This window comes from Humulus lupulus, chromosome 6, assembly GCF_963169125.1.
Source record: "Humulus lupulus chromosome 6, drHumLupu1.1, whole genome shotgun sequence".
NCBI classification, from domain to species: domain Eukaryota; kingdom Viridiplantae; phylum Streptophyta; class Magnoliopsida; order Rosales; family Cannabaceae; genus Humulus; species Humulus lupulus.
In genome coordinates, this window is record NC_084798.1 from 64,823,741 (window position 1) to 64,895,829 (window position 72,089).

The window sequence follows — 72,089 nt, forward strand, 5'->3', positions numbered from 1 at the left end:
AATGTTTCTTTGTAATTTAAATGTAATAAATATAATAAAATATCCCGGTTCTAGGGGATACCGTATGTATGACCCTAAGCCTATAAATAGAGGGCTTATGGGATGAGAGAGGGGCTTCTTCTGCTTCTTCTTTCTAGAGAGAGAAATTTGGGTCTGAGTATTCTAGAGAGAGAAAGTACTGAAATTTGAGAGAATTCTTGTATTTTTGCAATCTGTACTGAAGAAACTCAGTTGGCTTAGTCCATCTGATCTTGAGTACGGATCTATAAATCACAACTCTAAGTGGATTAGGCTATTAGCGACAATCAGGGCTGAACCACTATAAAAATCTTGTGTGTTCTTTATTTTCTTTATTAAACTATCTGTGTCGTTTAAATTCTCTTGAAGGCTTGTCGTATTTGACGTTCTCACGTCGTTGGCTAAAAACGCAATCAACACCAATAATAATTGGATAACCCTCTCTCTCTGACTTACCATCAGTCTGAGAGTAATAAACTATGCTGAATTCCATCTATATACTCATTGCCTTCTTAACCCTTCCAAAACTTGGAAGTCGCAGTAGAGTCTTCATCTGATAAGATAGACCTTGAGTTTCATGAAGGCACATTATTTCTCTCTCACATAGAGATCTGAATACTGATCAGCTGTATTATTTACTCTCACTGATAGAAGTGAACTCACTTGGAAAAAATTGGTCCACAATGACCCAATACCAATTCACGCTGACCCACTAACCTGGGCAAATTCACCGTGAAACCCATCGCGATGCTCTCTTATTTCCATTATAAAATACTCAAAGGCTACAATGGCCTCACCAATTCTTGATACTCTGTCTTGACCTGCTAACAGGCTAAGAACTTTACCACGCATTCCATTATGCCTATCTCCATCTCAGGCCACCACTATAAAGCTTTCAAACTTTGATACACTAACATGATGCCTGAATGAAGAGAATAAGAGAGTAACATGAGATTCATCCAGAATCTCCCAATTAATCTCAGAGTCCATCGGATTCCAAATCCGATCCTTACCTCAATAAATTCATATCTAACACTACACAGTTCTTAGCTAATCCAGCTAAGACTTTCCACTCAATCTTTCATATCTGTGGTTCACTTAATTATCTTTCCTTCTTATCGTTTCCGAAATGATAATCTCAAACATACAACTGGCCACCTGGCCCACCAGAAACTCTACTCTAGTTCTAGTCAGATACTTTAACCAACATGTTGCATAGGCAACTACTTTTCTCTGTCACTGAGATGTCATAACAACCCACAAACTGATTCTGATCTGCAAGAAGACTCAGAAATCTTTCCCAAGGCACTTGTAATATTCTTACCACCCAAGGAAACTCTTGCCCCTAAGGCATTCCTTAACCTTGGCAAATCTTCGCAGAGAAGATACCACAATACCATCGTCCTAGACGATCACAAGTCCCATTCAAATAATCCTTTGAATGCTCTGTTCATCTAATTTACAAACACTTGGCATTAAACAAATTCTCAAGACATACTCAGCACTCCCAGTGCTCTTATCTGATACAAACACAGTCTTCTACATATCCTTCTCCCTGATCTCTAGCTGGTCCTAACCAAATCCAAGATCTACCTTAGAGAATTCTATCTTACTCAATAACTGAACCTTTAATTCTTACAACTCCGCTGAGCCATTCAATTCAGTGCCTTAAACCTGATTCCATCCCTGGCACTAATCCAATCACCATTCTATCTCTTCATATAAAAGAAACCCTGACAAGTCTCTTGGAAGCACATCCAGAAACTCACATACTAATCCAGTCTGTTCTGATCTCACTGGCACAATCTAAGTGGTATCCACCACACTAGCTAAGAGTTCTATGCATCTTCCTGCAATAAAACTCTAGCTCTCAATATAGATATCATCAGCATACCAAATTTATGCACAGTGCCAACTGCCCCAAGGCTTTCCACTCTCAAGCCCAAGGGATACTATTCTTTCCTTGCCATAAAATTGCCCCACACTTACTTAACCAATCCATATCCCAGATCATACCAAAGCCAGTCATTACCAGCTTTATCAAAACCACTGATGAATCCTTTTTTATCATAACCCCACTCATTTCTTAAGTCACCAATGCAGTATTACTTTTCCCATCACCACATAATCATGTGATCTGCATAACCACTCTATGCTTCTATATACGCAACAAACAAAGAAACAACATGGTACCAAAACCAGTCAGCATGATACAAAATCAGAACTAACTTGCCACCCCTGAAGAGCTAGTCTCAGTCTCAGACACTGACCGCCTCAGAATGAACACTCAAAGCTGGAGTCAAGCTGTCCATCCCCTTTTGCTCATCCTTCCTTCGCATTGGGCAATCCTTCTTACGATGTCTAAACATATTACATGAGAAACATGCCCTTGCTCGACATTCTCCTATATGATGCCTTTTACACCGAGCGCATATTGGATATGTCTTCCGGCTTTCCTTCTTACTTGCTCCAATAAGTGGAGATGCCACTATCTGAGCTCCGTGCTCTCTGACACTATTTTTCTCATTTTTTATGCTCTCAACAGCAAGATCCTTCTCTACCATCTGAGCAAATGTAGAGATTTCATGCACTAGGGCAACTTTAATGCCCTGAGCTATTCCAGGATTCAATCCCTGAACAAACCTTTCCTTCCGAGCTACATCTGTGGGTACCATGTCAAAAGCAAACTTGGCCAACCCATCAAATCTGTTAACATACTCGGTTACTGTTGCATTACCCTGAACGAGATTCAGAAACTCATTCATCTTAGCGGTCTTAGTTGCATCACAGTAATACCTTTCATTGAACAACTGCCTAAATTCTTTCCAATCCATCACAGATATATCTCGTGTCTGGGATACTACCTCCCACCACATCCGGGCATCATCCTGCAAAACAAATGTTCCATAAGACACCCTATCGTGACCTACCAGCCCCATACTGTCAAGAATGGAACTGATCATGCTCATCCATTGCTCAGCTCTAAATGGATCTAGGCCTCCCTCGAAGACTGGAGGGTAATACTCCTGGAATCTTCCATAGAGAAATTCCCATATGTTCTCAACCTTAGGCTAAGCTAAAGCTGATGCCACTCCTGGCATAACCAAGGAAGAAGTGCTCCCCAAAAGATTCCGCTGTTGCTTTAGACACCTAATCTCTTCCTCATGCCTCTGCAATCTTGATTTCAAATCTGCGATCATCTACTGAAAATTCATAGGAGTAGATGAAGAACTGATACCTTGGCTGTAATTCCCAGCCTCTGTATAACCACCACCAAGCATCATTATCTACCTTGGCTATAAACCTGCTGATTGAATCTACAGTCAATAACTTAACCCATTAATCATGATGAGCATATCAAGAGCTTTCCCCACGGGAACAATCTTACCACATCACAATCACAAACCACTTGTAGTGCTAAAAACATGCCCATGGCATTCATACTTCAATCAATATCCCTGCTCTTCAACATTCACATCATGCCTCCAACTCCAGCACGCAAATATCACAATTATATATATTCATGGAGCAGGTAATCATATAATCACATCCATATATATATTCACAGAGCATATAATCATATAGTCAAGAGCCAGGCTCTATCAGAATCTCATGCTCCCTAATACAATGTGCAAGTAAAGCATTTACATTCTATTTAAGTAGTTAAGCACATAACTACAGAAATAGTTACCATTCCCTAAGTGAAGCTATCTTCAGTGATGAGTGTACATGCCCAGCTTGTCTTCAGGAACCATAAACCTTGGCTCGCTCTGATACCAAGTAGAAACGCCCTAAACTCCAAGGACCGTTACGGTGTGGCTTGTAAATAGTTCTAAACTCGCTAATCGAGTCATTTGGCCAAAATCGTGTAACTAAGTGTGATTAGTGGTTTAGGGGTTAAAATTTTTGGTTAAGATATAACGTTTCAGTAGAACATTTAATATATACATTGGGATCCCAAAAATATAATTTAGAGGTCTATTACAAGAAAATATTTACAACCAACCGACCTAGGCGGCAAAACAGAGTTTAACCCTAGTTCCTCTCCTTCAAACCTCGGTTGTGGCGGTCGAGCAGCTGCATATGTACACATCGTCACCTAAGCTCTCCAACTCAAGGATGGTCCAACTTTCTTTTGCCTTTACCTGCACCACATAGCACCCGTTAGCCGAAGCCCAGCAAGAAAACTCAATATGCTCATGAACAATCATATAATGGCATCAAATCATAAGGCACACGCCTAGCAAATATAGCCCTATTCAAGCAGGCAAACAAATTCATGAAATGATGGGTATCCAGGATAGAGAATCCTGCCCTCCTGAATGGATGACCATCAAGTCAATCTCAATCAGATAAGTGATAACACTGGTGGTTCTGGTAACCATATCGGGCTAATAACCTTGAGTAGAAGAGTGACAGTTGTACAAGTCACTAAGGTGGGTTCCGTTCCCATTAGCCATGTGGCGATAGGGTCACCAGAACTTTACAAATAAGTAAACCTTTCACTAGCTTAAACAGGATAGGTGCATGATGACTAGTCACCAACATAACCTACCTCATGACCATAGAGTCATAACCATGGGATTCCGCTCCCTAGCAATGTGACAAGCAGTCACCTAGGTCTTTGGCCTTGGCTCTGAGTAACTAGCCTAGACTAGTCAAGCGCTTTTGATGTTCACGGACCTTAGGGTCGATCCAGCATCAATGCTCCCAGAGTCATTCAATGCTGATATTGATTAGATCTAATCTTTTATCGGCCCTGCGTTCATGACGCTTATGCCTTTTTCGGCTCTTAGGTCAGTGATGCGCGACCAGTGCCGTCCCTGACTAGTCAGTGCCATACACAAGTAAGCAATGCTACCAAACATATATCATATATCAAATATCTGAATACAGGGCATTCAACATGCTTACTTAACAATTGCTAGCATAATTAGGACCATGCATAAACACAGAGGCTCAAGCTCTGAACAATCTCATATTCAATATTCATAGTATGCCCTAATCACATGTTTCTCGTGTAACACATGCGTCACATTTAATCACTTGACATGCCTCAACAATAACCATGCATGCCACATTTAAACATCCAACATGCATCAAGAATAACCATGCATGTCATATATACACAGGGTGCAGTTTTCTTACCTTTGTTCCAAGCACAGGTTACAAATAAACGAGCCACAAGCACGATCCCGATTCGAAGCCTCTAGCGATGACCTAGTCACAACCACAAATGGTGATCCAATGAGTTCAAGTTCTAAAATCAATCCCGAAACCAAAACCTAGCCTCTAAGACATCAAACCCCACCAATCCAAGTTGTAGGAATGATCGCGAGGCCTAAAACCAAGTTCCCGAGGTCAAAACACTCAAACAGGCTCAAAACCACCCAAGAGCCGCGGCCCTAGCACCTTGAGTCGCGGCCCCCAGCCACTCTAGGAGCAAGGGCCGCGGCGCCCCATATTTAGGGCTGCGACACCCAGCAAAGCCAAAATGCCTCCACCTGCTTCTTCGAGTTAGGGCCGCGGCGCCCAAGAATAGGGCCATGGCCCCCCCACCCAGAACTAGCCATGAACTCAATTTTAACCTTTTAAAACCTTCCAAATACATACCTAAACACCTCCAAATCCAAAAATAAAAGTTCCCAAACATCCCCATGATCCAATACCCATAAAACCCAAGCTTCAATTCAATCAAAATCTCATCAAAACACAAAGTCCAATTCGAGCTTAAAAACTTAAAACTTGAATTACCGCCAACTGAGTTGTTTCCAACTAAATCCTCCGGCTAATAAGCTTATAATCTTCCCTATGATCGCTATGCCTCAATCCTCGCTTAAATCTGAATCCTAGAACTCAAGTTACCTTCGAAAATGCGATCGGGAGACGAAAATGGAACTTTGAGGGAGAAAGAACGTACAAAACGTTCTTTAATTCTTTTAAAAGGTTACTTCAAGCTTAAGTAGCCTCAACCAAATCCTAACGCTCGGGGTCTCGAAAACACTCCCGGGGACAAAATAGTCAAAACCTCCAGAATTTCCCCTTGATCTTACTAACTCCCAATTTATCACCAAATATTTATTCCCATTACCCAATAACCCAGTAATGCTCTAAATACCCCTTAACTCACTCTAAGTGAAGAATAAATTTCGTTGTGACTTTCCCACTAGCTTACCTCCTAGGATCGTCTCGCGCTGGGTAACCCTGGCATAACCAAGCAATAATATAGCACCATACACATATCACATATATGCCAAATATGCCCGAAATGGCCAAAATATGAAAATCACCCAATTACTCAGAAATGGGTTCTCATGCATATTTAATACACCTAAACATGCATATTATCATTTAATAACATAATAAAGCTATTATGGCCCTCCCGGCCTCCTAATCAAGATCCTAAACCTTATTAGGAAATTTGGGGCATTACACAAACATTTTAATTGTGTCATAAAATCTAAGATTCAAGATCTAGAAGCTTGTTTAAGTCCATAGATGGACCTTAGAAGCTTGCAAAATTTTTGCTCTTGAACTTTTACTTCGAACCCTTCAGGTTGAGACATGTGAATGGTTTCGTCAAGTTAGCCATTCAGAAAATTTGTTTTGACATCCATTTGCCAAATCTCATAATCCATGCACGCAACAATGGATAAGAGTATACGAATGGATTTTAGCATGGCTACAGGAGAAAAAGTTTCTTCATAATCAACCCCTTCTTTATGTGTGTAGCCTTTGGCTACAAGCCTTGCTTTGAAAGTATCTACTTTCCCATCCACTCCTCATTTCTTCTTGAGTATCCACTTGCAAGCAATGGGTTTGATATCCTCAGGTTGATCTTCAAGAACCCAGACATAATTGGAATACATCGATTCCATTTCTTGGTTCATGGCATCTTGCCATTTGTCCTTGTCAGAATCATTCATTGCATCTTTAAATGTCAATGGATCGCCTTTGTTTGTGTCAGAGACACAAGCATTTGAACTTCGTGTTCATACCGTATGGGTTGCTTACTAACCCTCCCACTACGACGAGGCTCTCTACTATTTTGACTAGAACTAGTAGTTTCCTCTAGCCATTTGTCATTGGTTATTGCTGGTGGCTTTTCAACTTCATTTGAGACCATCTCCTCTAGTAAAACCTTAATGTGAGGTTTGTGGTTATTAACATAGTCATGTTCAAGAAAAGTTTCATTTGTCGATACAAATGTTTTATTTTCTTTGGGACTGTAGAAAAATCCACCTCTAGTCTCTTTCGAATATCCCACAAACATGCACACTTCAGAGCATGATTCCAACTTCCCGGTCTTTCCTTTTAGCACATGTGTAGGACACCCCCAAATGTGAAAATGGTGTAAACTAGGTTTACAACCATTCCATAATTCCATGGGTGTCTTCTAGATAAACTTAGATGGAACAAAATTCAATATGTATAGAGCACATTGAATTGCATAGCCCCAGATTGACAGTGGTAATGATGAGAAGCTCATCATTGATCTAACCATATCTAGTAACGTTATGTTCTGTCTTTCTAAAACACCATTTTGATGTGGTGTTCCAGGTTCTGTGAGTTGGGATTGAATACCATGCCCACACAGATGGTCCTCGAATTCAAAATCCAATTACTCCCCTCCTCGATCAAATCGAAGAACTTTTAGTGTTTACCTAATTTCCTTTTAGCCTCTGCTCAAAATTCTTTGAACTTTCCAAAAGTTTCAGATTTTCTTTGCATTAAGTATAGGTAACCATATCTTGAATAATCATCAACGAAAGTAACAAAGTATTCATAACCTCCTCTTGCTTGTACATTAAGTGGACTACAAACATTTGTATGTACTAGCTGAAGTGGTTCTATAGCTCTTGAGCCTTTAGCAGAGAAAGGTCTCTTGTTCATCTTGCCTTCTAGACAGTATTCACAAACAGGGAGAGATCCAATAGATAGTTCTCTTAAAGGACCATCCTTTACGAGCCTATTAATTCTATCTAGACCAATATGGCCCAATCTCAAGTGCCACATATATATTTCACTATCGAAATCAGTCTTTTGTCGTTTAATAGATCTAAGATTAGCTATTTTAAATAATTCAGAATTATAAGCAGATTTCTCTTTAGCTTGCAGTTTATAAAGCCCATCAATAAATTTTGCAGAACATATCTTAAAACCATAACTCAAAATAACAATCGAATTATTATTAAAAGAAATTTTAAAACCCTGTTCATGCAACATAGAAACAGATATTAAGTTTCTAGAAAATTCAGGAATATAATAAACTTTCTCTAAAATAAGAAATTTATTCTTCTCAAATTCTAGACGGGATGTTCCAACTGTTGCTGTAGAGACAATCTGCAAGCTTCCTTGTCGAACTAAGAATGTGTAGAGAAAAACAAACATGGTTAGTGGCTCCTGAATCTACTATCCAGGATGATGAATTGTCTTCCACTAAATAAGCTTCTACCACAAGTAAATCAAATTTACCTTTATTTTTCTCTTTCAGGCCAGTGAGATACTTTGGACAGTTTCTCTTCCAGTGACCATCTACTCCAAAGTGAAAACAAGTCCCTTTAGGGGTCTTATTTTTGGAGCTCTTGGTGTTCTTGGTCTCTGTGCCTTTGGATGCCTTGTTAGGCTTATTTGATTTTTTTTCTTTTTCTTTCTCTTTGTCCTTTCCATATCTATTTTTCCTCTTTTTGGTTTTAGCCTTTGAAGAGGATGGGCAAGAATCAGCAACATTTGCCTCTCCTTCTTTCTCAGAACCTTTGTTAAGAGATTCATAAGTTTGCAACTCATTCAACAGTTGTGTCATGTTATATTTTAATTTGTTCATGACATAGTTGGTTGTGAAACCTTTAAAAGCTTGAGAAAGCTATTCAAGTATAATGCTCACTTGAGTCCTTTCATCAATGGTTGCCCCATGCATAATGGCATTGAGTATTATATTGATCATGTCTAATACATGTTCTCTGACAGAAACTCTTTTCTTCATTTTCTTGATCATGTAGGATCTGCTGGCCTCATGCCTGCACTGATCTGGCTGCTGCCCAAACATATCTTGAAGGGAATCCCAGATCTCATAAGCAGTCTCAATGTCTTCAAACTTCTTTCTAAGCACATCGCTCATACAAGCATATAACACTTTGCTTTGTTGTTTGATAAGATCCAATTATCAAAATTTTCCCTTGCAGTTTTGGCAGCAATAGCGGGAGGGACTTCAAGACACTCCTCAGTCAAGACAAATTTGTGGTTCTCACATATTAATACAATGTTCATGTTTGATTTCCATTTCATGTATTTTTCACCAATCAACTTTTCATTAGCAAGTAAAGCAGATACGGGATTTGAGCTAGACATGATTGCTAAAAATAAATAAATAAACAAAAAAGAATCTATGCATATAATAAATATCAGTAATTTTCGAAATAGTAAACGTGATGCATGAATGCAACAATTAAAGAACACATAAAAAATAATTACTAATTCCATGATTAATTAATTTGAACATTAATGGACCAACTCAAGAGTGTGCCTTGGGGCCAGTCAAACTTGAAATACATCATTAAATCCTATTCTTAAAAAAGAAGTTTGCCTTGAGAATAACACAGCCAGAAGCCTTCCTTAGGGGGACACAAGCAATGGTGCTGCGAGGCCCTCTCCATGTTACCTTGTTGCTAACTAATAATGGAGACCATGGGACTTATTGTCATAACTCACTCTCTCACTCACTATTTTAAAATATGTGTTTTCTCAAAACATCCTATGCTTTTTAATTAGTTTGTAAAAATAAAATGATCTATTTTGACCAAATGATATTCTAATAATTACTAATCCAATTAAGAAAAAATTAAAATTATAGAACTATGCCCTAATTAATTCAATTTTAATTTGCTATGATTACTAGGAATATCATTTATTATTTAATAAAATAATTTTATTAAATACTAGAAATTAAACTGCTTTTAAAATCAATTTCTGCTCTTGAACTAGATAAAACTAGATTTATTATTATATGGTCCATCACATAATTCATATAATCACAAAGGACAATCCTAAGGCATGTTTCTACTCATATGAGATGCATGATTATTTTAAATACTGTGTGGGTAATATGTATGGCATGTAAAAAATGCATGATGAAGTATTAAACAGTTTAATCACATTCAAAATTTTAAATAAAAAAATACTAATTAAATAAATAAATAAATGCGGGTCGAGTGTCTTAGGTATATATAGAAAAATTACAACACTTGCAAAATTATACACAAAAATGTAAAAAACTAAATAAAACCTAAAGAGATGTCTATATTCAGCTTTGGGCCTTCACAAGTAGTATTGATCCATTAAGTCATTTATCCATTTAATTTTGAATTAAAATAAATTTTAATTATCTTAAACAAATTTTAAGAATAATTAACTTGGACTTTAATGCCCAACAAGTTATTAGGCCCATTTTTGAATTTGCGCTCAAACAATTAATTCAAAACAAAACAATTTTAATTATGGGCTAAAATTTATTAGGCCCATAATTTAAATAGATAACAAAGATGCAAGCCCTAGGGTTTAGAAACCCTAGGGCAGGCGGCACAAGGTGGCTCGGCATGGGGAGGTGCAGTTAGAAGACGCGCTGATGTAGGCGTAGGGGCGTGCGCAACAGGCAGGCGTAGGGGCTCGGGCTTCGGGGCACGGAACCTGGGGCTCGGGCCTTACAGAATTTTTTCAAATAATTTAATGTAGAAAATTAAATTACAAAAAAAAAAATTCCTATGCCCCATAATGGCTTATATTTTTCATCTAGAAATTTAAGAACAATTCCTAAAGCTAAAATACCATATAATTAACAACCCTTAAGAATTAAATTTAAACATACATACATCCATCCACCCATTCACACATATTACGATAACATAAGAATGCATATTATGGCCACACAGTAATTAATGTATTCAAAGATTAATCACTGCTCTGGTACCAATTGTTAGGAACGAGTTTCCTAATACGCAGCGGAATAGTGATTGGTTGGCCTAGTGTACAACAAAAATTTTGTAACATTATTAAACGACTTTTAAAAATACGGATCCATTAATATACATACATTAATCATAAACAAGAAAAGAATAAAGAGCATACCTCTTGATGCCTATCAAGTGTCCTTGTTATCTTTTCGTAAAAAAAAAAAGATCTTCTCATCCAAGCTGCTCCCAGGTACTCACACCAAGATCTTCCACAATGTTCTCTACACCTCAAGAAGTGTGTGGGCACTTAGAGAATAAAAGATGCTATATTTCTGATTCAACTTGATGTACTCAACTCATGAGATCAAGAGACTATGCTCGAGATTAGTTCTGTATCTTTTTCAGGGAGAGATAGAAAGATCGTTCTTTTCTTAGAGCGAATAAATTCAGTATCTTGTTATTTTCTGATAAGTCTAACTTAAATAGAAAGATATTTAAAAAAATAAATATTTAAACAATTACAATTTATCTTTTAATTAATTAATTATCTTATTAATGAAAATATCAAAACTAACTTTTTGAATTTTTCATTAATTAAATAAAAGTGAAAAAATCATCCTTGATTTCTATAGTTGCACGCCACACACATTCCAGGGACTTTGTGTGTCGTGCAGTTCCCTATAAAATAGGAATATTTATTTTCTCAACTATTATTTAATTATCTATTCAAACTACCTTATCAGATAAAATCAAACAGCCTGATAATTAATTTAAATTTGAATCTTTTATCTTTTTAACTAATTATCACATATAATTAATCATTTGAATAAATGTTAATCTTGTAAATTCAAATCCAATTTGAATTTTTCAGATTATTATCTCCCACTCAAATAAAGATATTTAACTAATTCTACTAATTAATTAAAACTAATTTTCATTAAATATCAATTTCAAAAATTTGATATTTATTTTATTATAATTTCAAAAATTATAATAAATTAATTATTTATATGATTTCAAAAATTATACAATAATTAATTATTAATTAATTTTGATAATTACAACTATTTTCTAATTAATTAATTAATCACTATTATTACATAATTGCATATTTAGCCAGAATAACAAATTTCTTCTTAAATATGTCTTTTTACCATTTATATCAACTCTTGCCTTGAATAGTGTTGATAGAGCCGCTTTGGGGACCTATGGACCTATAATTCCAAGCTCCAATAAATTTATGATTATTAATTAAATTATCTTAATTTATTAATCTCATGACTACTGTACTATAAATATGAGACTGCACTCTTGTAATTATAGACATTTCATTTACTGTGTACTTTATAACAATAAAGTGTCCATTGATATAATCATTACATACAAATTAACCCTCTAATAATGGTTCATAATTAACTAGGAATAAAATTACCATTTTAAGCTTCTAATTATATCTTGTTTCATTAAGTACCATTGACTTTACTAGTGAAGGCTAATTCATAATTAAATTATGAATTTGAGCTTAATAACCTATCAGTTCCAAAAGCCAACCCTTAAGAGAACAATTATTCAATCTCACACGAGAAGGTATAGATTACTTATCTGTATACTATGTCCCCATCCATTTACATTAATGAGTTCCCAAAACAAAATTTTCTAGCCTGATCATTCTGACAAACCCTAACGAGTGAATCAAATAACTCATATAACATAAACAAGAGTTTATAGTAACTTCAGGATTAAGATCTATTTGTACATGATCATCAGTTGATATATTTAATTAATACTTTGAAATAGTATTTAACTAAGTATTAATAAACATATCTGTTCCATTTCTATATATTCGCTAATATATAAAGCACCTTAACTAAAGTGTCCTACTACACTTGTAATCAGGATCTAGATCACATGTATTCATAATATTAGTGGACCCTACTTGTAGTAATTAATCTAAAGATTCCATAACTTTATTTTACTGCAAACTATTCAAGTTCATTTATCTCAAACACAATCCTCCAGTACCAATACATTGTTGAGATCACATATATGAGCTTAGGAATTTTTCTGATATTTACTTAATATTATCACAAAATAATATAGTCCATAAAATATATGCATAACAAATTCAATTTATTTATTTATTTCTTTCTTAAAACAATGTCAGCTACTTATGCTTTCAAGGCACAATTCCCATCAAAGGATCCCTCGAAGCACTTTGGGGGACCGTATACTAGATGGCTAGCCATATGGTGGGCCATGTGTATAGAACCAATGTCGAGGATCTGAGGGCCATGGAGGAGCTTACTCCTGAAGATGTTCTCGACTCCGCTATGGGGATAGACCTCTCTGTGAGCCCCTTTCATTCCTCAAGCATTTCTTTTTTGTTTCTTCTTTTTTTACTAACCTTGACTTGCCTTTTCCCTTTGCAGTTCATCCTGGCTCAACTCCGTGGTATTGCTCGAGTCCGAGCTTGGAGTGATGAGCTCCAAGCCATTCTGATTGCCTCCCAAGAGGGCGAATGATCTACCAAGGCTTCCCTGGCTACCTCCTAGGAGAGCGAGCAATCTACAAAGGCTGCCCTAGCTACTTCCCCGGATAGCGAGCGAATTGCTAAAGTCCAGGCCGTGGATGTAATGCCCTGGATAACCAAGACTGTTACACAGTGTGTTTATAATAGTGCTTAACCTACTAAGCAAGTTGTTTGAACTTACATGTGTAATTAAAGACTAAGTCAAGGTCAAGTAATAAAATATTTGGTCAACAAAATGATTATTTTTCATTAAAAATATTAAGTTTGTACACGGGATCCCAAAAATCAGTTTACAGACTTGTAAAAGATAAGTAGATACAATTTAACTATCCTAAGCGGCAAAAACATAGTTTAACCCCAGTTCCTCCCAAGTTATCCCAACTGTAGAGATCGAGGAGGTTGCATCTGTACACACTGCCCCTGAAGCTCTCCAAATCATGGCTGGTTCAGCTATCAACTCCCTTACATGCACCACGTACCACCCGTGAGCCAAGGCCCAACAAGAAAACTTAAAAAGAACATGCACAATTGGGCAACAGTATAAAAGAAGTAATATAATTTACCAGATTCAACTAACAGTAGAGTATACGCAGCAAACTCAACCTAAGTACTCAGCATAATCAAGCGTATAAATCAATCTCATCAATCAATACAAATAGTTAAGCGTGAACCACGCTTCTATTTATTGTATAGTGTTCAGGCTCAACGCCCTTAGGTCGAGTCCACTGGTTTTATAGCTAACTCGGACACCCTTAGGTCGGGCTGCATTCTGCACGCTTGCTATTGGTCCTCGACACCCTTAGGCCGGCCTGTAAACAGATATAATCATGGATGCACAATGCATAACAAGTAATCATTGGCAGCGTCATTGGCAGCGTATGCAAGCATCCCCAATCAGATATTCCTAGCTACATATATGTCCATGTCCATAATATATTCATACAAAGGGTTTAAGCCCCAATCACAACTCAGGTGCAGTTTTCTTACCTCAGGTCCTAAGCAACTAGCATATGGCAGCCCCGAGCACAATCCCTAGTCCTTGAGTCATTGCGGTATAACCTAGTCACAATGCGATAATGTATAACTATCAAATTCTAATCCAATTAAATGTTTTGGAAACCAATACTAGCCTTTGGGACCCCGAATTATACTAATCCGGGTTGTAGAACTCTTCTCGCGCGCTTAGGTTTGAATCCCCAAGCCTAAAACCCTTAGTTTCCCCTAATTCTCCATTTAGGGTCGCAACTTGCCCTTTAAGGCTGCGACCTGCCCCTTAAACAGAGGCAAAACCCTCCTTGCTGGAGGATACGGGCCATGACTTGCACCCCTTAGGTTGCGGTGAGCGTAGACAAAACAGAGGCATCCCAGTCCCTTTGAGCACGCGGGCCGCAACACTTGAAGAACAAGGTTGTGGCTCGAGCCCCCCAAACCTAGAAAATCCAGCCTTTTCCTCTGCGTTTTTCCCAGCCAAATTCATAAACTTAACCCCAATCATCAGCCAAACTCATAATTGAACTCAGAATTCTTGCTCTTATATCCCAACTATCATAACTAACCTATAAAAACTTTCTTACACCCATTAAACACCCCAAACCAGTCGAAACCCAAAATTCATGCAATCTCTAAATCCCCACAACAGTTCAATAGAATTCAGAGATTTAAAGGTTAGAATCTTACCCTTGTTTAAAGCTTCAATCCATAGAGACCTCTTGCCCAATACCAGCTTCAACTCTAGAATCCCTAAGCTTCAATTCCCAAACTTCCCAGCTTAAAATCAAGCTCCTCCCTTCAGCACATCAAGGCTTCTAACACAAGAGAGAGTTCGTGAAGGAGAGGGAGAGAGAAAAACTGAGGCTGTTCCACTACATTATGGTCACCTCCCTAAAGGTTCCAAGTTTATCCCTTGCCTAAACAAAGACCAAATTACCCCTAAGCATTCCCAGCCCTCTACTTAACTCTAGGGGTAAAATGGTCTTATTGCTCCCCGTTTCCGGTAATTCCTCGAGCCATCGTACCAATTGCCATTTAATCCTGTCATACCCAACTAATTAACAAATACTTACCCATTACTCATTATATCCCAAATATATATTAAGTTTCCCAACATACCCCTAGGCTCACCCCGAGCCGGGTATTAAACCTCGCTGTGACTATTCTGCCAATCCGCGCACTAGAATCACCTCGAGCCATATACTGCAAATATATGCACATAATAATGTGGTCCCAATAATTTACTCACATATATAAACATTTACGCGTGCAATGGGCCAATATTACAAATATGCCGCAACTATCAAGAATGGGCCCACATGCATATTCAATACTCATAAACATGCATACAATCATACTCGCATTATCACATATATCATGCATGCCACATAGTCACGCAATTAATCAATTAATCACACATATATCCAGTTATGCCATCCAATACGCTAATCAAGGCACTAAACCCTATTATCATTTTTGGGACGTTATAGTAGAAGTGAGCCAACGACTGGACCAGCTGCAAGCCTAGAATGATAGCCTCAAAAAGAAGCTTGACGAGGTCGAGGCCAAAGCCAAGGAAGAGGCCGAGAAGGATAGGTTGGAAATTGCAGAGTCGGTGAACGCTATGGAGGAGATGCTCTACCGATGTTGGGATTTCAACTAGGACTAGAATTTCACCTTCATGCAGCCAAGGTTTTGGGAACCTTCTCTTGCCAAATTTAAGATTTGATTCTCACAGGAACCCTCTGAGACTGTCAAGGCTTCCAATGCTGCTGACGGGGACGGCGAGGAGGTGACATCCTCTGAGCAAGTTGACAGATCTCAATGATGCCTTTTTTTTTTTAAATACTAAGTCCTTAGGGATTGTAACAATCACTTTTGGGCTTAGTTTGAGGTTTTTCCTCCTCGAGATAACTATATACTTTTGAACATATGTTTGTTAATTTGTGATCTATTCATGCTCCCCTTAGCCTATTCTTCTCTCATGTTTGTGAATCTTGAATTCTAGTACACTTGAAATCTTTAAGGTTTGTCTTTAGATGGAGATAAGTTTTTGATGGCGTGAATAACTAATGTTAGTCGATATCCTAGTTGTATCCAAGGTTCCTGCCCGCCTAATTATGTTATACTTGTTAGGAATCAGGCCTCGGACCTGGTCGTATCCAGGAGTTTTAGTCTGCTTAATAACATTGTACCTGTTAAGAATCAGACCTTGGACCTGGTTATATCCAGGGGTTTTGTTTTAGAAATTTCTCAATTTAGTTCGTATTCATAATTATTTTGAAAATTTGAGCTTTAAAAAGTTGTTGAATAATCAGTTTTTCTAAACTCTATGTTTGAAACTTTATTTAAATATGTTGAACTCTTTTAAAAGCTCTCTTCGGTTATGTGCCCCCCAAGCGACCAGAACTTGTAAATGTTCTAGGTTTCTTTTACAAAATGAGCACGCAACAATAAAATGACAAAATTGATTACATAATATTCCAATTGTTAATAAAATAAAGTGGCTTTTATAGATAAGCCTTACATGAACAATAATACCATAAACATTAAAGATGACTAAATTATTGATAGTAATTTTTTAGGTGTAGGGCATTCCAGGTCTATGGAACTATTTCTCCATTTAACCGGGCTAGCTTAAAGGTCCCTTCACGCAGGATCTCCACAATCTGGTATGGTCCTTCCTAGTTCACCCCTAACACACCATCCTTGGGATCTTTACTTTCCAAAAAAACACTCTCCAAATAATCAAATCACCTAATCCGAGTCTGCATCATTTTACCTTCAAGTTGAAGTAACGAGTGATTTTTTGCTGATAATGGGCGAGCTGTAATTGTGACGCTTCTTGTTTTTCCTCGATCAGATCAAGGGATGCACTGATTAGCTCATGGTTCTGATCTCTATCGAGGGTTTTTTATCTATGGGTCATCACCAGTGCCTCAATTGGGAGCGTAGCCTCACTTCCAAAGGTTAGAGAAATAGGGGTACGTCCCGTAGAGGTTCAATGAGAGGTTCAATAGGCCCAGAGTACTTGTCGGAGCTGCTCGGGCCATAGTCCCTTGGCTTCATCTAACTGCTTTTTTAGGCTCGCCTTTAGGGTCTTATTTACAGCCTCGACCTGCCCATTAGCTTGCAGGTATGCTACCGACAAAAAACTCTTGGTTATGCCATATTTCCACTAAAGTTTGTAAGGAGATCACTGTCGAACTAAGTTCCGTTGTAAGACACGATCTTCTTTGGGAGCCCAAATCGACATATGATATTTTTTTTTGAAAAAATCCAGGACTTTCTTCTAGGTGATGGATACCAGAGGCTCGACCTCCACTCACTTCGTGAATTAATCGATGATGACAACAACATAACGAACTCCTCCTTTTCCTTTTGGCAAGGAACCAATCAAGTCGATTCCCTATACTGCAAACGGCCAAGGGATGAGATCATGGTTAACTCAACAGGAGTTGCTTGGACAATTATGGTTAAATGCTTGCATTTGTCACGTTTATGCACTGTACGAGATCAGGTCCTTTGTCAGCGTGGGCAAAAATCGCCCTGTCTCAATACCTTCAGAGCCAGGTTTTGCCCTTGGTATGGTCTCCACAGAATCCTTCGTGTATTTCTTGCAAGATAGTCTACACTTCCTCGGGCAGAACACATCGCAGGAGGGGTATCGAATGCCCTCGTTGATATAGAGTCCATTCAACCATAACATACCTTGGGGCTTGATATAACAACTTTATTGCACCCTTTCAATCGTAAGGTAACTTTTCGATTCTGAGTTACTCCACTATTTAGGTCATCAAGGTTTGTTTTATGTCATTCATTCTGACCTTAGCCAATTCTGTTACTATGCTCAGTTTTTCCAAGAACTCCACCGGAACTACGTTAAGTGTATCCGCCTCTTTGGTGGTAGCTAGTCAAGCCAAAGCACCAGCATTGGAATTCTGTTCGTGGGGCACTTGTTCCACAGAGCTAAACTCAAATTCAGATAACTCGCCCTTAACCTTGGCTAAGTAAGCCGCCATCTTGATACTGCGAGCTTGATACTCCCCCAATATCTGATTGACCACGAGATAGGAATCACTATAACATTGGATCTTTTTTGCCTTTAGCTCTTTCTCCACCCTTAGCCCTGCCAATAGGGCCTCATACTCGACCTCATTGTTGGATGCTTCAAATCTGAACCTGAGAGTTGTATGGAACCGATGCCCTTCAGATGAGATTAAAATTATCCTAGCTCCTAATCTATTTTCATTAGAGGATCCATCAACGAATATTTCCTACAACTCCTACACCAGTTCTCTCATGGGCTCATCCTGAAAACCCGTGCACTCGGCCACAAAGTCAGTGAGGGCTTGACTCTAGATTTTTGTGCGTTGCATATATAATATCTTGAAATAATTGAGTTTGATGGCCCATTATAGTAAATGTCCTAACGTTTCAGGCTTTTGGAAAACCTGTCTTAAAAGTTGGTCAGTTAAGACGTGGATGATGTGGGACTAAAAGTATGGTCTAAGCTTCCTTGAAGCCAAAATAAGATAGAACGCGGCTTTTCTATTAATGGATATTGGGACTCAGCTGCGAGAAGCCTTTTATTTACATAGTACACTAGTTTCTGTGCCCAATTTTCCTCTCAAACTAACACAGTGCTAACCGCATTTTCCATCACGACCAGATACAAAAACAAACATTCTCCAGATGCTGGTATTGATAGTACGGGGGGTTTTTCCAGGTTAGCTTTCAAGTCAAGAAATGCATGTTTGCATTCTTCAGTCCACTCGAACTTTTTGTTTCCTATGAGAAAGTTGTATAGTGGGAGACACTTGTCAGTGGATTTTGAAATCAAGTGGTTTAGGGCCGCCACCTTTCTAGTTAAACTTTGTACTTCCTTGCGCAACCTAGGCGAAGGCATTTCGAACAACGATATGATTTTCTCTAGATTTTCCTCTATCCCACTTGTGTTGAATATAAACCCCAGAAAATTTCTTGATGAAACTCCGAAAGTGCACTTGTGCGAATTTAACTTCATGTCATACCTCCTTAGTACGCCGAAACACTCTTCCAGGTTAGACACATGGTTACTAAAAGTCTTTGATTTAACGAGCATATCGTCGACAAACACCTCCATGCTTTTCCCGATATGGTTCACGAACATCTTGTAGACTAATCATTGGTATGTTGCACTGACATTCTTTAGCCCGAATGGCATAATTTTGTAGCAGTATACGTTATGCTTAGTCATGAAGCTGGTATGCTCTTGGTCTACAGGGTTCATTGCGAACCCATTATATCTAGAACATGCATCCATGAAAGGCATGAGCTCGGGACCGAATGTTGCTTTTACCAACTTATCAATTCTTGGTAATGGGAAACAATTCTTAGGACAAGCCTTGTTGAGATCGGAGAAGTCAATGCAAGTTCTCCACTTCCCATTTGGTTTCAGGACCACAACGAGGTTGGCAACCCAAATCGGGTACTTTTCTTCCTTGATAAATCCACATTTAATTAGGTGAGCTACTTTTTCTTCTAATGCTTCTGACCGTACTCTCCCCAAAAGCCTTCATTTTTAGGACTTTGCAGGCACATTCTTGTCCAAGTTCAAAGTATGCATTATTATACTCGGACTAATTCCCATCATATCTTCATGCTCCAAGCAAAGATGTTCAAGTTCATCCTCAAGAATTCGACCAGCTCCTTCTTCCTTTCAACTCCAAGATTTTTGCCAACTTTTACAACTCTTGAAGGTGTTTCTAGGTCAATACTGATTTCCTCATGCTTCTCCACATCTTTGAGCTCAGATCTATCTTTGCCTATTCGCGGATCAATGTCATCCTGTTGGGCGACCTCGTTATCTCCTTCTCAAGGTTCTTCCATCCCATGGGTAACTTCCATTACCCAGGACTCCTCTCTTTCTTCAACTATGACCATTGCATGCTGCCAAGGTTGTGATTTTCCCTTCATGGCAATGTTGTAGCATTATCGGACAGTGAGTTGATCTCCTCTTACTGTGCATATACCCGAAGTTGAGGGGAACTTCATTGCAAGGTGTCAAATCGAGGTAATGGCTTCAAAAACCATCAGTGTGGGTCATCCCAAAATTGTGTTATACGCAGTTGTACAATCGATTACGACGAACTCAAGTATTTTAATAACAGTTCATGTTTCATCCCCTAGCGTGACCACCAGTCCGATTTTCCCTATGGCCGTTGTTCCTTCACCTGAAAATCAGTACAATGTCATTGGGATTGCCTTAAGATCAGGTATTGTAACGACACAAATTTCCTAATAAGGCTTAGGGCCTTCATTAGGGGGCCAGGATGGAAAATTTTAGAATTATGTGATTATATGATATTTATGTGTATCATTATGTGATTATGTGATTTATATCATAATATGACTTGATATGCATGTTTAGGTGTATTAAATATGCATGTGGACCCATTTATGTTTAATTAGATAATTTTCATAATTTGGCCCGTTATGGGTATATTTAGTATATATGTGGTATGTGTGTGGTACTTCATTATTATTTGGTTATGCATGGGTACTCTGCACGAGACGATCCTAGGAGGCAAGCCAGTGGGAAAGTCACAACAAGATCCATACTTGACTCGGAGTGAGTCAAGGGGTATTTAGCACATTACCAAGATATTGGTGTAATGGGAATAAATATTTGATGATAACTTGGGAGTTAGTGAGATTAGGGGGAAATTCAGGGAATTTTGACTATTTTACCTCAGGGGGCATTTTTGGGACCCCGAGCATTAGGATTTGCTTGAGGTTATTTCAGCTCGAAGTAACCTGTCAGAATAAAAAGAACATTCAGAACGTTCTCTCTCTCTCTCTCTCAGTCTCTCCTGTTCCCTTTTTGACATCGATCGTATTTTTGAAGGAAACTTGAGTTTTAGGATTCGAATTCAAGCAAGGATAAAAGCATAGCAATTCTAGGAAATAGTAGAAGTTTATTATCCATAGGGTTTAGTGGGGAAACGATTTAATCAGAGGTAATCCAAGTTTTAAGTTTTTAAGCTTTGATTAGATTTTCTGTTTTGATGAGTTTTTGGATGATTTGAGAATTGGGTTTTAATGGTTTTGGATAATTTGGATGTTTGGGAACTTTGACTTTGGGATTCGGATATGTTTGGATAGGTTTTTGGAATGTCTTCAAATGAAGAAAATGCGGAAAATTGGCTTGATTGAGGTTGGGTCACGACCCTGTTCTTGGGCGTCGCGACCCAAGCTTGACGAAGATGATGGAATTGGGTGTTGGCCAGATATGGCCGCGGCGCAAGGTAGGTGCGCCGCAATGCAAGTTGCAGGCAGAGAGGTGGTCTAGCTTCTGTCTGGAGGCGGGCCGCAACTTAGGGTTTGGGGGTCACAGCGCTTAAGGGCATTTTTGCCAAGATTTGGTTTTTAGTCATGGCAACTTAACTCTAAGAGCTCGGGATCGATCCTACTACCCGATTGGGTAGGATTCGACGTCACGGAGGCTGGGACTTGGTCCGGGAGTATTTGTTACTCTTTTTTATGGGGTTTTATATTATGGTTGTGACTAGGTTATCGCTAGGGACTTGGAAATAGGATCGCGCTTGTGGCTTGTTTATTGGTAACCTATGCTTGGACCAAAGGTAAAGAAAACTGCACCCAGTATGTGATGCATGTGATGCATAAGACACATGTGATTAGGGCATGGCATGAATGTTGAATATGAGATTGATCAGAGCTTGAGTCTCTGTAAATGTGCATGATCATAATTATGCTAGCGAACATTAAGTAAGCATGTTGAATGCCTTATATTTGAATATTTGACATATGATATATGCCTGGGTGCATTGCTTACTTGTGAGTGGTACTGACTCATTAGTCAAAAACAGCACGGGTCGTATGGAATTGACCTATGAGTCAAGAGCGACATAAGCGTATTGAACACATAGCCAAAATTATTGGATCTAATCAACATAAGCATTAAATTCTTGATCGACCCCAAGGTTGAAGAAAACTAAAAGTGTTGTTCTAGTCTAAAGGCTAGTTACTTAGAGCCAGGGCCAAAAGGCTCGGGTAACTGTAATGTCACATGGCTTAGGGTGCAGAGCCGAAGTGAGTGACTCATTAGTCACTTATCTGATTAGGATGCAGAGCCCAAATGCTAGCGAACATTAAGTAAGCATGTTGAATGCCTTATATTTGAATATTTGACATATGATATATGCCTGGGTGCATTGCTTACTTGTGAGTGGTACTGACTCATTAGTCAAAAACAACATGAGTCGTATGGAATTGACCTATGAGTCAAGAGCGACATAAGCGTATTGAACACATAGCCAAAATTATTGGATCTAATCAACATAAGCATTAAATTCTTGATCGACCCCAAGGTTGAAGAAAACTAAAAGTGTTGTTCTAGTCTAAAGGCTAGTTACTTAGAGCCAGGGCCAAAAGGCTCGGGTAACTGTAATGTCACATGGCTTAGGGTGCAGAGCCGAAGTGAGTGACTCATTAGTCACTTATCTAATTAGGATGCAGAGCCCAAGTGCGTGACTCATTAGTCACTTATCTGATTAGGGTGCGGAGCCCAAGTGCGTGACTCATTAGTCACTTATCTGATTAGGGTGTACAGCCCAAGTGTGTGACTCATTTGTCACCTATTCAAAGATGAACTCAATAGTCATCTATATAGGGTGCAGAGCTCTGTAATCATTTATTTAGACTTTCTTGCATGCATGAATAGGGCTATTATTTCTAGGCATGCCTATTATGATTCAATGACATGTTATTACCTGTTCATGAGCATATTGAGTTTTCTTGCTGAGCCTCAGTTCACGGGTGCTATGTGGTGCAGGTAAAGGCAAAAGAAAGTTGGACCATCCTTGAGTTGGAGAGCTTAGGTGACGATGCGTACATATGCGGCTGCTCAACCACCACGGCCAAGGGTTTAAAGAAGAATTAGGGTTAAATCCTATTTTTTTTACTTAGGTCGGCTGGTTGTAAATCTTTTATTATAATTAACCTTTAAAATATATTTTTGGGATCTAATGTATACAGTAAACGTTTTAGTGAAACGTTTTATCTATGACCAAAAATTTTAACCCTAAACCATTGATCACATTTAGTTACATGATTATGGCCAAATTACTCGGTTAGCGAGTTTAGCACGTTTTAAAATGCACAACGTAAGGATCCCTTGGTAGTAGGGCATTACAACTTGGTATCAGAGCGAGCCAAGGATAAGGGTTCCTGTAAACAAACTGGGCATGTACACTCGTCACTAAAGACAAGCTTCACTCAGGGTATGGTAATTATTTATGTGGTTATGTGCTTAACTGCTTAAATGGAATGTAAATGCTTTACCAGCATATTGTATAAGGGAGCATGAGATTCTGATAGAGCTTGGCTCTTGATTATTGATATGATTTTATGATTACCTACTCATTGAATATATAAATGTTTTATTTGCATGCTGAAGTTGGAGGCATGGTATGTATGTTGGAAGAGTATGGATTATGATTGATGTATGAATGTCATGGGCATGTTTTTTCACTGCAGTAGGTTGTGAATGTGGTATGATAAGAATGTTCCCATGGGGAAAGTTTTTTTAATATGCTCATCATGTTTAATGGGTCAAGTTATTGACTGCAGATTCAATCAGCAAGTATGTATCCAAGGTAGTCAATGAGACCTGGTGTTGGTTATACCGAGGCTGGGAATTACAGCCAGGGTTTGAGTTCTTCACCTACCCCTCAGAATTTCTCGCAGGTGTTTACAGATGTGCAATGAAGATTACAGAGGCAAGAGGAAGAGATTAGGTGTTTGAAATAGCAGCAGATTCTGTCAGGGAACACCTCTTCCTTTACTTTTCCAGGAGTGGCACCAATATTGCCTCAGCCTTGGGTTGAGAACAAGTGGGGATTTCTTTGTGGAATATTCCAGGAGTATTACCCTCCAGTCTTTGAGGGAGGCCTAGATCCATTCAGAGCTGAGCAACGAATAGGCATGATCAGTTCCAACCTCGACAGTATGGGGGTGGTAGGTCACGATAGGGTGATTTGTGCTACATTTGTATTGCGAAATGATGCCCGGACATGGTGGTAAGTAGTGTATCCCAGACACGAGATACAACTGTGATGGACTGGAAAGAATTTAGGCAGCTGTTTAATGAAAGATATTATTGTGATGCGATCAAGACTGCTAAGATGAATGAGTTTCTGAACTTGGTTTAGGGAAATGCAATAGTAACTGAGTATGTTAATAGATTCGATGGGTTGTCCAAGTTTACTTTTGATATGGTACCCACGGATGTAGCTCGAAAGGAAAGATTTATCCGAGGATTGAATCCCAAAGTAGCTCAGAGCGTTAGAGTCGCCCTAGTGCATGAAATCTCTACCTACGCTCAGGTGGTAAGGACGACTCTTGTGGTTGAGAGCATAGGAAATGAGATTGAGAAGAAGAGTGCCGAAGAGCACGGAGCTCAGACAGTAATACCTCCATCTATTGAATCGGGCAAGGACAAGGATTCGAAAGTCTACCCAAAATGTGCTCGGTGCAAGAGGCGTCATCTGGAAAAATGACGAGCAAAGGCATATTGTTTTTTGTGGAATGGTTGGGCATCTCAAGAGTGATTGCCCAAGGCGAAGGAAGGATGAGCCAAAGATGGTGGACAGTTCGACTCCAGCTCAAGTGTTCGCTCTGATGCAGTCATAGTTGGAGACTGAGACTGAGACTGAGACTAAGGCTAGCTCCTCAGGGGTGGCAGGTCAGCTTTCTAGCTTTGATTTTTGTATTTCGTTGATTGGTTTTGGTGTCATGGTGCTCTTTGCTTGTTTCATCTAGAGAGGCATAGACTTGTTATGCAGATTGTATGGTTATGTTGTGATGAGAATATGATACTTTATTGGTGATCTTAAGAGATGAGTTCGATTATTGTGGAAAGGACTCATCAGTTGGTTTAATAGGGTTGGTTATGACTGACTTTGATATGATCTTGGATATGTATGGGTTAGCCAAGTATGGGGCAATAATAAATTGCTAGGAAAGGATCGTAGCTCTTGGGTTTGAGAGTGGGAAACCCTTGTATTTGTTGGTACTGTGCATGGATTTTTTGTGTTTATGACATCTGTATTTAGAGCTAGAAATCTAATGCACGAGGATGCATAGATTTCCTAGCTAGTATGGTGGATACCACTTAGGTCATGCCAATGGGACCAGTACAAACTGGATTAGTCTGTGAGTATCTGGATGTATTTCCACGAGATTTGTCAGGATTATCTTTAACCAAAGAGATAGAATGGTAATTGGATTGGTGCCACGGAAGAACTAGGTCTAGGGCACTGTAACACCCCAACTCCAGGGACCGCTACAGTGCACATTGCAAACAGTGCTAAACTCACTAATCGAGTCGTTTGGCCATAAACGTGTAACTAAGTAAGATTAGCAGTTTAGGGGTTAAAAACTTTGGTTAAGATGAAACGTCTCACTAGAACGTTTACTGTATACATTGGGATCCCAAAAATATAATTTCAGAGTTTATTACAAAAGACTATTTACATTAAGCCGATCTAGGCGGCAAAAAAAGGGTTCAGCCCTAGTTCCACTTTCAAACCTCGCCAAGTATTGGTCGAGCAGCTGCATATGTACACGTCATCACCTAAGCTCTCCAACTCAAGGATGGTCCATCTTCCTTTTGCCTTTACCTGCACCACAAAGCACCCGTGAGCCGAAGCCCAGCAAGAAAACTCATATGCTCATAAACGGTCATATCATGATATCAAATCATATCTGGCATGCCTAGCCTTCATAGCTCTACTCAGCATGCAAATGAATTCAAGTAGATGCTGGGGTATCCAGGATAAGAAATCCTGGCCTTCTGACTGGAGGACTATCAAGTCAATCCTAATCAGATGAGTGACTGCCAAACAAGTCACTAACCAAATGGAAGAGTGGCTGCTAGGTTAGCCACTAGCCTTCAAGCGCTTATGATATTCATCAAATGAGTGTCGCAACACTTGAGGTTCCGATAAACCATGCTGAGTGACCGACAAGCGAGTCACTAATTCAAATGGAAGGGTGGCTGTTGGGTAAGCCTCTAGCCTTCAATAGGTTCTGGTAAACCATACTGAGTGACTGACAAGCAAGTCATTAATTCAAGTGGAAGGCTGGCTGTTGGGTAAGCCTCTAACCTTCGATAGGTTCTGGTAAACCATACTGAGTGACTGACAAGCACGTCACTGTTTCAAGTGGGAGGGTGGCTGCTAGGTAAGCCACCAGCCTCCAAGCGCTTATTTCATTCATCGACCCTCGGGGTCGGTCTGGCATTAATGCTCTTTGAGTCATTCAATGCTGATAGTCGATTAGATCTCATCTTTGACGGCTTGCGTGATACACGCTAAGACCGTTCTGACTAATGAGTCAGTGCAACGTGACTAGTGCCCAGTACCACTGCCGAACCTGACTAATGAGTCACAGCTTCACAGTTGATACTAACACCTTTGCCAATTCTGACTAATTAGTCAGTACCATGCACGAGTAAGCAATGCTATCAATGTGTATCATATGCCAATTATCCAAGAACAGGGCATTCAGCATGCTTACTAAATAGTTGCTAGCATAATTATGATCATGCACAAACTCAGAGACTCAAGCTCTGACCAATCTCATATTCATCATTCATGGCATGCCCTAACCACATGTTTCTCGTGCATCACATGCATCACACTTAATCATCCAGCATGCCTCGACAATAATCATATACAAATGGGCAAGATTGCCAAGCATTCATTATGCTATCAATGTTTACATTTAAACATTCAACATGCATCAATCATAACCATGCATGTCACACATGGGGTGCAGTTTTCTTACCTTTGGTCCAAGCACAGGTTACCAACAAATGAGCCACAAGCACGATCCTGATCCAAGCCTCTAGTGTAAACCTAGTCACAACCAAAAATGGCGATCCAATGAGTTCAAGTTCTAAAACCAACCCTTGAACTAAAACTTAGCCTCCAAGACATCAATCCTCACTAATCCGGGTAGTAGGAATGATCCCGAGGCCCAAAACCATGTTTCCGGGGTCAAAACGAGCAAACGGGGTGAAAACAGGGCAAGGGCTGCGGCCCTAGCACCTTGGGCCGCGGCGCCCTCCATCAAGGGCCGCGGCGCCCAGCAAGGCCAAATCCTGACACCTGCTTCTTCGAGCAAGGGCCGCGGCCCAACTTCGGGGCAGCCATTTTTCCTTCGTTTTAACCTTTTAAAACCTCCCAAAAACATGTCTAAACATTCCCAAATCATTAAATCAAAGTTCCCAAACTCCCCAATGGTCCAAAACCACCAAAACCCAAGGTTCAAACAAACTAAAAACTCAACGATTCACAAAGTCCAATTCAAGCTTAAAAACTTTTAAAAACTTAAAACTTAAACTTGAATTACCTCCGATTGAGTTGTTTCCAACTAAATCCTCCGGCTAATAAGCTTCTAATCTTCCTTAGGATTGCTATGCCTCTATCCTCGCTTGATTCTGAGTCCTAGAACTCAAGTTATCTTCGAAAATGCGATCGGGAACGAAAAGGGAACTTTAGGGAGAGAGAACATACAGAATGTTTCTTTTCTTTCTTAAAAGGTTACTTCAAGCTTAAGTAGCTTCCAATAAAACCTAATGCTCGGGGTCCCGAAAACACCCCCGGGGACATTATAGTCAAAACTTCCAAAATTTCCCCCTGGTCTTACTAACTCTCAACTTATCACCAAATGTTAATTCCCATTACCCAATAACCTGGTAATGCTCTAAATACCCCTTGACTTACTCCAAGTCAAGCTTAAATCCCGTTGTGACTTTCCCACTAGCTTACCTCCTAGGATCGTCTTGTGCTGGGTAACCCTGGCATAACCAGATAATAACAAAGCACCACGCCCATTTCACATATATGCCAAAAATGCCCGAAATGGCCAAAATATAAAAATCACCCAATTAATCACAAATGGGTTCACATGCATATTTAATACACCTAAACATGCATATTATCATTAAATAGCATAATAAAGCAATTATGGCCCTCCCGGCCTCCTAATCAAGGTCCTAGACCTTATTAGGAAATTTGGGGCATTACAGGCACTGTATTGAATGGCTTCAATAGAGTTGTAAGAACTAAAGGCTTAGTTATTGAGTAAGATGGTATTCTCCAAGGTAGATCTCTGATCTGGTAATTATCAGTTGAAGATCAGGGAGAAGAATATGCAGAAGACTGCTTTTATATTAGATAAGGGCACTGGGAGTGCTGAGTTGTGTTTTGATTGATTTGATTAATGTTGAGCTGTTTTGATGGATTAGATGGAAAAAGTATTCAAAGATTACCTAAATTGGATTTTTGATCGTCTTGATCAACAATATTGTGATATACTCTCTGTGGAGATTGGCCAGGTCCAGGAACGCCTCAGAGGTCAGGAGTTTCCTTGGATGGGCAAGATATTACATGTGCTTTCTAGAAGATTTATGAGTCTTGTTACAGATCAGAACCAATTTGCAGGTTATTATGATATTTCATGGACAAGAAAATAGTGATTGCCCAAGCAACATGTTAGTTGAAGGGTATGGCCAGAACTAGAGCAGACTTAGTGGTTGGCCAGGTGGCCAACTTTGCAGTTTACCTTATTATTTCAGAGAAGATCAAAGGGAAAATAGTTAAGTGAACCACAGATGGGAAAATTGAGGGTAATGTCTTAGCTGGATTAGCTAAGGATTATGCAGTGTCACGTATGAATTTATTGAGGTATAGGGATTGGACTTGGGATCCGATGGACACTGGAATTAAACAAGGGATTCTGGATAAATCTCATATTACCTCTTATTCTCTTCATCCTGGCATCATGAAATATGTGTTAGAATCTGAAAGCTTTATATTGGTAGCCTGGGTTGGACAAGCAATTTATGCTAAGTTTCTGTATTACGACAAGCAATCCCCTTTTCTTTTCCATTATCCCTGGTATTTAAAATTAAATTTCCTGGATAGGTTTGGGTAACCATGTGCATAAATAGGGTATACAATCAATCAAGATAATTCCCATTTACATAGAGATATGATTGCCTATGTAAATTACTCTTGTTATCTCATGCAATAAATGTATAATACAACCTGGACATTAATGAGCGTATAAAGTGCCTCCAAGTCTTTCGGGATCCTTCACTATGCGTCATGGCCAAGTTTCCACAAGTTGAACATCTTCATTGGGCTGGTGATTGAAGATTATCCAAACCTTAGTTCGAATTAAGTTCGGAGCACCCTAAAAGGGATCTGGCCACTATATGTCTCGAACTGGATCATCATTCTGTGAGCCGATCTGAAAATTATCTGCATGTTGTCCTGCCATGTCCTAACTCGAGCTGCTCGCATCATCATTATCTAGATGTTCTAATCGCCTGATATTTCTACGTATTTATCTATCAACTGTACCCCTAGCTGAGTGGTTGAATCCATGATAATTTTTAGGGTACAACACTTCACAATGACCCCCTGGTCATAACGTTACAACTCGCGAATAGGAGGATCCACCAATCCTAATCGATAGCGAGAGCTTGGTCAACATCCTTTATAAAGCTACCCTAGAAAAAATGGGGTTGTCTGTTTGAGACTTAAAAGCTTGTGCAAATACCTTGTACTGATTATCAGGAGTGGGAATCACTAGTACATGATCCATCGATCTCCACTGACCTTAGGAGACTATCCAGTCTCGATAACTAAGATGTTGGAGTTTATAGTAGTGGACACCATATTAGCCTACAATGTCCTTCTCAGGAGACCAACCCTGATTGTGCTGGGGGCAGTCAAATCTATTAGGCACTTGGATGTAAAATTCCCAACACCTAGTGGTATTCGGGCATTGAAAGGAGATCAATTAGCAGCTCGAGAGTGCTATAGTATCTCCATGAGGGGGAGAGGTCAAGCCAGTGCACAGAAACTGGTAATTATAGAGGAAATTGAAGAAAGAATCTACAAGGTCTAAGAAGAAATCGACCCAGAATAGAAGAAGACATGGCCAATCTTTGTCCCCTTGAAGAGCTTGAAGTCATTCAGCTTGATGATAAGGAAACCACCAAGGAGGTGAAAATCAGGAAGAACCTCACAAAGGAAGCAAGATATCAATTAGTTCACTTCCTGAGGGAAAATCTGGATGTATTTGGGTTTTCGCGCTCAGAGATGACTGGGATTATTCCCAATGTCATAAGCCACGCACTAATCATCGACAAAAGCTTCCCTTCAAAACAACAAAAGAGAAGACTCCTTGACAACAAGAGGAAAAAGGCCTTCAAAGAGGAGGTTGATAGATTGAATGCAAATTGGTTTATTCGAGATGCTTTCTACCCGGAATGGATAGCTATCCTAGTACAGGTCCTGAAAACGAATGGCGAATGGCGAACTTGCATCAATTATTTGGACATCAACAAAGCATGCCTGAAAGACAGTTTTTTGTTGCCTCGAATCAATCATCTCATTGATGCAACCTCGGGTGACGATATCATGTCGTTCATGGATGCATATTCTGGATATAACCATATAGCAATGCATGCACTTGACCAAGAGCAGACGAGTTTCATGATGGAAAAATGGCTATATTGTTACAATGTGATGTATTTTGCACTAAAAAATGCTGGAGCGACGTATGAAAGATTGGAAAATAGAAAGTTTGCCGAGAAAATTTGAAATCACATGGAAGTGTATGTGGAGGACATGCTATTCAGGTCCAAACCCAATAATAACCATGTTGATGACCTCACATAATGCTTCACTATACTTCGAGAGTATAACTTGAATGTTGTGAAATTAATGAGGATTATACGTGTGCAAGTGTACATAGTTGGCAAAAAAATAATAAAGTGATAAGTGAGTATCGTCCCCACAAGGATTGTGTTACCAATAAATTGTGTAAAATCAACACTTAACAAATTGCAATAGAGCAAGTGATAATGATTTGATTAAACCTAAAGTAAATAAAATAAACAAATGAACAAGAGAGCAAGACAATGATGATGAGCTAGAATAATTAATTCCTCCTAAAATGTAAATATGATGCTAATGCTGCAGTAATGTTGTGGCGAACTAGAAGTAATTAATGTAGAATTCCAAGTCCCTATGGTATCAATTCTCTAATTAAACTAACATATGTCTATGTCAATCTTATGACAAGAGTACATTCCTAAGCACCAATTCCAAAAGATTATGCAAGGTAACAATATATGTCTATATCGTTACAAAATTAAATTCAATGAAATTAATCTTGCACCATTCAAGTTGTGTCCATTAACTCTTAACCTTTTCGATATTAAAAGTTAACTCAATTACTCACAATTTATGGCCAAAAAAAAACAAGTAAATAACATTAAAATCATTTGGATGAACGAAACTCAATTTCACATTAACACCATTAACAAAGTTCCAAAATCAAACATTAGGATTCATTAACAATTCTAGCTATAAAAAGTTCACCACATAAATAAAATATCCAAAATACTAATAATAAATGCAAACATTGTCAAGAAAAATAAAAGAAAAGAAATTAAATACTAAGAGAATGATGAGAAAATCAACCCCCAATAGGTGTCCCTAAGTGGTTCTCTTCTTATCCTCTTTGAATCTCATTCCTCTTCTTTCTTTTTCCTTTTCTTCTTCTTCGTTCTCTACTTCTCTCTCTAATGGCTGCCCAAAAGTTCCAGGCCTCCCCTTTTCTTCGGATGATCGTATATATAAATGAAAAAGTGGAAGGATAATCATATATGATATTATGGCATTCTTTCTCCTTCCCCGCGTGCTAGCTACTTTTCTTCCCTTCTTTTTCTTGTCTTTTGCTAACATATGGATCAACTCATGAAATAAAGGTCCAACTACAATCAGTAGCCCATGCCAATTTAACTCAAAAATATGTTGATTAATAATGTTGAGGTGGCAACTTCTATGGTGGACCTCTAAAATACTCTTGCTTCCTGGAAGCCATGTTGTGGCTTTGTTGCTGCATCCTAATAATTCCTGTACAAAAAAATTATCATTTTAAATCACATTAGTTTCTTTCCACTTCACTCAACTCCATGAAATTTATCATTTTCTTACTTATTTTTTCCTCATAAAATAAAAACTAACTCCTAAACACAAATAAGAAGAAAATGAATCAATTCTATAGACAAAGACAAAAATCACTGACCTTTCTAATCAAATTATAAGCTAAAAGTATTAAAGATAACTCTATATGCTAGAGTTATCAATGAGACTCAAATCACAAAAGTGCTCATTCAGGGTATCTTCGAGAAAGTTTTAGGATTTATAGTGAATGCTCGAGGCATAGAGGCAAACCCGGATAAGATCAAAGCATTAATCGATATGCCTTCACCTCGAAAGCATAAATATGTCCAGAGTTTAATGGGACAAATGGTGTCTTGAAGTAGGTTTATCTTGAAATCCACAGACAAGTTCCTACCATTCTTTAATCTTTTGAGAGGGGGCAAGAAGTTCGAGTGGTCAAACGAGTGCGAGCTCGCCTTTCAGGCTCTCAAAAAGCACCTCGCTATGCCACCAATCTTATCCAAACCAGTCACGGGAGAAATATTGTACTTATACATCACTACAACTGAGCATGCAATCAATGCAACACTTGTTCAGGAGGATAATAAAGTACAAAGACTGGTCTACTACGCCAGCAAAAGACTACTGGGAGCTGAATCTAGATATCCAGTGATGGGAAAACTAGCACTATGTGTTGGGATTAGGCTTAACAAACATTTGTTTGTATTACAACTCAATGAAAAAATTATACAAGTAAATCAATCTCATAAAATAGTTAAACACAAATTACATAAACATAATGGATAAAGTTTAGAGTAGACCTCCCTTTAAGAAAAAAACCCTAGGGACATAAAATCACAAGCTATGATTTTATCTAAACCACAAAAGTGATAAGATTTCACACAAATGAAGATTTGTTGTCCAAGAATCTCTATTCCTAGCCTTCCTTTGAAGATTCTTGAAGCTACAACCAGTGGAATGAGATTGGGATTCACAAGCCTTGGTTCTCCATGCAATTAAAGTTTTCTTGATAAAGATATTGGAGAAAACTAGTAATCTTGGAGTTAGAGTGGCAGAGAGAGAGAGTGTGTTCTTCTTTAGAGAGAGAAAGAGGTGAGTGATCAAGTCACCAATGAACTCATTTGACCCCTAAATAGTATAGGATCCTCAATTGACTCAACCAATGAGAATAGAGCATTTAAATTTAAGTTTATGAGCTAAAACATGTAACCGTACGGACATTCCTTAACAGACTAGGCGACGCGTTGCCTGGCAGGCAATGCATTGTTGCCTCGTACTTTCTCTCCCTAGGGTTTTGAGAGCCTAGGCTACGTATCGCCAGTGCCTTTGTAATTTGGCTCCATGAGGTGTCTCAAAACACCTCCAAATGCTCCCAAACTTTTTGGGTACTCTTATGTACTCCAAATAAACATTTTGGACCTAAAATTTTGATTTAAAAATGTCTATACTCAAAGTCAACTTTCACATGTTTACTTTTGTGAAATCGTTATTTTTTAGTACTTCTTCATGCCTAAACAATTCCACCATGTATTTAACTAATCCCAACATTCCTCCACTTGATTAAATACATCCTTTCTTTTCTAGCCAACGATGTTAGCACATAAAGTAAAATACCTTATGGGTTTGAAATTTACCTTAGTGAAAACACTAAAAATCTTAAATCGAAATGCTAAGGTATTCTTAAAAGAATGAACCCAACATTCCTAGTGATAAAAAACCAGTAATGTCTTACACGCCTCTATATGATTACTTATGTACTTCGCACTGTTTGTGCCCAGCACTATTTATGGTCTTGTGCTTGATCCATTCATGAACCATCCAGAGAGAAAACTCCTACTCTCTTGAGAGTCGACCCACCTCTAAGTTCACATAGGTGAAATTCTTACAACATCTTTGCTACGTTTAGAGATGTTTGTTACGCTTAACTGAATTTCATTAAAATTCTTAGGCTTAACCCTCACTTCAGTAGCAACCAACATTAACTCACCCTTGATGAGACTTTAGAATGTTAATGCCATGCTCAACTTCATTGCATACAATTAAACCAAATTTAATAACTCTTTTAATTGTACTAAATCTTATATGAGCAAGTCTATTATGCCATAAAGTAATAAAATCAAAACCAAGCACATAAGAGGAAGATGAGCATGCATTATCATCAAAACCATTGTTCTTGGTACACAATTTAATCAACTCATCACAAGTATAACCCTTTCCTATAAAATAGTTTCCCTTTGATAAAATTAGCTTACCGGCTTCAAACACCACCTTGATGCCTGGTTTTCTCAATAAATGCCCACTCATAAGATTCCTACTCATATCTGGAACATATCATACAATGATCAAAAGAACCTTCTTTCCAGATGTGAAGTAAAGATCAACATTCCCCTTGCCCAACATCTTGGACCTTTGCTCATTCCCATTTGGATCTCATGCCCATCCTTTGACTCCTCAAAGGTCTTGAAGACCTCTCTATCATAGGTTACATGAATGGTGGCACAAGTATCATACCACCATCCTTGCACCTTTCCTTAGATGGCATTCACCTCACTTAAAGTGACAATCAACTCTTCTTGAGTTGTGTTAACTTAGATCCATTGTTATGGGGATTTCGATACTTACATTCTCTAGCCAAGTGACCACTATTACCACAAAAAAAACAAGGGCCTCTCACACCCTTGAATTGCCCTTCATTATTTCTTGGAGCTAGATGAGTATCTTTCTTTGATTGGGGTTTCTTGTGAGTCTTCCCTTTGGATTGAGAGGGTTTCTCTATGGCATTAGCCTTGGATGTCCCTTCATTGGACTCTTCCATATTCTTGCCTCTAGAATGAGACTCATCTTCAATCCTTAGGTTCTTCAAGATCTCTTCTAAGGATATATATTCATTCCTATGGAGAATCTTCTTCCTATAGCTTCTCCAAGATGGAGGTAATTTAGCTATAATCTCTCCCACAATGAAGGGTTCTGACAATGTTACCTGGAGGGTGGACAACTCATTCATAATTTGAAGCTCATGAATTTGGGGAAGTAAGAGTTTAGCATTAAAGAATTTAAATTCCATGCATTGAGTGGTGAAAATTTTGTGTGTACCTTCTTCTTCGGTTTTGTATTTCTTCTCAAGAGCTTTACATATCTCCTTAGTCAATGTTGTATTTATGTAGAGATCATAGAGACAATCTGAAAATGCATTGAGAATGTGGCCTCTACAAATGAGTACATCTTCTTCGCTTTTCTTTCTTTCTTTGAACACTTCTTGAGAGTCATCATCCTTTCGAGCCTCCAAGCTCTTCAAATCTTTGTCAAGGATTTAGTGAACTTTCAATGTTTTGAGAAGAAACTTGACATTGTCTTGCCATCTAACAAAGTTAGAACCATCAAATCTATCTAGTCTAACTAGGTCTTCGGACATGAACTTTAGGGCTGAGATTGAAGAACTTTCTTCCATGACTTTATCTAGCACAAAAACCTTTAGAAACACAAGAACTTTGACACAAAACAAAGTTTTAGAGATAGAGATTTTTTATTGTTGCGATTAGGCTTCACAAACCTTTGTTTGTATTACAACTCAATGACAAAACACAAGTAAATCAATCTCATAAAATTGTTAAACACAAATTACATAAACACAATGGATAAAGTTTAAAGTAGACCTTCCTTGAAGAACAAAACCCTAGGGACATAAAATCACAAGCTATGATTTTATGTGAAACACAAAAGTAACAAGGCTTGACACAAATGAAGATTTGTTGTCCAAAAATCTCTATTCCTAGCCTTCCTTTGAAGATGCTTGAAGCTACAACTAGTGGAATGAGATTAGGATTCACAAGCCTTAAATCTCCATGCAATTCAAGCACTCTTGATGAAGATCTTGGAGAAAACTAGTAATCTTGGAGCTAGAGAAAGAGTGTGTGTGTGTGTGTGTGTTCTTCTTTAGTGAGAGAAAGAGGTGAGTGATCAAGACACCAATTAACTCATTTGAACCCCTTAAATAGTATAGGATCCTCATTAGACTCTACCAATGAGATTAAACCATTTAAATTTAAGTTTTGGAGCTAAAACACGTAACCGTACGGACATTTCATAACAGACCAGGCGATGCGTCGCCCTATACTAGTGAACACGTTGCCTGTTACTTTCACTCTCTAGGGTTTTGAGAGCCCAGGCGACGCGTCACCTCCTCGCCAATGCCTTTGTAATTTGGCTCCATGAGGTGTCTCAAAACACCTCCAAATGCTCACAAACTTTTTGGTTACTCTTATATACTCCAAATAAATATTTTGGACCCAAAAGTTTGATTTAAAAATTCCTATACTCAAAGTCAACTTTCACATGTTGGCTTTTGTGAGATAGTTATTGTTTTAGCACCTCTTCGTGCCTAAACAATTCCACCATGTATTTAACCAATCTCAACACTATGCCTAGTTCACACATCTCAAAATCTTCCACCTTACTTTCAAGCACATCCTATTAATGCGCTGTCTGATCAGCCACTAAGATAAATATATGCGAAACCTAAAGCACCCAGAAGACTATTGAAGTGGGCGGTTGAACTCGAGCAATTCGAGATCACAAACCACCCGAGAACAACTATAAAAGGTTAGGCCTTGGCTGAATTTATAGTTTAATGTACATGAATAATCAATGAAGAAGTCATAACCCTAGCTCGCGATGGATCCTCCAACGATGACGGGTAGGAGGTAGGCATATCCTAATAACCCCATCTTGAAATATGTTTCACTCAGGCTTAAGATTTGGCTTCGAGGCTTCAAATATCTAGGCTAAATATGAGGCACTATTAGCCGAGCTCTGAGTGGAATCCGAGCTGAAAGCTAAGGCCACACACTGCTATAGTGATGGAAGTTGTAATGCCCTACTAATCCAGGACTGTTACACTTGTGTGTTTAAAATTGTGCTAGACTCGTTAAGCGAGTCATTTGGACTTATACGTGTGATTAAAGTTAACTATTGGTTTAGGTATTAAAAGTTTGGTCAAAGAAGTAATCATTTTCATTAAAAAGTTTAAGCTTGTACATGGGATCCCAAAAGGAGTGTAAAATTTAATTACAAACATAAAATGAATACAAAAAAGGCTGACCTAAGCGACAAAATCAGGGTTTAACCCTAGTTCCTCTATAGGAATCTCGGCTGTGGCGGTCGAGCAGACTGCATATGTACACGGTCGGTCCAACTTCTCCTTACCTTACCTACACCATATTGCACCTGTGAACCAAGGCTCAGCAAGAAAACTTAAACAAGTAGACACGGGTAATTAACATATCATAAATAGCATGCTTAGCAGTAATAACCATACTCAAGCAGGCATTTAACTCAATTATACGACCATATAGTCACACAAGTTCATACCACACTTCGTTTATTCAAGCGGCTTCAGAGCCAGACAAGTGCATATCGCACTTCCATAGTGACCAGCCATAACAGCCTATATTCCACATGCTTATGCCCACCACGGCTTATAAGTCGAGCTTTTCTATCATATTTAATCAAGTATGTTATTCAGACATAACACAGTCATTCATATTTAAACAGATATTCAAAGGCATATAATCATGTTCAATAATCGGGGCTCAAGCCCTAATCACAACCCAGGTGCAGTTTTCTTACCTCAGGTCCTACGCGAATAATGGTACGACCCAGAGCACGATCCTTCCCCGAGCCTTGCGGTATACTTAGTCACAGCCATAAGCGGTACTCTTGTTCTAAATCTAATTACTAAATTTGGGACCAATCCCATGCTCCCAGGACTCCCAATTCAACCAAGCGACGTGGTGGAATCGTCTCCCGAGCCTCCAAGCTCTAACAAATGATATATATTGAAATGGTTATAGGGTAGGGGCACCCAAAATCCCCTTGCATAGTGCAAGGGCACCCAAAACAAGGGAATGGTGGCCCAAATAGGCAGACACACCCCAATCTCCCCTGCGTAGCGCAGGGGCGCTACAACGTGAACCCAGAATTCTGGGTTTCGTTTTCTGCGATTTCTCTGACCCAATTGCCAAAAATTGACCCAAGACCCTCAATAGTCATCAATCCTAGTTTCCTGACTCAATAATATCGAAGCCTTGACCCCAAATAGGCCCAATAACTCACAAACAACCTCGAAGAACTCAAAAACCCAGAAATGTCAATAATCACAACTTTTAGTTCTCAAAACCAATCTCTTTTCCAAATATGAAAAGCAATAAATAAAACACCATAATTTAGATCAAAACAAGTTTTAAATCAATAATCTAAACAATCTCTATCATCATATACATAGAGAACTCCCCTAAAACCCTTTGTTGACGCAGTTCTTCACCAACAGGTAATTAAGAAAATAAGAGGAACGGATTAGTGCTTATGTTGAACCGAAATAGATGAATGATCTTTTTAAATGGACTGGTGACACGATCACATTTTTTAGGTTGTTCAAAGGTTAAAATCCTTCTACTCCACCAGTCAATATTATTGCTATATGCTTGGTATTCTTTTACAGGGTATTTCCTTACACAATAGAATCCAACCCTTTGCAACTCCCAGGGTCTCCATATTTATAGGAGAGGGCACCTGGGAGTTGGTAAGAAGGTCATCCCGTGACCTTCTTACCTATCATTTCAACTCAATGACATTCATGATTAATTCCTAAAACCTGACACATGAAGTGTGGTCTAATCAATAGGTAAGGGGGATAATGGGCCGCACGGCCCAACCCAGTCGTGGGTGTCTAAATACGCACGTTCATGCTGCATGTCCGAGAAGTCAGGGATATATCCGACATGTGATGTCAGATATATGCACGTTTACCTTGCGTGGTTGACTTTACAAAAGGTCACAGCCTCCAACTCTAGCTCGCACCACGAGTTGGATGCTTCCCTCGACCTGTGGCCTTCAGAGTCCAGACTCAGTCCTTAAGTAATCTTTGGTGAACCCTTGGATATCCCGAGCTAACGAGGTAGGACCTGACAACAACAGCTCCGGTCATGGGGGATCCACGTGGCTGATATAGTAGTTTAGGCCGTATCTCATCTTGCTAATAGCCCGTTGGAAAATCAGGGCGTACATTTTCCCCCCAAGCCCCTGCTCGTGGTACACGACGACGTGTAGGGCCACAGTAGGGGCTTTTTAGCTTCCCCATGAACTCTTCATATTCCACATTCTACGCAGGCGCCGAATGCGTGGAACATCGTGGTTGGTGACGGTACGTCTTCCGAGAACCGCATTAAATGGCCTAGCCTATACTCAGCCGTCGTTTCTTCTTTCGAGTGGAGAGCCTTGGATCCCACATCAGGACAATCCAACGGCCCTCCTCACATGGCCTTTCACATATATAAAAGGGGTGGCCACCTTACGCATGGGCCACCCGTTCATTTGAAAAAATTTCAGAATTTTCTCTTCTTCTTGCTCTCAAAAATCCCCCTTTTCTCCTTCCGGTTACCATCTTCGGCGTTCCAAAAAATCAGGTGCAAGGGCTCCCTTGAGGCTTTGGGATCATCTACTCCGACAAGGCCCTCAACCCAGACGACCCCTTCATCCCCTCTCCAACCAGAATACTCTGTAAGTCTCCTGACTGTGCATGTTTTGAAATTGTTTTTCACTATAGCCTAGGTAAATATTTACTGTAGCCGCATGCAAGGTTTTGTTGGTTTTTTTTGGGCATGAAGGGTGAAAGCCTTTTAGGTTAGGGTATCGCCTGTAGCATAAAACCATTTAGGGACACGGTTTATAGGGTGCATTTTCTGGGGAAATTTTCTGGGTAGGATTTTTGGTATGCTTGTTTAAAATATCCAGTATGTTGGGTGCAAAACTGGGTAGCTTAGGGGACACGCTTCACATGCGGTTTTGCCTCTCTTGCCTACTGAAACTTTCCTTCCAAGGCAAAATTCTATCCTGACCCTCCTGACACACGAATTCCGAGTAATTGGGGATCTGTTGGGAGCACAGGCGCGTGTTCATAGAACCGCGTGGTCAAACTCTCCACGCGCTGAGATTACCTCAGCTTGTGCAAAGAAAAACTCCTTTTGATTCTTCCTTATGCTTAGGTCGCCTTTTCTGAAATCTTTTCTTTTGTTCGCTAGGCGACCAGATGGCACCCAAGAAGAACGCTCCAAAGAGGATCGCTGGCAGCTCGTCCTCCCAACAATTCAAGGGAAAAGAGGTGATGACAGACTCCCCAATCCCTGCCTTCGAGCCGGCCGTGGAGCAGGAGCTCGAGGTGGCGCCCGATGCTTTCTTCGAGGCCGAGAGGATCATTTCGAAGATCACCGATCAGGGGAAAGTGAATAAGATATTCCTTTCCCATGGCATCGAACTAGGGAGGGGCGCCCTGATCGCCCGACCTCCCGCAGAAGGTGAGTGGAGTAGCGCGCCGCTCGACGAGGAGTTCGCGGCCTGGAGTGATGAGCACTTCAAAGCCGGGGCTTTCCTCCCGCTGGATCAGTACTTCACCGACTTCCTCAACTACGTGAGGTTGGCTCCTTTCCAGCTCCCCCCCAACTCCTATCGTTTGTTGGCGGGGTTGAGATATCTATTCCTGAAACAGGAGTGGGAGGTCCCTACTCCGGCAAATATCTTATACTTCTTCTACCTCAAGGCCAGCCCGGAGCAGCGAGGGCGAGGCGACGGGTTCTATTACTTAACCCGATTTCCAAATACGACTGCAGTCATCGAGCTGCCCAGCCACCCCCAACGACTTCAAAGACCAGGTCTTTATGTCCAAGGGGTTTCGCAAATGCGACCTACACTACTTCAACCGTCCTCGTAAGTGTCTACTATCCTTAAATCATAAGTTAAGTGTCGATTAGCTCCCCTCCTCCCTTTTTTTTTATTAGCTTCTGACTTAAAACAACTCTGCAGCCATCTTCGCAAGGACAGAGAAGTCCGTGATCCTTGGAAGCCAGTACGAGACACTGGCGGGCTTGCCCCCCAGTGAGAAGGATTATCGCTAGCTCGTGACAGATGAGACGATGCTGGCCTGCAAGCTGATCTCCTCAGGCCAGACTCTGAATCTGAGGAGGCCCCGGGTGCCTCCCCCAGCTCGCGAGATGAGGCTTATCCCCGTGGAGGAGGCCGCGGGGGATGAGGATGAGGAGGACGAGGTGCCCCTCATGAGGAGAGGATCCGGTCCGGAGCAGCTGCAGGTCCCTCCGGCCAAGGTAACCTATAGATGTTTAGGAACTTAGATAGGGCCACTGCAGACCCCCGGCTAGTTAGGTTCAATCCCAAGCAGCTCATCCAACGCCATCGAAGTGACCCAAACTTTGATGTAACACTGCTCCACTGCATCGACCAGCTCGTATTGGATTACGAAAGTAGCCGCCCTAGGGGTACCATAGTTGTAGAAAACACCCTAGCCTTTAGGTCAGTCCTATTCGAGGAGTATGGGACCAACCTTCGGTCATGGCCATCACTCTAGGAGGGTGTCGTAGCTCCGGGTCTTAGGAAATACATAGAAGAGTCTAGTCCTGAGGCAGACTCGGATCCAGAACCCGCGCCAGCTTGGGAAGTAATTCCCCCGCAGAAACTCCGCAGCCAATGGTCATGACCATAGATTCCTCTTCTAGCTCGGGGGGTAGGATTCCTTTTAGTATATATATATACTTGAGTTCGCCTTTTTCCCTCTTGTTTTTGTTTTTGCATGACTGCTTGCTGACATATTGATGTTGTCTTTGCTTTGCCAGAGGAGATGTCTCAGCCCGGGGGAAAAAATCTGCGAACTATGTTCACCGGAGGGAACCCCTCAGCTGGGGCCTCTGGTCCCAAAATGAAGAAGCTCCGGGTGGCGAAGAAAGTCGCTGGGACCCCAACCAAGTCCCCTGCAAAGGGGAAAGAGCAGACCCCAGCTGCTCAGGCCGAGGAAACTACACCTCTTGCTGTAGTGGAGAACATGCCCCCACCCCCTCCGCGAGCTCCGGCCTTTGTCTGGGACACAGGGGCGGAGCTCGGGGCCTCGGAAACTGCGCCCCCCAAGGTACGCATCCCGATGGACCCCCAGGATCTGGAGAAGATTCCAGATGTCTTTCGGGGGACGGTGTATGAGACGGCGAGCTACGCCGTCAACCACTTCTACCGCTTCAATGAGAGAGAGCTGCGGGCCATCGAAACAAGAAGCCCGGTGGCCGTAATGGAATTTTCATTGGGCATGGCCCTAATAGTAAGCTCACTTTACCTTTATTTTTTATTATCATGCCTTGCCCTGTTTTTCCTCTCTTTTTTTTTTCTAAGGCAGTTGCCTCTGTTTTTGCAGAGCGTCCTAGCCCTTCACCGGAGCATAGCCAGAGCCAAGGCCCAACTCGAGGATATGAGGGGTGAACATTAGGCGGCCTTGGCCGCCCATCAGACTTCCTTGCAGACGGCCCAACAGAAGGGAAAGGAAGCCAAGGATGCCCTGGCGGCCGTACAGGCTGAGCTGGAAGAAGCCCGTCCCAAGCTTCAAGAGGTCGAGGCTACCAAAGCCGCCCTTGCCGCCGTGCTGGTCGAGCTAGACTCTGCGAAGGCTGGGGGCGAGGAGGCTAAGGCCGCCTTTGAGACGGAGAAGGCAGCTTCCAGCACCGCCATGGAGGACATGCTCTACCACTGCTGGGTCTACAACTCGGATGGTGATTTCTCCTTCTTGGGAGTGGACGTCTGGGAGCCCTTGCTGGAGGGGTTTAAAGCTCGCCTCCAGAAAGAGGCGCCTTCTGAGACCGAGAAAGCCTCTGTACCGACCGAGCAGGAGGGCGAGACAGCGACTTCCACGGGACCGACTGGTGGAGCCTAGGGCCTTTCCATTTTACACCCACTCTTTAATATTCTCATTTTTTGTGTAACTTTGCATGAGGTTTTTCCACCTCAAGACAATTGGTTTTATCAATTTTTTCTTTTAATTAGTTTATTTCCCTTCGCCTCCATGCATTTTAGTCACTGCTTTGAAAAACTTAGTTCGTGTTAATTTTTTGACTAACATCCTGTGCTTTTTAAGAAAAAACACTGATTAATCAATTTAAATTAACTTCTAACTTTTATGACCTGGTTATGTCCAGGAACTTAGTTTGAAAACTTAGTTCGCGTTAATTTTTATCAATATCTTGTGCTCTTTAAGAAAAACAACGATCAATCGATTTAAATTAACTTCTAAGTTTTATGACCTGGTTATGTCCAGGAACTTAGTTTGAAAACTTAGTTCGCGTTAATTTTTATCAATATCTCGTGCTCTTTAAGAAAAACAACGATCAATCGATTTAAATTAACTTTTAAGTCTTTAAGGTAACCTGGTTAAATCCAGGATAGGACTTAGTTCGCATTAATTTTTATCAATATCTCGTGTCTTTTAAGAAAAACAACGATCAATCGATTTGAATTAACTTCTTAGTCTTTAAGGCGACCTGGTTATATCTAGGTACCATATGCCCCCCAAGTAACTGGGAAAGGGTTTTTCGTGGTTACTTTAAATTACACTTGTAAATATGTACAATTATAAACGAAAAGTTAATTCTCATTGCTTAATACATAAAAAATGGCCTTTTAGGCCTTACAAGGGTGTCATTGATAATATCTCTTCAAATGGATGGTGTTCCAAGTTCGTGGGACTGCCCCTCCATTGAGCCGAGCTAATTTGTAAGTTCCTTCTTTAATGACCTCGATGATTTGATATGGCCCCTCCCAGTTCGGTCCCAATACTCCATCTTTGGGATCCTTGCCGGCTAAGAAAACCCTTCTGAGGACAAAGTCGCGAATGCTAAAGGCGCGCTTTTTTACTTTTGAGTTGAAATAACGAGTGATTTTTTGCTGGTAATGTGCGAGCTGGAGTTGCGAATCTTCTCGTCTTTCATCAACCAAGTCAAGGGAAGCGCAAAGTAGCTCGTGGTTGCAGTCCTGGTCATATGCCTAGACTCTATGCGAAGGTACCTTAATCTCCACAGGGAGGACTGCCTCACTCCCAAAAGCCAGGGAGAAAGGAGTATGACCCGTAGGAGTCCGGTGCGAGGTCCGGTATGCCCACAGAACCTGGGGGAGCTATTCTGGCCAGACCCCCTTGGCTTCGTCTAGCCTCTTCTTGAGACTCGCCTTTAGGGTCTTATTGACGGCCTCGACCTGGCCATTCGCCTGAGGATAGGCCACGGAGGAGAAGCTTTTCACAATTCCGTACCTTTCACAAAACTCGGTGAATAGGTCGTTGTCGAACTGAGTCCCATTGTCGGAAACGATTTTCTTGGGCAGCCCGAATCGGCAGATAATGCTCTTAACCATGAAGTCGATGACTTTTTGGAAGTTATTGTTGCCAAAGGTTCTGCCTCAGCCCACTTCATAAAGTAGTCGATGGCCACCACAGCGTATCGAACCCCACCCTTTCCAGTAGGGAGGGTGCCAACAAGGTCGATTCCTCAGACTGCAAATGGCCATGGGGAAGAGATCATCTTCAGCTCGACTGGGGGAGCTCGAGCAACTGTGGCGAATCGCTGGCACTTGTCGCACTTCTTGACATACGAGATCGAGTCCTTGGACAGAGTGGGCCAGTAATATCCTTGCCTTAAGACCTTTAGGGCCAAGCATTGCCCCCCAGTGTGATCCCCGCAAAAACCCTCATCCACCTCCTGCAGGATGGCCTTTGCTTCACCTGGAAGAACACATCGTAGGAGAGGTAGGGAGTTCCCACGCCGGTATAGCACCCCGTCTACCACCGTAAACCTTGGGGCCTGGTACAGTACCCGCTGCGCATCATTGCGCCCCTCAAGTAGCTTCCCCTCGGTGAGATACTCAAGGATGGGGGTCATCCAGGTCGGCCTAGCGTCGATTCTCTCGACCTCCGTCCTGACTTCTTCTATACTTGGTTTTTCCAAGAACTCTACCGGAACTAACCCCAAAGCCTCCGTCTCCCCGGAGGTGGAGAGCTTGGCAATAGCGTCTGCGTTAGCGTTCTGCTCCCGAGGTATCTGTTCGATTGAGCCTCACCCGAACGCAGACAGTTCGACTTTTACCTTTGCCAGGTATGCAGCCATCTTGGGTCCTCGTGCCTGATACTCGGCCAGCACCTGGTTTACCACGAGCTGGGAGTCACTGAAGCACTGGACGGAGCTCACCTTCAGCTCCTGGGCTATTCTTAGCCCGGCCAGCAAAGCTTCGTATTCGGCCTCGTTGTTGGAGGCCTTGAATCCGAATCTCAGCGCCGAGTGGAATCTATGTCCCTCAGGGGATATCAAAATGATTCCAGCCCCGGAGCCGTTCTCAATGGACGAGCCATCTACGAAGATCTTCCACGACGCCTGAGCCGAGGTGAGCTGGGGTGAGTCTTCTGCAGAATCTTCCTGGAATCCTGTGCACTCTGCCACAAAATCGGCCAGGGCCTGACCTTTTATAGCAGTTTGTGGGGTGTACAGAACCTCGAACTAACTGAGTTCGATAACCCACTTTAATAGGCGTCCCGATGCTTCAGGTTTTTGCAAAACCTGCCTTAAAGGCTAATCAGTCATGACGTGTATTGAGTGGGACTGGAAGTACGGCCTGAGATTTCGGGAGGCCATGATAAGGCAGAACGCCAATTTTTCCATCAAAGGGTATCGGGATTCAGCTCCGAGAAGTCTCTTGCTGATGTAATAGACAACTTTCTGAACCCAGTCTTCTTCTCGGACTAATATGTCACTAGCTGCATCCTCTGTGACAGCTAGGTAGAGAAAAATAGACTCTCCTACCTTTGGTTTGGATAATAGGGGTGGCTCTGCCAGATGTGCCTTCAAATCGAGAAAAGCACTTTCGCACCCTTCTGTCCATTCGAACTTCTTATTCCCTCGGAGCAGGTTGTAGAATGGCAGGCACTTATCGGTGGATTTTGAAATAAACCGATTGAGGGCTGCCACCCTTCATGTCAGGCCTTGGACGTCTTTGCGCGACCTGAGTGAGGGAAGCTTGAGTAATGATCTGATCTTGTTGGGGTTTTCCTCGATTCCTCGGGTATTGACAATGAAACCCAGGAATTTTCCAGATGCGACTCCAAAAGTGCACTTCTGTGGATTAAGCCTCATGCCATACTCCCGTAGTATCTTGAAGCACTCCTCCAGGTCAGGAACATGGTTATCGCCAGTCTTTGACTCGACTAGCATGTCATCAACGTACACTTCCATGTTCTTCCCGATCTGGTTGGCGAACATTCTATTTACTAACCTCTGGTGTGTAGCGCCGGCGTTCTTCAGCCCGAATGGCATGACCTTATAACAATAGACGTTAGTCGGGGTCATGAAGCTGGTGTGCTCCTGGTCCGTCGGATTCATGGCGATCTGATTGTAGCCTGAGTACGCATCCATAAAGGACATGAGCTCGTGCCCCACCGTGGCGTCCACCAATTGGTCAATCCTTGGCAAGGGAAAACAATCTTTGGGGAAGGCTTTATTCAAGTCGGAGAAGTCGATGCAAGTCTGCCACTTCCTGTTGGGCTTCGGGACCAGCACGGGGTTGGCGACCCAAATCGGAAACTTGGCTTCACGGATAAAGCCGCATTTCTTGAGCCAGTCTACTTCTTCCTCTAAGGCCTCAGCCCGGGTTGTTCCCAGGCGCCTCTGCTTCTGGGACTTCGCAGGAATGCTCTTGTCCAGATGAAGGGTGTGCATGATGACATTTGGACTGATTCCCACCATGTCCTCATGTGACCACGCAAACACATCCAGGTTATCCTGTAGAAACCTAGTCAGCTCCGCTTTCCTCTTGTTACAGAGGTTTTTTCCGAGCTTGACCATCCGTGAAGGGTTTTGTGGGTCGATGCTTACTTCCTCGAGCTCCTCGATGGCCTGGAGCTCGGACCTGTCCTCGCCTATTAGGGGGTCAATATCCTCACTTAAGACGATATTTTCCCCTTCGGCGCTCTAAGGTTTTTCAATCTCAGGATCAGCTAAAGGTTCCTGAGATTCCTCTCCTCCACCTTGGATGGTCATTGCTAGCTGCCCGGGTTTTGATTTTCCCTTCATGGAAATGCTGTAGCATTCCCTGGCAATGAGCTGATCACCACGAACCGTGCATATCTCCGTGGAAGAAGGGAATTTCAACGCGAGGTGGCGAACAGAAGTGATGGCCTCAAAAGCTATAAGTGTGGGTTGGCCCAAAATAGCATTATACGCAGCGGGGCAGTCGATGACCATGAACTCGAGGAGTTTAGAGACTGTCCGAGGCCCTTCTCCTAGGGTGATCACCAGCTCGATAGTCCCTATGGCTGCTGATCCTTCTCCCGAAAAACCATACAGCATCATGGAGGTTGCCTTCAGCTCGGCGACAGCCAAACCCATCAACTCCAGCGTGGACCGGAATAGAAGGTTTACCGAGCTCCCATTATCGATTAGCACCCTCCTAACCCTCCGATTAGCGAGCTGCACTGCTACGACCAGAGGGTCGTTATGAGGGAACTGAACATGGCCAGCATCTTCTTCTGTAAAAATGATTGGTTGCTTCTCCAATCGCTGCTGCTTTGGGAGACGCTGCTCCGGCACAAACTCTACTCCGTTATGCACCTTGAGTTCGTTTATGTATCTCTTCTGGGTGCCCTTGCTCGCGCCAGCTAAATGTCGATCTCCCCGAGATTGTGGATATCTCTCCTCCTATCACAGGAGGAGGGACGTCCTGATCCACCAGAGACCCGGGCTGACTAATCGGGACTTCCGGAGCAGGTCGACTTGTCGGAACCCTGTTTCGCGCGTATTGAGCCAAGGGGCTGACTCTGATGAGAGTTTCAATCTCATCTTTCAAATGCCTACAATCATCAGTATTGTGGCCAACGTCGTTGTGAAAACGACAAAACTTGGAGGTGTCCCTTTTCCCCTTCTGGTGCTTTAACGGCTCCGGTTTCTTCCAGGGGAGGCGAGCAGAATTTTCCAGGAAGATGTTCTCCCTAGAGTGGGTGAGCTTTGTATAAGTCGCGTAGACCGGCTTAAATTTATCTACGAACTTATTCTTCTTTGGGTCGTGCTGGCTGCCCTCGCCGCTCCCCTTTCTTTTGCCTCCGCCGAACTGGTTATTCTGTGTAACGTTCTGGGTCGCAGTCATGACCTCCGTTCCCACTCCAGCGGGCTGCTCAGGACCTGGCTGGTTTCTACAGCTGAGGCTTCGGCCTCCTCCAAGTTGATCCATTCCTGGGCCCTATTTAGGAATTCGTTCACTGAGCTAACTCCCTTCATTTGTATTTCTTTCCAGAGTCCCCCTCCGACGAGGATTCCAGTCCTCAAGGCCATGAGCTTGGATCTGTCATCTGCATCTCTGGCCCGAGCGGCGACATTCGCGAACCTGCTCAGGTAAGCCTTCAGAGGCTCGTCGGGCTGCTACCTCACGTTAGCCAGAGAGTCGGCCTTGACGCGGGCAGCCTGGGAGGCTCAGAATGCTCTTTTGAACCACTGCATGGCTGGTCCAGTCAGTGTGGAGGGAAATATCAAACATCTCAGCTCATGGCCAATTTTGTGGGCCATCATCAGGGTGTTGAACATCCCCAGATGATCCGACGGGTCTCCATCTCCGTTGAATTTGGACAGGTGTGGCATACAGAAACCGGGTGGGTAAGTCGTTGCTGCTATGCTGGGGGCGAAGAGCTCCAGCTCGTCCCCCGAATCATATTCGTCTTTCTCTTTTTCTGACAGGAGCTTCCTCATCAACTCCTCCATCTGAGCCAGACACTCGAGGGTTTTGTCCTGATTTCCTTGGTTATTCCGGGGTTGCTCGACAGCTCCAGATCCATTGTATACGTTTGGTGGGTTATTGCCCCTCCAATCTTGAGATAGGTTATTTGGGGCGTTCCCGCCGTTTCGCACCTCGGACAGGTCTCCCCCTGAGAGAGCATGGCTGCCACCTCCTACTGGTTCCCTTATACGAGAGTTTAGGCGATCTCGCAGGTCGCCCCCTGGGTGGTTTGAGGACTTTGTGCCGAGCTTAAACGTTGACGCAGGTCTCCGCCAGAAAGGTCACTCCGACGACTGCCGGTCCAGTAGCTCCCGTTAGAAAAGCTCGGAGTCCGCCTTTGGGGGTGAGGATCCGGGCTCTCTCTCGATGTCCTGCTGCGTCAGGAAGGTCCTACGGACGACGGGTTTCTCCTACTGCTTTCGTAGGCTGGAATGTCTCGGATGGGCCGAGGAGGAGACGGGGGATGCCTGACCGAAGATGCAATCCTGGTTCCGTCAGGGCGGATCAAGTTAGGTGGGGGCCTTTCGGCCCTGTCAACCTGCGGGTCCCGCGCTTGGCGATCTGGACGAGGCGCAGGACGGCTGGTGGGGACGGGCTGATTTTGTGAGCCCTCCCTGGATCTCCTTCTGGAATTCCTTCGAGCTCTCCTAGGCGCGCTCGAGGCTGGTTGTGAACTGGGAGTTGAAGTTCGAACCGAGCGGCTATACTGCTGTTTGGATCTAGGCATTTCTTTGAAGTTTTCCTCTCGACGGTGCGATGAGGGAACAGAGTTGGATGCCAGCGGTCTGTCCGAGCGGCTAGGCCTGGACCGATTACCCTGGCGGGACTTATGAGTCTCGCCTTGCCTCTTTCTGACATTAGCGTCGGTTGTAAGAGGGGTAGTCGGGCCAACACCTCCTTGATCTGCTGATTAGCTTTTACTAGTTGGCTCCTCAGCTGAGCATTCTCCATCTCTACCGCAGTGTAAAAATCTGGGTTTGGATTAGGTGGCCGAGGCGCCGAACTTCCAGTGTCATTCTGGCCAACCGGCTGCTTGCCCGGCCGTTGCTGGACTTCAGGAATTTGTTCACCGGGGATGGCGATATGATGAGCCTCCTGCCCATCATGTTGTTCCTTCTCGTTACCTTGTCTTGATCGAGTGGTCACCATAGTTGGATGTTTGCGATAGCACCAATCTAACTAGCTCTCAACGAAAGCACCAAACTGTTAATGCAGTTCTTCGCCAACAGTTAATTAAGAACATAAGAGGAAGGGATTAGTGCTTATGTTGAACCGAAATAGATGAATGATCTTTTTAAATGGACTAGTGACACAATCACGTTTTTTAGGTGGTTCAAAGGTTAAAATCCTTCTACTCCACCAGTCAATATTATTGCTATATGCTTGGTATTCTTTTACAGGGTATTTCCTTACACAATAGAATCCAACCCTTTGCAACTCCCAGGGTCTCCATATTTATAGGAGAGGGCACCTGGGAGTTGGTAAGAAGGTCATCCCGTGACCTTCTTACCTAACATGTCAGCTCTGTGACATTCATGATTAATTCCTAAAACCTGACACATGAAGTGTGGTCTAATCAATAGGTAAGGGGGATAATGGGCCGCATGGCCCAACCCAGTCGTGGGTGTCTGAATACGCACGTTCATGCTGCGTGTCCGAGAAGTCAGGGATATATCCGACACATGATGTCCGATATATGCACGTTTACCTTGCGTGGTTGACTTTACAAAAGGTCACAGCCTCCAACTCTAGCTCGCACCACGAGCTGGATGCTTCCCTCGACCTGTGGCCTTCAGAGTCCAGACTCAGTCCTTAAGTAATCTTTGGTGAACCCTTGGATACCCCGAGCTAATGAGGTAGGACCTGACGACAACAACTCCGGTCATGGGGGATCCACGTGGCTAATTTAGTTTAGGTCGTATCTCAGCTCGCTAATAGCCCGTTGGAAAATCAGGGCGTACACCCTTAAATTAAAAGTCCCAAACAAATTCTCCATAGCTTCAAGAACACCAAAGTGAAAGGAAGAACACCAAGAAAGGTTCAAACATCTTTACCTCAGCTAAAGAATTTTTAAATCCCCACTTGATGTTCCTTGCTAGCTCCTAATCTCCCAAGAGAGCTTAAATTCTTACAAATTCCTTAAGAACAAACTAGCTTCAATTTTTTGTCTTAGATTCCAAAACCCACACAAAGAGGTAACCAAGAGAGAAAATGAGAGACGTGTACGTGTATGACCAAAACCTTCAGCCAAGGTTGCCTTTTCTCTAGTTGTAAGGTAATTAACCATTATACCCCTAGCCAAACCAATGCCTTTTAACCAAAACCAAGGGCATTTTAGTCCTTTCCCCAAAATTCCCACTAATCCTCAAATTATATCATAGATTACAAATTAAATCTACTAAACCCAAATATGCACCAAATTAATTCCCATTATCCAATAAATCCCAATAATTTACCAAATTACCAAAATACCCCTAAGCTCATCCTGAGCCGAGTATTTAACCCCGTTGTGACTTTCTCACTAAACTACTCACCAGGATCGCCTCGTGCCGAATACCTCAAATATATCCACATAATAATGTGGTCTCAATCCTTAGTGGATCAAAATTACTAAAATGTCATTTCTAACAGAAGTGGGCCTACAAGCATATTTAATACACATCAACATGCATAAACAGTCATATCATAATATAACTCATGCAATTCACATAATCACATAAATATTAAATTAAATCATATAATATCACACAATATTCCCATAATGTCCTCCTGGTACCCTAATCAAGACACTAAGACTTATTAGGAACTTTGGGGTGTTACAGCAGCATAATTGGAGAAAGTCAAAGAGGTGTTCGAACAATTCGAGTTCTACATTATCGAGCAGGTTCCACGAGAACAGAAATCAAATGCAGACGCCCTAGCTTGACTTGCCACAACCAGGAGGGCAGACACACTCAATGTAGTACCAGTGGAGTTCTTACCATAATCGATCATAACCAAGCCTGGTGAGGTTGAAGTTGACATGATAGAATCGTAGCCTACCTGGATGACACCTATAATCGACTACCTCGAAACTGGGAACCTGCCTGTAGACCGGAACGAGGCCCGAAAATTAATCTACAAAATACCAAGGTACACTATTTTCGATGGGATAGTGTACAGAAGAGGATATTCCATGCTATTACTACGAGGTGTAAGCACCCAAGGCTAAGAAAACCTAGAAGAAATTCAAGAAGGATTATGTGGAGATCACGCTAGGGAGCATAGCCTCTCAAAAAAAGTAATAAGGCATGGATATTTCTGGCCTACTGTATGGGCAAACTCATTTGAATACGTAAAGCATTGTGACAAGTGTCAACGGTTTCCCTCGATACCTCGAGCTCCACCAACCGAGCTCACCATGATGAAATTCCCTTGGCCATTCGCAGTATAGGAAATCGACCTCATCAGATCCCTACCAACAAGAAAAGGTGGAGTCAAATATGTAGTAGTTGTCGTAGACTACCTCACTAAATGGACCGAGGCTGAACCTCTGGCCACAATCACCTTGAAGAAAGTTTTGGACTTTGTGGTGAAGAACATCATTTGCAGATATGGGATACCAAGAAAGATAGTCTTAGACAACGAAACCCAGTACTACAGCAAGATGTTCACACAGTTCTGCGAGAAAAATGGGATTATTAAAAGCTTCTCCTCGGTTGCCTATCCCCAAGCAAAAGGTCAGGCTGAAACCATAAACAAGACTCTCAAGAGTTCTATGAAGAAAAGGCTCGAAGAGACTATAGGCAGATGGCTAGAAGAATTACCACAAGTCCTATGGGCTTACAGGACGACAACTCGAACCTCAACCGGACACACACCAATCTCCCTAGCCTACAGCTGCGAGGTGATGTTGCTGATTGAGGTCGAAGTTCCTACTATATTGCGTGAAGCATATAATCAAGACTCAAACTAATCCCAGCTCGAAGAATCCCTAGATCTAATTGAAGAAAATCAAGATGAAGCCTAACTTAAAAATGTTGCATATCAGCAAAGGGCTAGAAGATATTTCAACAAAAGGGTTCAAGATAGACACTTTGGAATGGGAGACTTGGTGCTAAGACGTATATTTTTGGCCACGCGAGACCCATCTGCAGACATGGTTGGAACTAATTGGGAAGTACTTTATCAAATTGAATCTATCATTCGACCTGGAGTCTATATACTAGCTCGACTAAATGGAGAATCGGTCCCATGAGCTTGGAACGTTGAACATCTACGACCATATTTTCAATAAATTATGGAATGATGTTTATTTAGTTGTAACCAAGATTGAATTTTCCCAAAGGCACTCTTTTCCCTTCTTGAGATTTTCCCATAGGGTTGGCTCTTGAAGGTTTTAACGAGACCTTTTATCAATAAAATGTTAATAATTTTCATTATTTTTATTTGTTATTTTTTGCAAGCTCTCAATATTCAATAACCTAAGATTTCTCAATCATGGGAATTTGAGGGGCCATAAGTGGTATACAATCATACCATAAGCTCAAAAAAAAGTATAACAAAAATAAGTGCATGGATCACTAACCAAGCATGAGCATAAAAGTAAGTGCAAGGACCAATAACAAAGCATGAGCATAACTCCATTACGAGTCTAGACTAACCAGTGCAAATAAATCGATACAAGGATAAAGTTGTAATTCTAGATTAACCAACAATATTCATATTTCGAGACAGAGTTGGAATTTTTTGCAAAATAGTTTCAACCTCGCAACCTTGAGACCATACTCAAGGATATGGAAAATTTCTATCACTAAGCAAGAAATAACTAGACTAATGAGACTACACACCAATAAGTATTTTAAACGCAAAAATGAATGGTTTAAGTAGTATTCAACCTTGAATATAACGAGGTCAAAATTGAGCAATTGGATGAACCATGTATGATCATCAACACACCAAAACACTTAACAAGATAGTAGAATAAATAACATGAGTGGTGACCAAACTAAATGTATTCCAATAAATTCCTGGGCCAAGAGAAGTGACCAGTCTGTCACTAAAAGTCCAACTTATTTCAGAAATAATAACAGAGAACATATACATATAAGTAATCATAAAATTCTAGGAAAATATTGACAAATTCTTTGAAGCATTTTATCAAGGGTTTATACTTTATTGGACCATGTGCTTTGCCTCATTACATGTTTGGACCCTGTGTTTTGACAAATTATTTTTTGGATTCTATATTTTGTAAAATGGTTAAAATAGAACCCTAAACTCGATTTTGGTCAATGATTTCTCAACTAAAATTACAAATAATTTACCAAACTAACAATTCAGAACAAAAATAAAATCATTCTGCTTAAAAACTGTATTGTTATATTCAATTTTTTCTTCATCAAAATTGAGTTTAGGGTTCTATTTTAACCATTTTACAAAATATAGGTTCCAAAAAGTAATTTGTCAAAACACAAGGTCCAAACAGGTAATGAGATAAAATACAGGGTCCAAAAAAATATAAGCCATTTTATCAAACAGTTAGTATACATTAAGCATACCCTTGATCAAAATCAAATTATTATGTGTAATATAGATTTAAATGCATCATTTAACACAATTTTGATTCTTTTAAAAAAGGAAGAATAGTCTACTTTAATCAAAAGGACTACCAATATTATGTGACAGGCATACATATTTAATAGGTGCCAAAACCATACCTTCATAGTTGCCGAAAGGTCTTTGGAATCCATGTCAGAGAAAGATCGGAACAATTCCCACAACGAAGCCCCCATTAATGCTTGTAGTGTTTTCCCCTAAATCCTTCACTATATTATCAAACCAAAAACCATTACTAAAAAAAATGAAAAAAATATACAACAATGCCAAATGAAAATATTAATAATAAAAAATACTTTCACGGTAGAGAATGTAAACTTCAAAATCATTAACTAGTACAACTGTTTTAATTTTGACAAATTAAAGAGACTCCATGGATTTGAAAGAAAAATCTGAAATAAAATATAGAAGAAAAAAATAAAAGAGTAAATATTGTTAGGAAAAATGTAAATCAATGTTATTTTGATGCATTAAGATATTCAAAAAGATTATTTACCTTGTTTTTTGAGTGAGAAAATTCAAACCCCTAATAGTTTGAGTTTTAGGGTTATTGAAATCTCTACATCTTCTACAACAAAACCATATCATGGGTCAAAACTAAGATAAATCACATATAAATGATATATATGTAAAGCTAAAAATTAAAAAAGTTAAAAAAAATCTAGAAATTACCTTAGTATTCGTAGGACCTTCAGTCAACATACATGAAGGTAAAAAGGCAGCCTCGCATAAGGAAAAGTATTCTAAAAAACCAAGGGATATATATATGCCTTAAGCATGAGTGAAAAATCAGTATTTGAAAGAAAAATAAACACAATAATTTTTTTTAAAATAATAACAATAGAGAAAAGAATAGAGAGAGCGAACAAACTTGTTGTATGGATTCATTGAGAGATCCAAATCGAGAGAGAGCAGAAAATGAAAGAAAAAAAAATCTAGAAGGAGATTGAAGAAGAAACTGGAACCTACACGTCTTCGTCAAACAAGCCCCTTTGGATCCACAAACAAGCCCATCACACCCATAGGGTTCAAATTCAAAAGAAAATAGAAAAGGTATAGGTTCGACTTTGAAGAGGGAAATCAAAATGATAAAAGCTAGGTTCTCTCGTTTAGTAGTGTATAGGCGAGAGACTAATTTACTTGAAAAAAAACTTTAATTTGGCGCTTTACTTTTAACTCTGCGCCTTTCTTTACATGGCAAGTCGGCTCACTAAGAACTGACCTACCATGTCACATGACAGGCCAGTTCTCACAGAACCGACATATTATGTCACATAATAAGTCAGTTATCACACAACAGACCTACCATGTCATTTAAAAAATTATTAAATAAATATTCTAAATTATTTTATAAAGTTTTTTTTAAATTATAAATACTATTACATTAAAATATTTTTTATTTATAGAAATTAAATTAATTTTTTTAATTACAATTAATTAATTTATTTATTCATTTATATTTCAAAATTTATAATATATGTAACATTAATAAATATATTTTCTTATACTTATTTCATACCCAAACAAATTATATATATGTATTGTTTATATAAACTAATATAGTTTCAAATTCAAATAACGTAAAAACAAATTAGAGTCTCTTTAATAATACATTTTTATAATGACATGGTGGGTCGATTCTCGTACAACCAATCTATCATGTCATTTAAAGAATTATTTAAGGTACTACTTTATATATAAAGATTTTATTTATCAATTTTGAATTTTAAATACTATTAAATTAAAATCTTTTTTTATTTATAAAATATAAACAGTTAAAATATAATTACTTTTTTAAATTAAAAATAATTGATTAATTCAATTCATTTATTTTTCAACACTATTATTGATGCGGTTTTTCGCCTTAACAATAGATTTAGAAATCTAATAAGGGTATTAGTGCCTATTTGTAAACTGTGATGAACTTATAAGGACTCTTTCGTACACACACAATTTTAAGTGGTTCAGAGGTTAAAATCCACCTAGTGCACGAGACAATATTATTGTTTTTCTCTCACAATTTCTGAAGAGTTTCAGTAATATAAAAAGGTCGTCCCCTTCCCTGTCCATTATCCCTGATATTTATAGTGGAATTTCCTGGACAGGTTTGGGTAATTGTGTGCATAAATATGGTATACATTTAATACAGATAATTTCCATTTACATTAGGATACGATTGCATATCATAATATGCTCCTGCTATCTCGAATAATAAATGATAGATGTGTAATACATCCTGGCATTAATGAGCGTATAAAGAGCCTCCAAGTCTTTCGAGATCCTTCAATATGCATTACGACCAAATTTCCACAAGCTGAATATCTTCATCGAGGTGGTGATCAAAGATTATCTAAACTTTAGTTCGGATTAACTTCAGAGCGCCCAAAGGGGGATCTAGCCACTATATGTCTCGAACTGGACCGTTATCCTAAGAGGTGACATGATAATCACTTGAATGTCGTATTGCCAAGTCCTAACTCGAGCTGCTCACATCATTATTGGGTAGATGTTCTACTTGTCTACTTTTCCATATATTTATCTGTCAACTGTATCCCTAACTAAGTGATTAAACTCGTGCTAATTTTTAGGGTACAACATTTAGCCCCCAAGCTCCTGCTCGTGGTTGACGTCATGTAAAAGCATGCCTGCCTACTCCTTGAGTGTTGGACATGTGGTCTGTTGGGAATTGTGCCCTGAAAGCATATGTAGTAGACATTGTTTTATGAAATAAATAAATGAATTGAATTTGTCATGTATATATTTTATGGACTATATTATTCTGTGATAATATTATGTAAATATCAGAAAAAATTCCTAAGTTCATATATGTGATCTCAAACACGTATTGGTACGGGAGGATTGTGTTTGAGATAAATGAACTTGAATAGTTCGCAGTAAAATAAAGTTATTGAATCTTTAGATTAATTACTGCAAGTACGGTCCACTAGTATTATAAATACATGTGATCTAGATCTCGATCACTAGTGTGGTAGGACACTTTAGTGGAGGTGCTTTATATATTAGAATATATATAGAACTGGACCAGATATGTTTATTAATACTTAGTTAAATACCGTTTCGAAGTATTAATTAACTATATCAACTGATGATCATATACAAATAGATCTTAATCCTGAAGTTACTATGAACTCCTGTTTATGTTATATGAGTTCTTTGATTCACTCGTTAGGATTTGTCAGAATGATCAGGCTAGAAACTTTTGTTTTGGGAACTCATTAATGTAGATGGTTGGGGACATAGTATACAGATATGGAATCTATGTCTTCTCGCAAGAGATTGAATGATGGTTCTCTTAAGGGTTGACTTTTGGTACTGAAAGGTTATTGAGCTCAAATTCATAATTTAGTTATGAATTAACCTTCACTAGTAAAGTCAATGGTACTTAAGTAAACAAGAGATAATTAAAAGGGTAAAACAGTAATTTTATTCCCGATTAATTATGAACCATTATTACAGGGTCAATTTGTATGTAATGATTATATCAATGGACGCTTTATAATTATAAAGTACTCAGTAAATGAAATGTCTATAATTACAAGAGTGCAGTCTCATATTTATAGTGGAATAATCATGAGATTAATAAATTAAGATTATTTAATTAAAGAGTTTAATTAATAATCTCAAATTTATTGGAGCTTTGAATTATAGGTCCATAAGTCTCCATAGCGACTCTATCAACACTTTTCGAGATAAGAGTTGATATGAAGGGAAAAATAGTTTAAAGCATATTTAAGAAGAAATTTGTTCTTCATGCCAAATATGCAATTATATGATAATAGTGATTAATTAATTAATTATAAATTAGTTTTAGTTAACAAAATTAATTAATACTTAATTATTGTATAATTTTCAAAATTATATTAAATAATTAAATTAATTAATTATAATTTTCGAAATTATAATAAATTAAATATTTATTTTTTAAAATTAGATTTAATTAATTGGTAGAATTAATTAAATGTCTTTATTTCAGTGGGAGATAATAATCTGGTAAGTTCAAATTGGATTTGAATTTAAAAGATTAATATTTATTAAAATAATTAATTATATTTGATAATTAAATAAAAAAATATTTAATTTAAATTTGAATTCAAATTTGAATTAGTTATCAGGTTGTTAGATCTTATCTGACAAAAAAGTTTGAATAAATAATTAAATAAAAATTGAAAAAACCAACATCCCTAAAAATAGGGATGCTACACGTGCACACACAGTCAGCGTGTACTACTATTTTCAGGGATAGGATTTTATTTTTATTTATTTAATTAATTAATTAATTAATGGATAATTTCAAAATTTTAGTTTTTGGATATTTTCATTAGTAAAATAATTAATTAATTAAAAGGTAAATTGTAAGTAGGTTATAGATTTATTTTTTAAAATTTGAATATTTTCTTTTAAGTATGACTAATCAGAAAATATACAAATAACCAATCTCAGAAAACTAAGAAAAAGTTTTCGCTTTGTGAAAAATAGAACGATAGTTTTCTCTCCCTGGAAAATAAAGAACCAATTCTCAGGCCTATTCTCTTGATCTCGTGTGTTGAGTACATCAAGTAGAATCACAAATAAACTATCATTCATTCTCTAACTGTCCACACTTCTTGAGGTCTAGAGAACGCTTTGGAAGATCTTGGTGTGAGTATCTGGGAGCAGCTTAAATAGGAAGATCGTTCTAAATACGAAAAGATAGCAAGGACACTTGATAGGCTTCAAGAGGTATGAATTATATTCTTAACTTGCTTATGATTAATGTATGTATATTAATGGATCCGCATATTTAAAGGTAGTTTAAATATGTTACAAAATTTTTGTTGTACACTGGGCCAACCCCACCACCATTTCGCTGCGTATTAGGAAACTCATTCAAAACATGGTCGTCAGTAATTAGCGTCCGTTCAGGTTTCGAGGACAGTGACAATTGTCCTATCAACTTTCTTCCACAGCATGGCTCATTTAATCTTGGCCTTTGGATCTCAAGCTGACCCAATCGAATGGCCCGAATTAATTCTCAAAGTTTACGTATAACTAGGGAGATCATACCTGAACCTTACCACCTTTGCATTCAAAAACTTTCCTTTTAGAAACAAAAATTCCCTTTTTCTCTCAAACTTTTCCCAAAAACCTTCATTGCCCTTCAATCTCTCAAAACCTTTCAAGCCCCTTCTTGTGGATGCATCGACATTCTCTTTGAACGAACATATAAACTATAAGTATTTCCTCATTTGGTTTTAATCTTTCATTTCTTTATTTTACATTTAATTTTTTACTTCGAAAAAATTCATTGTTTAATATCGTTTCATGTTCTGGCCATGTCTGAGTTTAAATAGGGTTTGGTTTAGGCTAAATGAACGAGCCTAGACTTGTTTAGAAATAAGATATTAAAAAAATGGGCAAATTTTCTGGGTTTTACAAAGTAAATGTCACTGGTAAATCGATTAGGATACCTGTTTAGATGTAGAAGCCGAGCGATTTTTAGATTTGGTTATGGGTAGCTTAAGGGTCACGATTCCTTAAGCGATTTTGCATTAAACTGCTTTCAAAAGAAAAGTAGGGGGTCTAATGAGTCTAACACACGAATCCTGAAGTATCAGTCTGATAGTCAGAACCCCGTGATCCGTAGGGGGAAAGACCGGGTAAAAGCTATGCAATCCCACATCGCCTAGGGAAGGTCAAGTGTGATGATTCTAAGACTATGTAGGTATGAGACTACACATTTGAAGATGTCTTAAATGGATTTATGGGTACCTATGCCAACAAGATGCATCTTCTTTTCGGTAGCCCATCACTTGAGAACTCCAAAGTTAAGCGTGCTTGACTTGGATTAGTCTCATGATGGGTGACCTCTTGGTAAGTTTTCCCATGAAGCGTGCGAGTGAGGACAACGCACGCTGGAAAGCCTCGTGTTGGTTTGCATGGCCAGTCGTCATTCCAGGAAGCAACCATAGTGGCGTGGGGCGTTACAAATGGTATTAGAGCCTTGACCCAGCCAAAAGTGTGGCCGATGGGACATCGGACCCCTCACGGGGTAATTATGACAGTCAGAATCCCATGATCCGTAGGGGGAAAGACCGGGTAAAAGCTGTGCAATCCCACATCGCATGGGGAAGGTCAAGTGTGATGATTCTAAGACTATGCAGGTATGGGACTACACATTTGAACATGGCTTAAATGGATTTATGGGTACCTATGCCACAAGATGCATCTTCTTTTCAGTAGCCCATCACTTAAGAACTCCAAAGTGAAGTATGCTTGACCTGGAGTAGTCTTATGATAAGTGACCTCTTGGGAAGTTTTCCCATGAAGCGTGCGAGTGAGGACAAAGCACGCTGGAAAGACTCATGCTATTTTACAAGGCCAGTCGTCATTCTAGGAAACAGCCATGGTGACGTGGGCCGTTACAATCAGGGAATTTCATGAATTCATAGTGCGTGGCCTAGGACTACGCGTGGACCCACGCATTGATGCTAGGACACAACTTAGCTCGTGTAAATTTTGAATACCCAAAAGTAAACCACTTAAACCCTCAGATCACCGTACCTTTATTGTCGTAGCTAGTAATTGTCTTAGGTCACCACTAATATGTTGTTTTTCCGTCAGGGGAGCTAGATCATGGCCCCACCAAAGAAAAACGTCGAGAGCTCCTCTACTCAAAGCAAGAACAAAGGCAAGCAAGTCACGTCTAAATCTCCAATTCCTCATTTCGGTTCATTGGTGGAGAGGGAACTAGTCGTCGATCCCAATGCTTTTTTCGAGGCCGAGCACATCATGTCCCGGATAACGACAGAAGGGAAAGTTAACAAAATTCTGCTGAGCCATGGGATTGAGATGGGAGTTGATGGCCTCCTTGCCCGACCTCTGTTGGAAGGAGAGCAAAGTTGTACCCCTCTTTAAGATGACTATGGGGCTTGGAGTGATGAGCACCTAAAGGCAAGTGCATTTGTTCCAAGTGACCAATACTTCGTGGATTTCCTGAACTACGTCAAACTGGCTTCGTTCCAGCTCCCCCCAAACTCGTATCGGCTTTTGGCGAGGTTAACATATCTGTTTTTGAGGCACGAGTGAGAGGTCCCCACCCCTGCAGTAATTATGTACTTCTTCTCCCTCAAGGCTAGTCCTGGCCAGAAGAGGAGAGGTGATGCCTTTTACTACCTCACTTGCTTCCCCTACTCGGCATCCGTCATTGACCTCCCAGCCACCCAAATGACTATAAAGACCAGTTCTTTATGTCAAATGTGTTCAAGAACTACGATCACCGATACTTCAACTGCCATTGTAAGTCCTCTAACTTCATGAAATCAGTACGTGAACTCTCTTATCACTTTCAATTTTTTTCATTATTCTAACTGAGTTCGTTCCTTGGGCAGCTTTATTCATGAGGACAGAGTGGTCTGAGACCCTTGGGGGTCAATACGAGACATTGTCTCGTCTTCCTACGAAGGAGAAAGACTTTCATCAGGTAGTTAATGATGCTACCATGGTGGCCTACAACCTGATCAGCAAGGGCCAAACGCTGGCTCTCAGGACTCAAGGTCCACTTCCCGTTCTTCCCGAGCTCCCCCTTCATCAAGGATTCTTGTCTGGCATTGAAGAAACCGAGGAGGAAGAAGGTGTAGCACTGCTGGTGCACAAAAGAAGAGCTCCTGAACATGATCAGGGTCCTGATCCAAAGAGAGTTGCATCCGGGGTAGCAGTCGGCCCCTTCGGCCAAGGTAACCCATATAGAGAATTAGATTGGGGTTGTTGCCAGTTTTAGGCTAGTTTGCTTCAATCCTCATCAGCTTTCTAGTGTCCATCCTACTGACCCGGACCTAAACATAATAATTCTTCAGTGTGTGGATCATTTGGGGGTACATTGTAACCATAGCTACCTCAGATGTACCATTGTGGTTGACAACACTCTCCATTTTAGGTCCTCCCTTTTTGAGGAATATGGGACAAACCGTAGGACATGGCCTTCCTTACGTCAGGGTGTATTCTACCCCGGCTTTAGGCAATCTGTAGATGAGTCCAACTTGGAGGAAGAACATGAACTCCCTAGGACCCAGGATGTGATAATTCTAGACTCTCCCCCACCTCCGGTAGTCCAGGTGTTAGAGGTTATACCTAGTCCAGTTCATAACCCTGAGCTAATCATAGGAGACTCCTCCCCTAGCTCGGAGGGTAGGGTTCTTGTTCTTGTCTTTGCATTACTTTGATTAATTATCTCTTATATCTGAACCTTCTGCTCGTTCTTTTTCAGGCAAAGAGATGGACTTGCCAGATGCCTCGGGTTTAAGGGGAACCTTCAAGGCTGGCGGGGCCAGAGCTGGTCCCGATGTGAGGAGGCCCGAATTATCAAAGAAACACGCTTCCAAGACTGAGACTTCCACTAAGTCTCCAGTCAAAGAAAAATGTGCTAGCTTCACTCGGGAATAGCCACAAAAGACTCAACCCTCAGCTCCAATGACAGCAGTCACAGTTCTTCAGGCTTCGCCTCCTCTTCCTCAACATGTACCTCCCTCGGTTCCTCAAGTGATCCAAGGTAAGGCTCCCTCCGTTCAGATCCCAGTAAATTCACTCAAACTGGCAAGGATCCCCGAGGTGTTTCGGGGACTGTATACAAGATGGTGAGCATATGGTGGGCCATGCCTATAGAGCCAATGCCAAAGATCTAGGGGCCATGGAGGAGCATACTCCTGAAGACGTTCTCAAGTCCGCTATGGGGATGAACCTCGCTGTGAGCCCTTCTCATTCTTCTAACATTTCTTTCTTTTTTTTTAAACTAACCTTGACTTGCCTTTTCCTTTTGCAGTCTATCCTGGCTCAATTCTGCAGAATTGCTCGGGTTCGAGCTAGGAATAACGAGCTCCAAGCGGCCCTGAGTGCCACCCAAGAGAGCGAGCAGTCCGCCAAAGCTGCCTTGGTTTCCTCCCAGGGGGGCGAGCGAATGGCTAAGAACCAGGTCATGGAAGTGAGCCATCGTCTAGACCAGCTGCAGGCCAAGAATGAGGGGCTCAAAATGAAACTTGAAGAGGTCGAGGCCAAAGCCAAGGAGGAAGCTGAGAGGGCGAGGTCAGAGATTGCAGAGTCATTGAATCAAATGGAGGAGATGCTTTACTGGTGCTGGGCTTTTAACCAGGACAGGAACTTCACCTTCATGCAGCCAAGGTTTTGAGAACCTTATCTTGCCAAGTTCAAGATTCGATTCTCACAAGAGCCTTCTAAGACCGTCGAGGCTTCTGATGCTACTAAAGGAGATGGCGAGGAAGTAACCTCTTCTGAGCGAGTCGACGGACCTCAATGAATTCTTTCCTATTATTTTATGCTTTGTAATTAAGTCCCTAGGGACCAAGACAATTGCCTTTGGGCTCAGATCGAGGTTTTTTTCTCCTCGATATAACTATATGTTTTTTAATACATATTTAACTTGTGATCTATTCGTGTTCCCCTTAGTATATTATTTTCTCATTTTGTGAATTCTTTGATTCGTGTACATTCGAAATCTTAGGGGATGTCTTTAGATCGAGTTAGATTTTTTATGGCTCGACAAACTAAATTTTAGTCGATATCTTAGTTGTATCCAAGATTTTGTCCGCCTAATTGCGTCATACCTGTTAGGAATCAGGCCTTGGACCTGGTCATATCCAAGTTTTAGTAGGCTTAATAGCACGTACATGTTAGGCATCAGGCCTCGGACCTGGTTATATCCAGGGGTTTTAGTAGGCTTAATAAAATGTACCTGTTAGGAGTCAGGCCTCGGATGTAATGACCCAAAATTGCTAATGGGGTTAGTGCCTTGATTAGCGTGCCAGGAGGTCATAATTGGAATCATATGTGTGTTTAATTGGTTAAATGCATGACTATGTGGCATGCATGACTAATATGATTATGTGGATATATAATATGCATGTGTTATGAGTATTAGATAAGCATGTGGGCCCTTTACTGTTTATAAGGGCATATTTCTAATTTTGGCCCGCTGAGGGCATAAATGTGATTATATGTGATAAATGGTTGAGACCACATTATTATGTGGATATATTTATTGTAAATGGCTCGAGACGGTCCTAGAGAGTAGATTAGCGAAATAGTCACAGTGGGGTTCAATACCCAGCTCGGGGGAGCCTAGGGGTATTTTGGGAAATTTAGAGAATATTCTGGGATTTATTGAGTAATGAATAAGTATATGGTAACTAACTGGACATGACGAGATTAATTGATAAATGTTAGGAACACTTGCGAAATTAGCTAGAACCGGGGAAAAGACTATTTTATCCATTGAACAAATTAAAGGGCTAAGTAAGTCAAGGAGGGGTAGGTTGGTCTTTTTGAGTTAAGAGATTAACTCAGTGGGAACTCTAGACTTAGCCAGAAACCACCCCAAGTGTTCTGAATTCTCAGTCTTCTCTCTCTCTCCCTCGTACACATATCCCTACTCTCTATCTCTCTCTCCTTGTGTATTGAAGCTGAAGAAATAAAACAGAAAGAACTCGAGACTTGAGCTGGGAACCTTGGAAGGAATTAAGTTGGAATTAGTCAGAAGATTGCTGAGGAATTAGGTTGCAATCTAAGGTAAGAATTCAAGTTGGTTTCTCTAAATTCTGTTGAAATTAGGTTGAAGGTTAGAGTTTGCATGAGTTTTAGTTCTTAGCTGATTTTGGATGTTGAATGGTGTAAGAAAATGGTTATGGGTTAGTTATGATGGTTGGGATATAAGGATAGGAATTATGGGCTTGAATCTGAGTTTGGCTGGTCATTTGGTGTAACGCCCTGGATAACCAAGACCGTTACATTGTGTGTTTATAAAGGTGCAAGACTTGCTAATCAAGTCATTTAGTTGAAAATGTGATGCTAAACCATTATTGAACTAGGGTCAAAAGATTTTGGTCATAAAAGATAAATTTTCATTCAAATAAGCGTTTGATACAGGGGATCCCAAAAATAGGGTTAAATAACAGTTTACAAAAATTTCAGAGGTTATAAACAACCACAAGCCACTCTAATGGCAAAATAAGCATTTTAGGGTCTCCTGTCCCTGTATCATCCCTCGGTCGTTGCAGCCGAGCAGCCGACTATGTACATTCCACCCCTAGAGCTCTCCAAATCAGGGTAGGTCCAACTTACCCTTGCCTCGGACTCTTATTGTAGTGTGAGCCTTGAAACTCCCCGAAGTTGGTCTCCTAGTCTCGCAGTTGTCAGCTCCTTAGCTTTGGTTTTAGCCCCTTTCCCCTTTCATTAATGGAGGAAATATCCCTATATTCTATTTATTCTCTTACGAGATTTGGAGGTACCTGCACCACGTAGCACCCGTGAGCCAAGGCCCAGCAAGAAAACCATATAACAAAGCATAATCGATAATAGTAATCAAACAACTCACAAAACATTAGCCAGATATTCAATAGACCATAGCATTCACATAAACAGTGACATTAATCAATGAATCAATAACTTATTATCCAGGTAATCAACATGCCAAAATCATCAAATCAACAACAGTAAACATATCATGCAATTTCCAGGGTCGACACCCTTAGGTCGCACCCTCTGTTTATCCCACTGACTCCAACTCACTTAGGCCGAGCTCAGTGATTATATAATTAACCTCAGCTACCAGTGGTCGAGCCGCATCCTATGCGCCAATATAATTTTGGCACTCCTAGGCCGTTTATCTCAGGCTCACATGGCATAATACCATTATACAACATTGCATACAAGTATAGTGAACTCTTAGTCCCAACATAGTCACACAACCGGGTGCAGTTTTCTTACCTTTGATTCTGAGCGGAGAAGGTGAACTGATTCCGAGCATGGTCCCTAGCCTCGAGCCTCGGCGACAAACCTAGTCACAAGAGTCATTGATATCTATCAACTTCCAATCAGAAATAAAAATACTTAGGTAGCAAAGCTAGCCTCTGGGATCCCAATTTCTACTAAACTGGGTAGTAGAAATTGTCCCCAGCCCCTAGGTTTGAACCCCCGAGCCCTAACAATACCTAGAACTCTTCTAAGCTCAAAACTCTCAGGCGGGTCGTGACTTGGCTCAGCAAGTCGCGACTTGCCCCAAGTCAAAGAGCAAGCTCTCACTCCAAATGGGAGGCGTGTGAAGACTTGGCCAAGCAAGTTACGGTGCGCCCCCAAGTCAGGGCCAAAAGGTCCACACGCACCGCGGCGCCCCTAGGCTGGGTCGCGGAGTGCCTTGCAAACCTAGAGAAAACCTAGGTTTTCTCCTCCTTCTCCCAGCCAAGAACACCCAAACTCAGCCCAGAATTCTCCTTTAAAACCTCCCCAATTTAGTCACCAAACCAATTACAAACTCAGGAATTAATCACCTATTTTGATCCTTAAAACTTTACCCACAAAACTAAGATCATAATCAAATTCAACAGATATCATCCCCTCACAAACTCAGACAAATTCCTCATTAAACCCATACTCAAAACTCCAAATGCAACTTAAACTTACTTAGCAACATAACACAGAAATTAGAACCAAATTCTTACCTCAAGTTAGCTAACCTTTTCTCTGAATTTCCAGCTCCAACACCCAGCTTAATTCCCTTTTGTTTTTGAAAATCTCCAGCCCAAGCCTAGCTTCAAGCTTCAACAATGAAGAGTGAGAGAGAGTGTGTGTGTGTACGTGAGGGCAAGGGGAGAGAGAGAGAGAGCTGAGACCTCAATTCTGCTTTTCTTTCTTTCCTTAACATTCCACAACATTCTGCCTCATTCTAAAAAAATCATATTATACTCTTTACTAACCAAAAAGACCACTTTACCCCTCCAAACACAACAAATCTTTAACTTAATTTAGGGGTATATTAGTCATTTGTCCCAATTTCCCACTAATTCCTCAAGTGTTCCTAATATTTACCACGTAAATCCCATCATTCAATTAATCACCAATTATTTACTTAATCTCTAATAATCCCCAACATATCTCCTAAATTCCCAAAAATACCCCCAGGCTCCCCCGAGCCTGGTATAAATCCTCGCTGTGACTATTTTGCCAAACCCCTCACTAGGAGCATCTCAAGCCATATGATGCAAATATATCCACATAATAATGTGATCTCAACAATTACCACAAATAATCACATTTATGCCCTCAACATGCCAAAATTACAAATATGCCCCTATAATCTAAACAGGGCCCACATGCATATTAATACTCCTAAACATGCATTTCACATATCCATATAATCATATAAGCATGCTTATCACATAATCATGCATTAAATCATTTAAATCACACATAAACCAATTATGTCCTCCCGGCACACCAATCAAGGTCCTTAAGCCTTATTAGTAATTTTGGGTCGTTACATTTGGGGTATGAATTTGGGGTTAGGCTCGAGGAAAAAATGCTAGAAAGTGTGAGTTTTTTGGGTTTGGGGGCTTGGGTCGCGGCCCTGTTCTTCAGGCACTGTGACCCGAATGCTTTAGGAGGCTGAGAGCCTCTGTTCGCCAAGCGTGCGGACTCGGAGGGGTGCAAGTCGCGGCCCGTGACCTCCATCAGGGGGGACTGAGCCTCTGTCTAAGGGGCAGGTCATGGCCCTTAGGGGAAAATCGTGACCCTAAATGGGAAATTAAGGGCATAGAAGGTTTTAGGCTCGAGGAGGCTTGGGGATTCAAACCTAAGCACTCGGGACGAATTCTACTACCCGGTTTAGTAGAATTCGAGGTCCTGGAGGCTAGTTTTTGTTTCCTAAATATTTATTTGGATTAGGAATTGATGGTTACCCATTGACAGTGTGACTAGGTATATCGCTAAGGCTCAGGACTGAGGATTGTGCTCAAGACCGTTCTTTAGTCCTCGCTCAGGATTCAAGGTAAGAAAACTGCACCCTTGTGGTTGTGAACGGGACTAAGGTTCCCAATATTTGAGTATGTGTACTATGTTAATGTATGATTGTTATGTATATGAGAATGAAAGGCCTAAGAGTGTTGGGGTTGATGATAAGCGTACTGAACGCAACTCGGCCTAAGTGTGCCAACCCTGAATATTTGTGTAACTGGTTAAGATATGTACTTGAGAATATATATTTATTATTGGTAGCTTAATGCTTGCATTCTGTTAAATAAATGAACTGGTTGTGTTAAGATTGATTGAATACTAATGTTGTTATATGTGGTTGTTGTTTATGGTTTTCTTGCTGGGCCTTGGCTCACGGGTGATATGTTGTGTAGGTAAAGGTAAAGGGAAAATGGACCAGCCATAAGTTGGAGATCTCTGGGGGCAAAGTGTACATAGTCAACTGCTCGACCGCCACATCTGAGGGAAAGTACAGGGACATAGCCCTAAAACTTTTTTTTTCCATTAGACTGGCTTTTGGTTGAATTAACTTTTGGGGATTGTAAATTACCACTTGTACCCTATTTTTTGGGATCACATGTATCAAACATCTGTTTTAATGAAAATTAACCATTTATAATAAAAAAATCTTTTAACCCTAGCCTTATATAGTTGACATCAGGATCACATTATTGATCAAACGACTTGATTTAACAACTCTTGCACTATTTTAAAATACACAGTGTCACGGTCTTGGTTATCAAGGGCATTACATTAGACCTGGTTGTATCTAGGGGTTTTATTTTTAGAAATTTCTCAAACTTAGTTCGTGTTCGGAATTTTGAGAATCCGAGCTATAAAAAGCTATTGAATAATCAATTTTTCCAAACTTTAAGTTTCAGATTTCATCCAAATAGGCTGAATTCTTTTAAAAGCTCTCTTCGGTTATGTGCCCCCCAAGCAACCAGAACTTATAAATGTTCTAGGTTGCTTTTATAAATGTTCTAGGTTTATAGGTCCTTTTGAGATATTGGACAAAGTGGGAGCAGTTTCATATAGACTTGCCCTACGGTCAGCACTAGCAGATAGTATGACAGTCAGTATCCCGTGATCCGTGGGGGGAAAGACCGGGTAAAGCTGTGCAATCCCACACTGCCTGGGGAAGGTCAAGTGTGATGATTCTAAGACTGTGTAGGTATGGGACTACACAGTTGAAGAAGGCTTAAATAGATTGATGGGTACTACCTATATCAGCAAGATGCATCTTCTTTTCGGTAGCCCATCACTTGAGAACTCCAAAGTTAAGTGTGCTTGACCTGGAGTAATATCAAGATGGGTGACCTCCTGGGAAGTTTTCCCAGGAAGTGTGCGAATGAGGACAAAGCACGCTGGAAAGACTCGTGTTGGTTTGTAGGGCCAGTCGTCATTCCAGAAAGCAGCCATAGTGATGTGGGGCGTTACAGATAGCCATAATGTGTTCCACATCTCGATGCTGCGCAGATATGTGTCAGACCCGTCTCACGTCCTCAAGTATGATACGTTAGCACTCTAGAAAGATTTGAGTTACGAGGAACGACCTGTTAGCATCCTAGATAGAGGGGTGAAAGAATTATGGTCCAAGAGTTTTCCGATAGTCAAAGTCCTATGGAGTAATAGTTCTGAACAGGAGGAAACGTGGGAGTTGGAGGAGGACATGCAAGCTCGGTATCCGGAATTGTTTGGTAAGTAAATTTTTGAGATGAAATTCTTTGTAGTAGGGGAGAATTTTAGAGTCCCAGAATGTTTACTTAGTTAGCTAGATAGTTAGTAGTAGTTATAGTATTTTAGATTTCGTGGATTTTGGTTCAAACCAGGACTTAGTTGGAAACTCATAACAACAATTATGGATTTTATAAGTTTAACCTATAGTTTAAGAATATTAATTATAGCATAAGGTTTGATTAATATTTCTGGTCCTAAATATATATTATTTATTATAACCTAAGGTTTAGATAGAGCCAATAAGAACATGACACTTGTCATAATCATGATTATTAAGGAATTAAGTATTTTGATGATAAAATAAAGAAATAGAAGCTTTAGCACCTACCAGAAACTGTTAGGGTCATATTATGACTCAGTCAAAGCAGTTATTCCATTCAAATTATGCTGAAAAAGTGCAATTACGTGTTTAAAATATTCACGTATGTCGATATATCGCAACATGGGAGCCGATATATCGCCTGACTGAGGATACGGAAAACACGTTGACGTTGCACAAATGTACGAACGAAGGCTCAGGACTAGGTCAGAGCCGATATATCGCCATATAGGGGCGATATATCGCCCTTGGTGGGTTAATTTTTAATTTCTTTCTTTTTTTTAATTTAAAAATAAACTTTAACTACTCAGACCTACCTCTGAACATTTTGACCGAGTCTTAAGTCTCTGATTGACGAATATTCAAATATTTTCAATTATATTCATTATTTTTATTCAAATCAAAAACGGATTAGTTTCATTCATTACCTCTATAAATAGGACCTAGTACCCAGCCCTTCCTCTCATTCTTCAAGCTGTGACCAGAGACTCCAAGGTGCTAGTGCTACCATAGAGTGATAAACACTTGGGTTGGGAAAAATCTTTGTCATTCTTAAGCTTTATAAAATACTTGGGAAGTGAGGTTTAGTGTATTTCAGTATTGAAGTTAGACCAATCCATAAGGTCAACTAAGGTATTTCCATTCTCTAAGTCCAGTTCTTTAAACTACTTTAGTTTTCTTTAGTTCCTTTTATTCAGATCCTAAATTTTGATATTGGTTTTGATTAGGTTCTTGAAACTTGAAGATCTTTCTTGGTAAGTTTCTTCTTGAAGGTTTAGTTCCACATTTATTCTTTACTCTTTAGAAATACTCACCATTCTTATTGTTGGTTTTAGAAGTGTTCCAAGTCCCGCATTTGTTCTCAAATATCCCGGTTTTGGTAAGGAAAATAGGATAGAACTTTATATGTTTATATGATATGTTATATTATCTAATGTTTGGTTATCTTATGTTATGTAATGTTTACATTATATTATGCTTATAGAACTTGGGCATATGACTTGTCTAGCTAGCAAGCCCCAATAATTTATGGGCATATGACTTGCTTGGCTAGCAAGCCCCACAAATCTATTAGGCATATGACTTGCTTAGTTAACAAGCCCCAAGTAGTATAATGGTCATTGTAGTATTATATGACATATGTTTATAGTATATGTGTTTATGATATAATTTATGCATATGACTTGCTTAGTTAACAAACCCCAAGTAGTATAATGGTCGTGCCCCGATGCCTCTGGGTTAGCTCCGTCTGCCTCTTCCTCATCCAAGGGTTTCGCGTCTTCTTTCTCCTTGGCCTCGAATTTGGCTTTTTTCGTGACCAGGTCAAGGTAAAGCAGGAGGTTCATGTTCTTGTCCTGGAGCCAGGCCATGTAGATGGCCTCGTCAAAGGTGACCTCCAACAAGGCGTCTGCCTTGTCTTTCTCGCGACGGGTCTCATCATGCGCCGTCACCTCCTG

The 72,089-nt window shown here is 40.5% G+C and overlaps 1 protein-coding gene across 1 annotated transcript; it reads right to left on the reverse strand.

Moving 5' to 3' along the window:
• Positions 1–31,773: 31,773 nt before the first annotated feature.
• On the reverse strand, positions 31,774–55,893 carry LOC133784057 (uncharacterized). The gene is made up of 2 exons (XM_062223582.1): positions 54,863–55,893; positions 31,774–32,489 (listed from the first exon to the last, which is right to left on the reverse strand). The coding sequence occupies exons 1-2, from the start codon at positions 54,935–54,937 to the stop codon at positions 32,070–32,072; spliced, it is 495 nt and encodes a 164-aa protein (XP_062079566.1). The 5' UTR covers positions 54,938–55,893; the 3' UTR covers positions 31,774–32,069.
• Positions 55,894–72,089: the final 16,196 nt, after the last annotated feature.

What these genes read in the sequence shown, in the direction of transcription:
- LOC133784057 (XM_062223582.1), bottom strand. Translation starts at nt 54,937, where the DNA reads ATGGGGGCTTCGTTGTGGGAATTGTTCCGATCTTTCTCTGACATGGAT. An exon ending in ACCTTTCGGCAACTATGAAG is followed by an intron (nt 32,490 to 54,862) that starts GTATGGTTTTGG and finishes TTTTTTGTACAG; the next exon opens with GAATTATTAGGATGCAGCAA.